A 66,442-nucleotide genomic window follows, 5' to 3' on the forward strand; every position below is an offset into this window, starting at 1 on the left:
AATTATTTTGAAGTAAGTCAATTGTATTATCTGAATTAGTCATTTTAAATAAATCACAAGGGTTTACAATGTTCTCCCTTTTAATGGGGATTCCATTATCTTATTCTCTCATCGTGTTAGCCAAACTGATCTGAACACTTTGCATTTGTCCAAATTAAATTCTCATTTCCATTCTTGGCCCACTCTCCCAGTTCATCTGGATCCTATTGTAATCTTAGATAACTTACCTCATTGTCCACTATACCACCAATTTGGAGGCATCCACCAATTTTTTAACCATGCCAACTCCTTTGTTATCCAACTTGCTAAGACAGATGACAAACAGAAGTGGATCTAGCACTGATCCCCACAGCATACCACTGATCACAAGCCTCCTGTCTGAGTAACATCCCTCCACTAACACATTCTGTCTCCTACCACCAAGCCAATTCTGTATTTATTGGCTAGTTCACCTGGGGTTCCATGTGATCTGACCTTCTAGATCAGCCTATCATGCAGGAACTTGTCAAAAGCCTCCCTGAAATCCATGCATACAATATCCACCACCCTGCCTCGTCAATCTGCTTGGTTACCTTTTCAAAGGTTCAATAAAATTAAAATTCATGAGGCATGATTTCCCATGCACAAAGCCATGCTGACCACCCCTAATCAATTTTTACCTTGCCAAATTTCAAAAATTAAACCAGTTTTAGTATCACGCTCCATGGGATTGACAAAGTCCCATATTCTTTGAGTACTCCTGGCCATCTTAACTGGAAATATAATATCTCAGATTAAAATATACAGCGCCACAAATAGAAACCAATGGAAATCAATAATGAATCTCCCTTTTCCAACAGTCTGGCTTTGTCTGAGGTAAGACAATTCCAACATTGACTTCTACAGCTTTGTATCTTATGTAACCTCAATCAAATAGCTGATAACACAATTAATATCAATTTCATTTACAATCTCTTTTTTTAAAATATATTTTACAATTACATTAATTGTTTCTCCCTTTGCCTTTAATCTTTACTTGTCATAAATATTCTTTTTTTAAATCATAGTATGATAGCTATTCCTAAATTATTCCTACGAGTCTATCCTACAAATTTTGCTCTTCTTATGGTTTATATAATTAGTATAGATTCTTTCTCTTAACTCTTCAACCAAAGTTGAATTCCTTGCCTGCTTGGTGAATGATTGTATCTTTTGCCAGGGGTTGTAGAATGTTTCATATTAGTATGTGATACAAATAGTGAATGAGTTTAACTGAGAGGGAGAATTAGGGAGGCCAAACATCTCCCAATATCAGGGAGCAATATTTGCAAATCACTGTCAAATCAGAAAGGAATTGCCAGCTGAGCAGTGAGTGAAAGTGAAACTTAAGAAGGATTCCATTGACCATTAAATGAGTAGACATTGCAAAAATAGTAAAGCTCGGTGAGCATGTCTAAAGAGAAGTTATATGGTTATATTTTTTCACAGTGAAAGCAAAAAGGTTTACTCATCTAGGCCTAATCTGGCACTTGATACTGTTATTTTTTTCACCTACAAAGCAAACACATTCTCTCAACTTGAAGACTGAGCCAAGCCTAGTTTTCAAATTTAAGAGAATTCCAATCAGTGCCGGATTAAGGTATTGCGAGGCCTGTAGCATTTATTTTAAAGGAGCCCTAAATAGTACTGGCTGGTGCATGTGCGGTGAGGGGGAAGTGTGACGGCAGCGCCCCCCCACCCCCCGAGAGAGTTTTTGATGCTGATCCTGCATGTCCGTTTAGTCTTAATTATTCTTAACAAAATGATGCAAGCTTTCTCAGATCACTATATATTCAATGATTACCAGTGCCATATTTAGGGAACATAGTGTCTCAGGCAAGCACTGAAATTGCCCCCCTCCCCCCATTAAAACTTACTTACACATTTTCTTAAAACAAAACTTAGTTATGGCGGCGGCGGCTGGCTCCATATTGGATCAATGGCCACCTTCGTTATCCATAATCCCCCATGCAGCTGGAACTGCTCTGCATTTCCCATTGCTACTGCAGCATGCAGTTTCCCCAACATATAAATGGACAAAACCAGCCAGCTGACCGAGGGGCAGAGGTGAGGGTTATTTTTTGTTCATTTCCATTTCCATTTTCATTTCCAACTTTGTGGAGCGGCTATGAGATACCAATTAAAGGTGATAATTGGCTAAAATCGCAAACCATAAATTTAACACAGACTATCCGTGTGGTTTCTCATAGCAGCTGCACAGAGATGTTCTTTATAGTTGATAGTACATAAACCCAGGGCCTCTTGAAAATCCAGGACCCATAGCATATGTTACAGTAATCCTTTAATTTCCTAACAAGTCTTTTTGAAAATTCCACGACATTTATATAACATTTTCCAGCAGAATCTTAACTTCAATTGATAACTCATTCAACTTATACTAAGGAGGCAGGATTAAACAAGTCTCTGGAGTGTGGCAGCATGGTGGATTCATGAGTGGAGACTTAACTATGGCTTCTCTCACAAAGACAAGAAACTTAAGATCAATTAGCTAATATAGAAAACTAGTCTTAGTAATTCTGACCAAGATACCACAATCTGGTTCACTAATGTCCTTCAGGTAAGGAAATCTGTCACCCTAAACCATTTTGTAGATCAGTAGCAACATGATAACACTTATCAGTCTTCTGAACTGTCATGGAGGCAACTCGGTTGTACATCTATTTTCTTAGCTAAGGTTATAAACGTATGGAATTCCTTGCTCTCATTACCTTTCATGTTACAAGCTACAACCTGCAAATCCCAACATGACGTCCAAACATTTTCAAACTGTGGGAGAACCTTCTACAGGTCCAAATACACTCTCTCGGATAACCACAAATAAATGTTTTCAATAATCTTATCTTGAGATTTTTAATAGAGTAAAGGTAGAAATGTACTGGTGTTATTGCTGAAGGATTCATAATACAATGATCAGGGCATTCATTTAACAAACCATAGAGAGGCAGTGTTGCTCCCTTCATCTTGGAATATCAATAAGTATTGAAGACCCATGGTTAGAGCTTGTTTCCTCAATAACTGCCCTGTCAATGAGAAACTGCATGCATAATATTCTCTCTTTTCAGTAAATGATTAAAAATGTCAAAATAATTTATAATATGTGAAATATTATGCAGTGAAAATTACTGCTCACGAATTGCAGATGATGACTTCCATCACTCTGAACCATTTCAAAGTTCCTTAATATTGAAATTTTAGTTCTTTATCATTGCATAGACAAGAAAGAATGTGAACAGGAATAAATATAAAATTATTTTAATATAAAATGTAAATGATTCTTATTAGAACTTGCTATAACTTCATGTCTTTATTAATGGAGACCCTGAGTCATTAAGCACAGAAACAAGCCCTTTGGCCCATTATGTTTATGCCAACCAGCAGGTACCTATTCATGGTCATCTTTGTGAATCTATGTGCTCATTTAATTTGGAACAAAGAGTGAAGTATAGTTAGCTGCATTTGTTTAGTGAATATCAGAAATGTAAATTTACCAGCAAGTGATAGCAAACAGCAAGATGCAAACACCTCTAGAACCAGTACAAAAATTCATGGTCATTATGTCTTAACACTCACAAGGGCATAGAACATTACAACAAAATACAGGCCCTTTGGCCCATGATGTTGTGCCAAGCTATATAAACATACTCTGCATCAATCTAATCCTTCCCTATATCATACCCATAATTCTCCATTTTACTTGCATCCATCTGTCAATTTGAGTCTTTTAAATGCCCCAATAGTACTAACCTCCACCACAACCCCCAGTAATGTATTTGAGGCACCCACCACTCTTTGTGCAAAAAACTTACTTCCACTATCTCCCCTAAATTTACCTCCACTCACTTTAAAAATATACCCTGGGAAAATGGTTTGGCTTTCCACCCTATCATTATCTTATCTATGTCTATAACTCTCCTCTCATTCTTCATTGATCTAAAGACAATGCCCTAGCACTCTCAACCTTGCTTCTTAAGACATGTTCTCCATTTCAAAACCTAGTAAATCCCTGCACCCTCTCTAAAGCTTCTACGTCCTTCCAGTAATGAGGTGACAAGAAATGAACACAATATTCCCAGTTTGGTCTTACCAGAGTTTTATTTAGCTGCAACGTTACCTCATGGCTTTTGAACTCAATCCTCTGATTAATAAAGGCCAGCACATCATACGTCTTCTGAACCACCCCATTAACCTGCAGCAACCTTGAGAGATCTGTGGACTTGGACCCAGGATCCCTGTTCCTCCACACTGGTAAGAATCTTTCTATAAACCATGTACTCCACCATCAATTTTGACCTTCCAAAGGCCATCGCTTCCCACTTATCTGGATTGAACTCCATCTGCCATTTCTCCGCCCTGATCTGCACCCAATCTATTTCCTGTTGTAACCTGCGACAGCCTTCTACACTATCCAAATCATCTCCAACCTCTGTGTAATCTGCAAACTTACTGGCCTACCTCTTCACTTCATCCAAGTTATTTATAAAAATCACAAAGCACAGGGGTCGAAGGACAGATCCCTGTGGTACACCTCTAATCACCAATATACAGGCAGAATACATTCCATCTGCTACCACCCTGTACTTCTGGAGGAAAGCCAACTCTGAATCCAAACAGCCAAGGTTCCCTGGATCCAATGCCTCTTGACTTTCTGAATTATTCTAGCATTGGGGACCTTGTCAAATGCCTCACTAAAATCCATATACATCACATCCTACCTTCATTAATTTCCTTTGTCGTTTTACTTTGAGGTTGCAGTTATGACTGGAAAAGTTTCTGAGTCAGTGAGAATGTCCCTGATAAAGCATCTTATAAACTGCTACTAGACTTCAGGAAGGAAGAGAATGCTACCTAAGCACTCTGAATGAATATAGCCATCTCAAGAATGTCATTGTCCTGCCTCTGCTCATCCTTTTAACGGCATGCCCCATTCTGGGTGGCTCTGTATGTTCTGCAGGGAGAAGATATGTTAATGCACATTGGATAACATATAGATTACCTCAGAGGCACATACAAAATTGCCGAGGGTCGAGTTTAGCAGGTTTATGTATCCTCCAACTCTTATTCTGACTACATAATGGTTTTTCCATTAACATATTAATTCTAATGCTTTGCAATTATTTTGACTTTTTTGGTTGAAGAAATTTTCCCAAGAGATGTCGTTTATATTGTGAATGTGAACATATGCATGATATCACTATGTTGAGGAATAAACAGCAAGCTCCTCATCTATGTTGTCGTATGTTCATATTGTAATTAAACTTGGCCAAATGACCTAATGACTAATTTTCTTTGCTTTCTTACAATTTTTTATTTTCATCATTCTTAATGGACAGAAATATTGGAACCCCATCAAATCTATTCTTTGTGGTAATCATGTTAATGTAATTTTTACCTTGATGGAGTAATATGTTTGTTTTTTAGTTTCATGATCCTGAGGAGTTTCTACCAGAAACAATACCATAGTCTAAAGCCTGATGAGCTATCCTTGTTTATTTATGTTTGCTTTATATCCATCTATAAATAGGATGAAATCTCACACAAGTAATATAAGATGCCGATTAAAAATTCTATGGAACTCACTTAGAGTCAAATTTTTTTCATGCTACTTAGTCTCATCCGATGTAAAAATATTTCCTTAGTTCCATGACACAAACAGAGTGTGAAGTTGTTTTTCCAGGAATAGATCCAACTAATGAAACACTTGAAACAATCCACTTGTTCCTCATGACAGTGGACTTAATCATTTTCCTCACTGAGTGCAAGATGTATGCCAATCAAATGCCTCCTGTGGGTGCTGTAAGCTACACCATATCATTAGTTCCTCAAGTTAACCATTAGTTTATACTGAGAAGATCTGAGGATAATGGACCACATGTTCAGATTTTATCCCTGAACTGAAAAATAATGCAGAGCTCTTAAAAAAAAAAAGTTATTGTAGCTCACCACACAGTTATTTCAATGGACCTAAATTTATGACACTCTATTGCCAAATTTGTTTAATAATCTGGAATATACTTTGTCAGTATTTAAAGGTCACTTTGCTGATTAGATCAAAAATGCCTATGGAGCAAAATTGCTTCACAGTTGGTGTCACATTTACAACTTCTTCATTTGCTTCGCACATTCATTCGTGTTTCTCAGCAACTTTTGATTTTTATACATTTCTTTGCTTTTATTTTCATTTATAGATTTTTTTTGGTGTTATTTAAACAACATTTCATAAAGAGGCAAGGATGCGTATATAGTGCTTTGTGGGTCTACGGCAACAAATCAAGGAGTATGGGTGCTCAAGATATATTTGTTATCCCTCTAACACACTAAATCCAAAAGGAGAATTGAGGTTTTTTATATTGTCCATGACCTGTATCAATGAAAAGGAGTTATAATCAAGTCATGTCCAAATAATATCAGATAGTGGAAATGTATTATGTTTAACAGAACTGGGAGGTTGTGGGTAAAAGGAAAGATTCAACAGGCTAAGTTTCTGGAATGTACAGGCTGACTTGGTACAAAGCTAAAGTTTGAAGAGAATCTTCAAAATTATTATTTTCTCTGGGTATTGATACGTTTTTACCCCTTTCCGATTAGATAGTGCAGTCATAAAGTGTGCTTCTTCTCAACATTGTGAAGATGTCACGAAGAGTCTAGAACATTCAATGTATTGCAGCCTTGCAAAGTAACCATTATCTCTCGATATATGTGTGCTCAGCCTCAATACATTTGTAAATTGTTATTGATGGCAAAAACATGGAGACTATGTTTCTATTGAAAGGGGTGGACAAAACTAAGGGTTATTAATCTACAATTCTCATGAGTTAATCCAATAAAAAAATTCAGAAAGGGTGGCATGGTTACATAGTCGTTAGAGTGCCAGGGATCCGGATTTGAATCCGGCACTGTCAGTAAAGAGTTTGTACATTCTCCCCATGTCTGCATGAGTTTCCTCCAGGAGCTCCAGTTTCCTCCCACCCTTCAAAATGTACCGGGGTTGAAGGTCAATTGGTGTAATTGGGCAGCGCTGGCTCATAACGTGCCGTATGTAAAAAAAATTTACTTTTCCTTCCAGAGAGATGCGGAACATGGGGGAAGTGAATAGGACACAGTGTTTAATGATAAACTAGATTAATGTAAAGGGAAAAGGAAATCATATTGTGCAATTAGGGTTTGGATCCAAAGGAGAGGTTAGAGAGTATGGAGAGTAAAAGACACAAATGGGCCCGTTTCTGTGTTGCATAACCCTATTATTCAGCTGTTCCCTTTATGTCTTGTACTTTCTATGTAATTCTATTGATGAGCTCAAGGTATTGTTGAAGAGGAGGAGGTGAAGAAAGCAACACATAGTATGCTGGAGGAACTCAATGGATCAAGCAGCATCCATCCAATAGTTAACATTTAGTGCTGAAAGAATAGCAAGAAATGAGAAGCTGCCCAAATAAAAGTGGGGGGAGAGGGGTGGGAGTTGGGTGAGTGTAGGTTGGCAGATGATAGATGAATATAGGTGGGCTGGGGGAAGAAATGGAGGTGAAGATAGATTGAATTTCCAAAATATTTTTGGTTTTAAATTACATTTTAAAATTAGACATACAGCACAGTCACAGGCCACTTTGGCCCTCGAGTCCGTGCCACCCAATTTACACCCAATTAGTCTACACCCCCATTACGTTTTGAACGGTGGGAGGAAACTGGAGTCCCTGGGGAAAACCCACGCAGACACAGGAAGAACGTACAAACTCCTTATAGACAACGTGGGATTTGAACCCCAGTCCCAATCGCTAGCGCTGTAAAGGCATTGCGATAACTGCTACACCAACATGGCCCATGTTGTTGAAGGGGTTTCAAGTGCAGTGGGAGAAAAGCGACAAGGTTTATTGTTATGGTCATAAAATGTTCTCAAAGCTATTTCTGGAGCAATGAGTTCAGCATCGTTCTTCCAAGTGACTTGCCAAGATCCACTGTGCTAGGACCAGATATCTCATCATTCTCTTCTATTTCCACATTACCATTTGCCCACAAAAATGTCTCCTGCTTCTGTAGATTTTTCGTCATGCTCTATTCATCATACCCCAGTACTTTCACTTTCAGTTTATAATTGTCTCCAATTGGCCACCATCATCCAGCACTGTCACACTCAAGATCTTTCGTCATGACTCGTACTCCCTTCCCTGTTCTACTGCCCACACTTCAACTCCCCTCCTAATATCTCCTCAAATGCTTCTGTTCCTCAGTATTTCTACCTCTCTCCTTATGGGACATGATTTACTAAAGGCCCGATTTCCGTGAACTCGGCATATCATCATAGAATTAAACTTGGAGTTAACTCTAACTCTTTGGTTGTACTTAGCAATAAAAAGACATTTGACTTAACAATGTAATACAAAATAGCAACTTTCATACATTAAAAATCTCATCAATTAAAACATCTTATTCTTCAGTGTTGCATAAGTTCCACTGGTAATAATTTAAGATTCCTTTTCTCATAGTTGTGCACATTATATCACCATTATAAATAATTATGGTTTCTGGTTCCTCTTTCACAGCAATATTATGAAGCCAATTGTTGATCTTTGGCTCAATTGTCTTAATTATTAATTTTGCTTGTGTAACCTTGTATGGAAGGTTAAAGGGCAGTGAATATGTCTGTCCATGGCCTTATGTACTGCCCCACCCTGACCACCCGCAGATTGGAGGAACAACACCTTATTTTCCGTCTGGGCACTCACCAGCCAAATGGCATGAACATTGACTTCACTGCCTTCCATTAAACCTGCTCGCCTTTGCTTCTCCCTCCCCCATTTCCTGCCTTTCCAGTTCTTTCAACTACACAGCCCTGCCTTCCCTCCCCCCCCAATCAGTGCTGTTGTCCCCTACCTCCCTTATCCGCCATCATCTCCTGCCTTGCTACCCCACCTTCCCCCTCCCTCTCTTTTATTCTAACACTCAACGGTGTTTTCTCGTACTTTCATGAAGGGCTCAAGCCCGAAACCTCAGTTGATGTAGCCTGTGCTACATCAAGGATGCTAGCCTCTTTTAAACTGCAGCACCTGGGTAGCTCTCCTGGGACCCGGGTCCGTTTGCTAGGGCAAAGGTGATGGAAGCAGTTTTTAAATTGCAGGAGGATGGACCCATTAAATTGCCCACCCAGTGATTTAAGGGGGATCCTGCCCATGAAATGATGTGCCACATACTCACCGGAAGTACTGCCAGATGTTTGGATGCTGGTTGCAAGCACTGAAGTCACCGGAATAAGAGGGTTGCCCATTTTTGTTTTCAAATCACCTGTGGACGTGACTTAGACAAGTTTAACTGGGCTCCCTGACTACCTCTGAGGTAGGTCAGGGACCCGGTTGGATTCCGACGGGGTTGACTGGGTCAGACACTTTCTCACTGCCGCATAACTGGGCTGCTAACTGGGCAAATTTCCCGGTTAACCCCATTTTACACGGCAGTTTGAAAGGGCCTACTGTTTAACCAGCTGAGTCTCTCCAGCATTTTGTGATTTTACTTCAAACACGGTGTCCTTAGAATTCTGTGTTTTACTTCCAAAGGACAGTAAATAAAAAGTAATCCAATCATCTTGGAGCTGCTGCCAGTTTTAAGGGCCTAAGAAAGATTCCATCTGTGTTGTATAAGAAATAAATGAAAGCTCCAGTCATTGACCTCCATGGGAAAATGAATCATGTTACTATATCTGTGTCACTTATATGTAACTTTGATTCATTTCTTAAATTCTGCTTCCTAAAACAAGACAGAAAAAGATATTTGTTAAGAAGAGTAATTGGAAAAGTTTGAATTGTTGTTTGAACAGAGAAGGTTAAAAGGCAATCTGTTACATGTTTGATGGAGTATGTAGAGTAAAACCATTCCATCTGGAGGGTCAGTAAATTACTGGAGGTAATCGAAACAAAACATTGCACAATTGGGAAATTTTTTTCTTTTTCGTGCACATTTAGTGGGATCTAACTACATTACCTGAATATGTGATGAAAGGTAATTCCATAAATAATTTAAAAATAGAATTGGACTCACATTTAGGGAGCATGGATAGTGTAGCGGTTAGTGTAACGCTCTTCCTGTACCAGCAACTCAGGTTCGATCCTGCGCTGTCTGTAAGGAGTTTGTATGTTTTTCCCATGTCTGTGTGGGTTTTCCCTGGGGGGGCTCTGGTTTCCTCCCACCCTTCAAAACATACTGGGGGTGTAAATGGGCAACATAGGCTCATGGGCTAGAAGGGCTAGACCCTGTATATCTAAATTTATAAATATTTAAGGATGGAGAGTTCATAAATTAAGGAAATATATCAATAGTATAGGATATGGTTGCAGTGAACTGAGATTCACTGGTGATGGGTTGTGCAGATGGTTGGCTCCTCCCCCAGGCTCCGCCCCCATCTACCCATATATAATCCAGGTTTCCCACCTAAACCCAGAGCCCTACTGAAGACCCTTGTAAAACCCTACCCTTTGTTATAAGCTAATAAATGTGTCTGTTCTCCCTCCAGTCGTGAGAGCTTCTACTCGCGCTACAATGGCACAAAACCTTCTTCAAAGAAGTAGCTTTGGCATGATGGACTCTGAGGCCCAAACTCTGTGTCACTAACTTTTGCTGTTGAAGGAACCACCAAATTGTAATACTTTACATTGACCTCATAATTTACAGGGCACAAAAAAGAGGCTTTTATTATTTGCCTCATTTTACAATAAAGGAAGTCCATAATCAAAAGGCTGTGTACATGCACCTGCTGGAAAAATATTTAACAAAATGTATGAAAGGGACAGTGATAGTTTGTTACACTTCAAGTGCTACCTCAGGACAAATGTGGAAATTAACTTGTGTATCTCTGTGCCATGCTTGCTGGTCCCCACAGCCAATACGTACACACCTTTTGTCTTCTGCCTGATACCCTGCAAACTCAGCCTCATAATAGGAACAGGTGGACTCACGGATTCTATTTTCTGAGTTTGCTGTATGATATTCAATTGTAGGAGACCTTCATCCTCATTTTTAACATTCATACTTCGGCATTTGTGGAAACGCCACCAAAATAGCAGAACAACAGAAAAGAAGGATGGTGAACTGGAAATGCAAACTCTAAAAAGCTAACTGAAATACAGGTGCAAAATCATAGCCACAGGTAACTTCACTGCGAACTTAACTAGGACATTAATACACTTCATTTGTTAAAATAGCAAGAAAATGTGCTTATGAATTGATTTAGGATCCCTTCAAGTTTTAAAAGACACTTTAAATGGTGTCCTTTATAAATATTGAACATCACAACACTTACCTTCTATTTCAACCAACAGAAGCTCAAATTTTTAAAACATTCCACAACCAGATATTTCTTAGAAATAAAGATTATTTTTCATTTTGGGTTGCATGGTTAGTGCAGCGGTTAGCGCGATGCTGCTACGACTTGGGTTCGATTCCCCCATTGCCTATAAGGAGTGTGTATGTTCTCTCCGTGTCTGTGTGGGTTTCCCCTGGTTGCTCTGGCATCCTCCCACTTTTCCAAAGTGAATGGGCGATGTAGTTAATTGGGTGTAATTAGGAGGGACGGCCTCATGGGCTGGAAGGGCATGTTACTATGCTCTATGACTACATTTTTAAAATTAAAAATAAACTATACCAACAGCGGGCAATATATTACGGAGAAGGCAAGAATGGAGGAGAAAACAAATAACAGGGCCCATAAAGAGATAGAAAGGAGGAGATGTTAAATTACAGAAAAGGATTACATTGGAAGGCATGGTGGTGGGGATGTGATCCAAAAAGAAACCACAGATCAGTATATATTGGAGAAAAAGAAACATATTCTGAAATTACCAGAGTAATTGAAGATGTGAAATAATTGGAGTGGCCATTGGCTAAACTGATTGGTTACTTATCCCTTTTTTTGATATAATATTGATATTCCTGTCAAGAAGCTGATTTAACATTTTAAGTGGGGGTGCTTCAGGACCTGTTGAGTTTCTGATTTTGTTTCAGGTGCTGCTTTGAGTTGCTGGCTGGTTAAAAAGGTAGAGGTTCCATCATTATTACACACATGAAATTCTTTCCTGTTGCCTACCATAAGGGAGACAGAGAGTTTCCACTTTGTCCAGTGCCCCTCACAAGGAACAAACCCACCACCCCTGGTTTACAAGGTCAGTGCTCTAACCACTGAACTATTGGAGCTTCATTCTAGCATTTTTGAAAAGATTGATCTTGCAACAAATTGCACGTTTATTGTAGAAGTATGCAGTGCCCAAGATTTTATTAAAACATTTTAAAATTACCCATTGCCATATTCTGCAGTCATCAGATTTGCTCAGAGGTACTTTATCTGAAATCTTATGTTAACTAAGAGTGATACTTCCTCAAGGGGCTTCCTTTGATAAGCTGACCTTGCACTTGAGATCAACATCATGGCCTTTTGATGATATTACTTCTCAAAATATCAGAAGAAAGCTTCTGGGATTTGCTTTGCAGAATATTTCATGAACATTTAAACAATTATTGCATACACATCTGGAAGTCTTCAAAATTCAAGGATTCCTCATCCAATTAAGAACATAAGAAATAGGAGCAGGAATAGGTCACCTGTCCTGCTGAGTGAAAACAGGATGATCTGGCCATGGATTCGGCCCCACCTACCAACCATTTTCCCCATAATCTTAAATTCACCTGCTAGGCAAAGATCTATATAACTGTCTCTTAAATATATTTAATGAGGTCACCTCACCTGCTTCCTTGGGCAGAGAATGCCACAAATTCACTACTCTCTGGGAAAAGCAGTTCCTCCTCATCTTCATCTGAAATCTACTCCCCTGAAACTTGAGGCTATCTCCCCTACTTCTAATCTCAGTTATCAGTGGAAAGCTACTTTCTTGCTTCTATCTTATCCATTTCTTTCATAATGTTATATGTTTTTATAAAGTCTCCTCTCATTCTTCTGAATTCCAGTGAATGTAGTCCCAGGCAACTCAATCTCTCCTCATAGGCTAACCCCCTCATCTCTGGAATCAACCAGGTGAACTTCCTCTGCCCCTTCAAAGCCAATGTATCTTTTCGTAAGTCAGGAAACCAAAATTGCACACAGTACTCCTGCTCTTAAATCCAATCCTTCCAGCAAACTTTCCTTCTTGATAATCTGTTGCATCTGCAAACCAAACTTTTGCAATTTGTGCTCAGGTCCCTCTGCACAGCAGCATGCTTCAACCTTTCACCATTTAAATAATAAGCTAATCTTCTATTTTTCCTTCCAAAGTGGATGACCTCCTATTTACCAACATGGTACTCCGTCTGCCAGATCTTTGCCCACTCACTTAACCTAACAAAACAGAACATAAAACAGTACATTACAGTATGGGTCCTTTAGCTCTAGAGGTTTGCAGACCGATATAAACTTCCTCCATATCAATCTAACCTTTCCCTCAGTCACAGCCTATAACCTTCCATTTTTTGTTCTATCCATGTACCTCTCTAAGAGAATTTTTAAAGGTCCCTATTGTATCAGGCAATACATTCTGGGCACCCAGCACTCTACCTGTAAAAACCTTCATCTGCCCTCTCCCCTAAATTTTCCTTCACTCATCTGAAATGGATGTCCTCTAGTATTGGCCATTGTTGGCCTGGTTCTCTGCAGACTTTCAGCTTCATTTTACTTTCCACTTGATTTAACGTCATGAGCAAAGTTAGATGTGTGGAGGGGTGCAGTGCTAATTTTTTTAGGTGCAGGAGCTCACCAAAAAGAGTGACAAGAAGGTGGCCGCCAGGTTGTATTTGGCCTTGTATAGTTTAATAATATGACAAAATATCGCACGACTGCACTCACTAAATTATCTTAAAATATAATTATCAACTAATAAAGAAAAAGATGGCAATCACGTATTTTACCAATGTAAAACTAATTACCGACTTACTAGAAATAAAGCAAATAAGTTTTTTTGCACTTTTAGCCACTTAAATTGGAACCAAGTATGAAAAAAGAATGTCTAATGAACTAATGCTGTCCTGGCCCCAGCTTCCCTGGCCACCCCCCAGCCTCCCCAACCCCATGACCCCTGGCTTCCCCAACCCCCTAGCTTTGGCGTCCTATGGCCACCCCCCAAGCCCAGCTTAACATGCCTCCCTGGCTTCTCCGGCCTCCTTCTGGCCCCACTAGCCTCAGCTTCGGATTTCTCACTCCCCCACCAGCTTAACCTGCCTCCCCAGTTTCCCCAATCCCCTCCCCAGCTTCCCTGACCCCACGGTTTTGCCAACCCCCCCAGCTTCCCCTCTGCCCCTTGGCACCCCTCTGGCTCTCCTGGCCAACGTGGCCCTGGTTTAATCTGCCCCAGCCCCCCACTCTCTCAGCCCTGGCTCTTCTCACATTCTCCATTTCACTTTACTGTTTCTGACTGTATCTGTCACTCAGTATTTTTTTGTATTCCTCTTTAGTTTCTTCCTTTTCTTTTTCCCGCTGCCGAGGACGTGATTTCGTCAGAGGAGCTGGAAATGATGATAGCGCCAAACACCCCTGTAGAACGAAACTCGGTGTATCTGATGTCATGTACATATGACTCATGCATTGGCTTTCCCATATCTATCCCCATTCCCATCTCCAACTCCTGTTTCCCTGGAATCCTTGTGTTTTATATGCAACCACTGCTGCCGCTGTTCAATACCTGCTACAGTGGTTTAAATTCCATGTTTTTTTTTTGCCATTTTTAACAGAGGTGCAGGAGCGGTGCTCCCATGCCTTCCTGCAGCACGACACACCCCTGGATGTGTGACACTTGGTACCCTCTTCCATTAATATATGTCATGAACCTTACAGGCCCAGAACCAACCCCTGCAGCAGTTTACTCACCATTGTTTGCCACCAGAGAAATACCCTTTTATCCTTCTATTGGTCAACTAATCCTCTGTCCATACTAATACATTACTCCAATCTTTACCTTATGAATTTTTTTTTTAATGTGGCACCTTAACAAATGCTTTCTTGAAATCCAAGTACACAACATCCATCTGTTCCCCTTCACCAAATATATATTGTGCTCATTATATCCTCAAAGAACTCCAGTAAATTTGTCAAACATGTCCTGCCCTTTCTGAATCCACGCTGTGACTGCCTGATGGAACAATTTATATCCAGATGTTTTACTATTTCTTCCTTAATCAAGTATTTTTCCAACCATTCATAATATGGACCGTCCATAATAGCATTTTCTCCATTTGGGACAAAGAGGCTTTTTTTTCCCCTTTATTTACTCCTGTGCTCCACAGTTTTAACATTGTACTCAAACAATTCATCTGATTCAAGTGCAGATTCCAGATTTTATTGAAGGTTATTTGTGTACATTTTGATTTGACCATGTAGAAGTTACAGCACTTTTTATACAATCCCCTCATTTATTTGGGACAGAGCAATAGTGTGTATATTAAAGTCGTCATTGCTTGGTACTTTGTTGCATCTCTCTTGCATACAATGACTGCTCGAAGCCTGTGATTCACAGACATCACCAGGTGCTGAATATCTTCTCTGGTCATGCTCTGCCAGGCCTCTACTGCAGCCACCTTCAGCTTCTGCTAGTTTTGGGATCCATGCTCTATTGGATTTAGATCGTATAACTGACTTTTCCATTCAAGAATTTTGCAGAGTTTAGCTTTCAGAAACCCCTTTGTTGTTTTAGCACTATGTTTGGGGTCATTGTCTTGCTGTAGGATGAAGCCTCATCCAATAAGTTTGGAGGCATTTGCTTGAACTTGAGCAGATACAATGTTTCTATACACCTCAGTATTAATTTGCTACTACCATCATTGAAGATAAGTGTGCCAGTACCTGTGGCAGCCATACATGCCCAGGCCATAACACCGCCACCACCATGTTTCACAGATGAGGTGGTATACTTTGAATATTGGGCAGTACTTTTATGCTTCCACACTTTGCTCTTGCAATCTTGGTCTCATCCATCCACAAGACCTTTTTCCAGAATTCTGCAGTGCTCTTTGAAAAACTGTAATCTGGCCATCCTGTTTCTCTGGCTAACCAGTGGTTTGCATCTTGCAGCTTTAAAATAGCATGTTCCCTTGTAAGTTCAGTAGCATGCTGTTCAAAAAAAGTATCACACATGTATTCTATGAAGACCTCTTCAAGTCCTCCTCGACACACCCAAGCACTATGTGCAAATTAAAGTTTTCCATGACACTGCAGTTACATTCTTATTTGTATTAGATATTTTGTGGTTTATTGTAATATTATTTGGTGGACTACTGACAACTCCCACCAGTGAATCCTTCCATTTTACTATTCCTAATCTTTACTCAGATGGATTCAACATTCTGCTCTCTCAATCTTGCACTCTTTCACTATTGCCCTGAACTCACCCTTATAAAGAGCACCACCTAGATTTATATACATCTTTCTTACCTTTTTGAGCCTGAAATTGTACAATTGGCCTTGACTCTTTCATCTCTTGAATATAAAAATTACTTGTTTTCTGGAAGATTGGTATATATTTTCTACCCAGAGCAGATCTTGATTTCAATACTTCACGTCAGGTTCTGTCAGATGAATGAGGATTGCAGAGATTTTGAATGGTCTGTATTTTTGTCATGTTCCTCTGCAGGCCAATTTTAGCAGTTTTCAGTTTAATGCCTTGAAAGTTCTTTCTAGCAGCAATGCTATTTAAAGCAAACATTATTTTCATGTCATGATTATTTCATGCCTGTCATTCTTTTGGCTTTACAAACTTTGTGTGCATGTTTAAAGGCATCCTACACAGCTTCCAGGCTAAAGAGACAGGGACTAGTAATTCTTTTTCCCTAAGATGACAACAGTGCTTTAGGGAAGCTTTTAAATATGTTCCCGATTAACGAGATGTGAAAGGACTAGATCCTACGAATGACGTTATGGATTCTAAGCCACCTCTTCTCAAAGGAAGAGAAACTTATTCTCTAGGCAGTGGATTAGTTCATTTTGTTGATGGGACTCCATTCATTTTTCTCACTTTTGTATGTATTTTTATTTGTTTAGTACAAGGCTTGGTCATAGCTTTTAAAGGACACAGAATTGTATCTATTATTTGTTGATGGGATCTGTAGGTGATGCTGGTAATACTGCACTTATTGCTCATTTCTAGTTGCCTTGAGTCATTTTCAAACAAGTCAGGGTGCAGCATGAGTTAATGTAAAACTTAGAGGTGATTGTATTCCATGAAATTCTTGTCCTTGATGCTAGCATTCACAGACTAGGGAGATACAAATATTGTTAACTTGGAAGATTGCCACCATATATTTTGAAGATAATACACTCTGCAGCTGAAGTGAATAGGTGGTGAGGGAATAGAAAGTGAATTAAGTTTGTTATTGAAGTGATACAGTGATGTCAATCAAGTCTGCCGTACAAGGCAATGTGGTGTGGTTTGTTCAACACAGTGTCAACCGGGAGAAAAACTGTGGCTATTTTTGCATTCCTTAATGGACTGCTGAGGTCAAATACAGTGCCCTAATTCTTTGCCTGCTATTAACTTACAGTAGATAGATAATGGGTTGAACATTGATCCAAAACTAATCTCAATCTCATTCCCAATAAGATGAATGAGATTGAGGAATGAGATTGAGATTAGTTTTGGATCAATGTTCAACCTATTATCTATCTACTGTAAGTTAATAGCAGGCAAAGAATTAGTGGATGACTGTAACTGAGGTCTTTGTTTTGGTGATTCTGTCCCTGGTCTTCATGCAGCAATGCATAGATGCAACATATAAACCTCACCAAATCAAACCCTAGCTGTAAAATTGACTGAAACATTTTGATAGAGGTGAACTAAATGATTATGGGTATAGATCAGTGGTTCTTTCCACTCACATACCACTTTAAGTAACCGTTGTGCTATCGGTGCTCTGTGATTAGTAAGGGATCGCTTAAGGTGGGATGTGAGTGGGCAGGGAAGGTTGAGAATCACTGCTCTAGACCCAATTGTTACTGAAACATTTTGCTTGAAAAAAATTGTCATTGGCCCATTTCCTTTGGAGTTAGGAAACCATGCACATAACGAGTCAATTAGGTATGATTAAAACAGTGGTTTTCAAACTTTTTCTTTCCACCCACACACGCCCTTAAGTAGTCCCTTACTAATCACAGAACACCTATGGCATACTTAAAGTAGAATGTGAGTGGTTGAGAACCACTGGTATCGATAGATTTATGAAAGCAGGCCTTTTTCCATTGAGGTTAGGAGAGATAAAAATAAGAGGACAGGGGTTAAGGGTGAAAGGGGAAAGGTTTAAAGGAAACATTAGGGGGAACTTCACACAGAGAGTGGTGGCTGAGTGCAATGAGCTTCCAGTTGAATTGGTAAATGCAGGCTCAATTTTGACATTTAAGAACAATTTGGACAGGTACATGGATGGGAGGGGTATGGAGGAATATGGTCAGAGTACAGGAGTGTAGAACTAGGCGGAATAATAATTCGGCAGAGACTAGAATGACTGAAGGGCCTGATTCTGTGTGTTAGTGTACTTTGGTTCTGGTAAACTAATTGAATTAAATTAAATTAAGAGACAATAAGTAAGTTAGATAATAAATATTTGCAGTAATTCTCTTGCAAAAAAAAGTGACTTGCAATTGTGTTGATGATCATTTTGTGCCGTTGGACAATCTCTACACCAAGAGTCTGATAGCTGTTGGAAAGAAACTGTTCTTGAACCTAGAGGTGCTGGATTTCAGGATTCTGTACCTTTCTGCCAGGAGAGAGCAGTGAGAAGAAATTGTCACCAAGGTTATGGGGGTTCTTTTTGATGTTGGTTTTATGATTGTTCCTGATTATCAAGGAAATACAGGCTGGGGCTGTGACCCATGTGGGCTGCAGTATCACCACCACATCACACTACATGTGATAGCAAACTTGAACTTATAATGGCCAGCTATGATTTTTTTTACCCTTTCACGATGAGTGCGGAGGAACAGAGAGATCTTGGAATAATGGTTCATCTTTCTTTGAAAGTAGATTCTCATGTAGATAGGGTGGTGAAGAAGGCTTTTGGTATCCTGGCCTTTATAAATCATAGCATAGAATATAGAAGCTGGGAGGTGGTTGAGTGTTCAAGGCATTGGTGAGGCCAAGTTTGGAATATTGTGTTCAGTTCTGGTCCCCAAATTATAGGAAGGATATCAATAAGGTAGAAAGGGTGCAGAGAAAATTTACTAAAATGTTGCCTGGATTGCAGTATCTAGAATATGGAGAAAGATTGAGTAGACTGGGCCTTTATTCATTGGAGTGTAGAAGGTTGAGGGAGGATTTGATAGAGGTATATAAAATTATGAGGGGAATAGATAGAGTAGATGTGAATAGGCTCTTCCCCTTGAGGGTAGGTGAGATTGGAACGAGAGGTCATAAGTTAAGGATTAGGTGGCAGAACTTTAGAAGTAACTTGAGGAAGCTTCTTCACTCAGAGAGTGGTGGCTGAGTGGAATGACCTTCTGGAAGTGGTCGTTGCAGCAGGGTCAATTTTGTCATTTAAGAGGAGGTTACATGAGTACATGGATGTGATGGGGTTGGAGGGTTATGGGCAGGGAGCAGGTAGGTGGAACTAGTGGAGTTCACTTAAATCAGTGAGGACTAGAAGGGCCAATATGACCTGTTTCTGTACTGTAATTGTTATATAGTTATATATTAATTCACAGACTTATCTGCCTTCCTTCAAGTCTTCAAATTTGAAAGCTCACAGGGTGGTCAAGGATTCAAAACATTTCACTGGGATTGGGTTTCCCTCAATTTTTAAAGCACTTTTTGAAAAGCTATTTCCAGATGGTGGAAAATCATATTCCATCAATTTTACTTTCTCATGCAACTCCGGTAGAAGATGCAGGCTGTTCAAACTCCACTTTCATCTCATAAATATGATGTGCCAAAAAGAATGCATGAATAAATCCCCACAAAGATCAGAAAGCACAAATAACAATGAAAATAGCCTCTGTGGTTTAAGAAAGATAATCTTTGCTATGAATAAGAATGGCTTACATAGAGACTATGACATCACATTAATCCCTCTCACATATATTTAATGAATTTGTACCTTAAAATATATTTTTGTTGGTAAGCAGAGCATAAAATAAAAATCGCATTCAGAATATTTATCACTAAAATGCAAGAAATTAAAAAGGCAAATAGAAGAATATAACTAATATGTGATGATTTACAAAATACACGGGTATACCTAATGCTAGAGATAACCTGTTGGTTTGTTTGCAGAAGAACCATTCTCTTTTTTATTAAACTTTATTTAGTATTTTTTCAATAAAAATAAACAGACTTTTCCAGAATAAGTAGTCTAATAATAAAACAATAAAACAAACCCATCCCCTCCCACAACAGATCCCTAAAGGGAAGCATTAAAAATAAGCAAAAACATTCAGTAATTTACAATATTACTACATTCATATTCTTCATATATGGTGTCCACATCTTAACAAAAAAATTATAATGATTATGTAAATTATATGTTATTTTCTCCATATAGATACACGACTTCAACCCATGACGCCATCGAACTACATTTAACTCCGCTTCATCTTTCCAAGACATAGCGATACATTTACGAGCAACCGCCAACGTTAGACGAATAAACGCTGTCTGAAACTTATCCAACCCCAAGTCCACTAACGGAGTAAAATAACCCAACCAAAAAATGTTTGGGTCTATAGGAAATTGAATTTTAAACAAAGTTTGAAGAAAAATCCTAATTTTAAACCAGAAAAGGATGAACTTTATCACAAAACCACACAGAATCTATAAACGTTCCAACACATAGCAGAAGAACCATTCTCACCGTACTCTTGACAGATGGGAAATCTATGTAAGGAATATTAAATTGTATGAAGCCTATTATTCCATTGAAGGATATAAAAATAACTTGTAAACAAGTTTTGAAGGTTTTGTTGCACTTCAAAGTGCACCTGGAAAATCCATATAATCAACGAAGTAGCAGCAGTGATTGTCCATGACCACGGCAAGGTAAGAGCCAGAAAAATGATCATAAAAAGGAAAGACTGAACAAACTGTCCTCCTTGTATTGGGCATGCATCAAGGGCATGACTTGTATAAAATTACCTTGAATAAACTGGCAAAAATAGAAAGCTACAAATTACTTATTGACAGAAATCACTGGATGATATTTTTTGAAGAATTTAAAATATGGACAAACTACTATATTTCATTTCTTAGGACTTAATTTTAAAATGCTTATTGTAATAGTAGAAGTATTCCCTTTAAAGCAAAAATTAACGAAAATCCCATCATCCAATTTACATCAGAAATGACAGATATTACCCAGAAGTTTCACCTTCTGTCTTAATTTGGTAGTAAGCGTCAAAACAGTATTTTTTTGTCAAGAATTGATTACCAATCAGTGCCTTGCAGAAGATCCACTTTTAAGAACATTGACTGATACCTTTTAAAGTGCAGTTAAACATGTAAACAATTTTCAGGGTCTGAAGTCAAAGAATAGCCCAGTACAGAATGCATTCATTTGCCCATTCAAGTGTGAGTCAACATTTTGAGTGCTGATCTCCATTCCCATCTCTTCAATTTATTTGCAATTAGAAAGATGGAAATAAGTACAGGGAAAGAGCAGGAATTTCCCTTTGGTGACTACTTGTTAATCTCTGACCATCATCATTTTATGTAGTACCTTTAAACTTTGAGTATTTGATGGACAATATATAATTTGTTATTCTTTTGTTATTCATCTATATCATAAACCAGCCATTGGAAATAATTTCTCTTGACTATGTCAAAACATTCCATAGTTGTTTTCTATGACTATCAGACTTCCTCGTAGCCTCCGGGCAACTTTTCCAGTCTTGATGTTAATACAAACTATCAACATTGAAAGCAATGTAGAAAATACTTCTCCTACTCTACAGAAAACTCAGAATTGGGCAGGTAGAGGTATATACAAATATGACTGGCACAATGTCTTTTTCCAAGGGCAGTGGGGTCTAGGGGTGGGCAACCTTTTAATTTTTAATTTAGACATACAGCACAATAACGGCTCAAGAGTATGTACCCTCTGTGGAAAAACCCTATCCCTCAATTCACTTTTAATTTTTTTTTGCTAGCATCTCAACCGTGTACCCTCTAGTAACTAGAGGGTCGGTAATTATCTGGAACGAGCTGCCAGAGGAGTAGGTATGGGGAGATACCACATGCAGAAGGCTTTTGCTCAGGTACTTAGATAAGGAAGGCAAAGAGCAATGCAGGCCTAATGCAGGTAAACATGATTAGCATGGACAAGCATTATGGTCAACATGAATGATGTGGGTGCAAGAGGGTGGTTTCTGCGCTGTATTATGCTGTTATTTTATGATTTTGTGAAAAATTGGTAAATTTTAAATTTTGACGTACAGCACTGTGTGACAAATTATGTTGTGATTGTATTGTATGTTTTTGGGAGATAAAGTGTGGCATTTTTTTTTAGTGTAGGTCACATACAAACACTTTAAAACAGATCTTATTTAAATTACTGGAGCTCTGCTAATGCTAGACATATCGACCCCAGAGCCTTTGCAAAAGCTTTGGAGAGTGCCCAGGATATTTCACTAATGGATTGTAGTTTACAAAAAGGCAACAGATGAAAGATCTTGTTGGAGCCGCAGATTGTCTGGAGCTATTCTAAGAGGGACGCGGTTTGGCAAGCAGAGAGAGTCAAACAGGCTTTTTTCTCTCAGAGAGAGAGAGAGAGAGACACACACACACATACACACACAGATCAGTTCTACAGTGTTACAGGCAGCAACAGCAACTGGGACTGGAACAGGACAAGCTGGCAAGCTTGTGGGAAACCCTATTTGGAAGACAGGTTGTGAGTCCTTAATTCAGCCTGGTCAAAGCCCTTGTGGTTCATGCAAGAGGAGAGGACTGGCTGTCTAATGTTTTCCTTGGAATAAGAGAAACAAAAATGAACTCTGTGGTGACCTGAAAGAAAGGTTATTATCTGGAGAACCCCGATGGGGCAAGTTTCATCAGCAAGACATTGGAGTGGCTGATTAAAAAGGAATCAGTTGTGGATATCTCTCTCTCTCTCTAAACCAACAAGAACCTTCCTGAAAGGTAACCATTTACCTTTCAAACACCAAAGCCTGGTGAACTTTATAAATGTTAAATGCTGTGCACAGTATAAGAATTCCCTCCAACCAATGAACTTAGAGAAATGAGAAGTGAGATTGGACTTTTCTGAACTTACACACACATTACATACATGCGCGCTTAGAATTAGAAGGGGGTTAAGTTAGATTAGTTAAGTCAATAGTGATAAGTTAAAGTCTGATTCTGTTTTCATGTTTAAAGATAATTAAAAGCAACCTTTGTTTAAGTAACCATTTGTCTTGGTGAATATCTATTGCTGCTGGGTTTTGGGGTCCTCTGGGCTCGTAACAGCAGTAACAGGCTCTTCTGGCCCATGAGCCCATGCTGCCCAATTACACCCAATTGACTTACAACCCCTGTATGTTTTGAAGGGTGGAAGGAAATCAGAGCACCCAAAGGAAACCCATGCAGATACAGGGAGAACGTACAAATTTATTACAGACAGTGCCGGATTCAAACCTGGATCACAGGCATTACAGAAGCATTACGTTAACTGCTACGCTAACCGTGTACCAGATTCTATCTCTATCAACATCACACTAGAAGTCAGAATACCAAGTGCTGCAGGTGAAGGTGAAACAGGCTGTGAAAGGTCACCAGATTGCATTAGAATTTTGAACATACGGCCAGACTTCGAATACTTCTCATAATCAAACAAGAGTTCATTTACCACTTTCTTTTCTCTTGCTGGGATCAAACTGGCTGCAACTGAGCATTTTCTCAAAAGCTAATGACATCTTTCTGTTCTGACAATGTTGGACATTTGCTTAAATTAGGTTTAAATGTTTCATTCAACCTATTCATCAGCGCAAAAGTTGACGTACATGTTGTGCTCTTTGTTTCTATGACAATTCACAGCTTCTGCAGGTCTGAAGGAGAAATCAAAAAGTCAGCATTGTTTTTTAAATTATAGACCATGTATAATTCAAAATTTCAAATGTTAATTTTTAATTAGACTCTCTTCCCACCAACAGGGGCTGTCCACAATGTGATAATGTAGATCAGTGGCTGAAGAAAAGACACACAAAAAAAATCAAAACAAAAATGTCGGAAATCTAAAATCGAACCTTTTCAAAGATGGAAAAGAGAAACATTTAGATGTGCACCCATTGTCAGGCCAGAAACAATCATTTATCTTTTCGAATGTATACCACATTTACTGTTTTATCATTGGTTTTGCACATTTTGAACATATTTGCTCTTTAATTGTCTTCTTTGTACCAGTATGGGCTGTTGCAATAATTTTCAGGAAATTTTGTTCTGGTTCTTTAATTAAAGGAGATTTTGACAAACAGGGGTTCACGGCATCTTTTGACCATCTGCTGTTGTCGGACACCTTTGTTAGGAAGAGCAGACGAAAGGAAGCTGCTATGATGGATCTTTATTCAATAAGTGAACTAATCAGCTTGTAAAATTGGGCAATTAAATTATTTACCAAAAAAAAAGGGTATTCAGATCTGGAAATTAATGTTAGATCATTTGAGTTCAGAGGAGTAGGTCTGATGAAAACAGACCCAATATAGCAGGTATGTAGTATCGGCAGTTTCCCAGTAGATGGAGTATTCTGTTGAGCCAGCCAGGAGTCTCACCTCCCAATGTGCAAGGTTGAACAGAAGTTAATAAAATCCATTTTGTTTTTGATGAGTAGGGGCTAGTGGATGCCAAGCATGAATCATAAAAGTTGATGGACTATTGGACTATTTTGAAAAAAATGGAACAGTGTAGAGGTGCTAATGACGATTGCACAGTGATGCTCCAAACTTCAGATAAGATGAATCTGACAAAGCGCAAAAACATTTTGTGGTGTAATATTGCAAGTACAGAGTGGGTAATACTAAAGTATGGAAAGAGACGAAGTTAAACAAAGAAATAGATCAGGGAAATTAGAATTTTTTTTTCAGATGAAGTTTTTTTTAATTATTTAGTAAAAAATTGAAATTATCGGGAAATATCTGGGATATAATGTAGCATAAGTAATAGGAACATTTCTTCCAACAGACTGCTAATATTATATCAGATTTTGAGGATTCTCAAGGTGAATAAAACTGGTCAAAATTCATTAATCAGAACTTGAAATGCCCTTTTCCTGAACCAAATCGAGCAATGTGTTGTGCAGCTACTTAAAAAGTCATTAACTATTTTTCAATAGTTCATGCACCATAGAAATTTTTCATAAATGGATAAACAGCAGATGTTCTATGGAATTTCAGCCATGAAGTCAAAATGTTAGTTGGGCAGTTTGATGTGTCTTTACTGTCAACAAGGACCTGATCTCAATCAATGACAAAGCAGACAAGGGGCGAAGCTGTGTCTGCTTCGCCCCTTGGCTGCTTCGCCCCTTGGCTGCTTCGCCCCTTGGCTGCTTCGCCCCTTGGCTGCTTCGCCCCTTGGCTGCTTCGCCCCTTGGCAGCTTCGCCCCTTGGCTGCTTCGCCCCTTGGCTGCTTCGCCCCTTGGCTGCTTCGCCCCTTGGCTGCTTCGCCCCTTGGCTGCTTCGCCCCTTGGCTGCTTCGTCCCATGTCTGCTTCGCCCCTGGGCTGCTTCGCCCCTTGTCTGCTTCGCCCCTTGGCTGCTTCGCCCCTTGTCTGCTTCGCCCCTTGGCTGCTTCGCCCCTTGGCTGCTTCGCCCCTTGTCTGCTTCGCCCCTTGTCTGCTTCGCCCCTTGGCTGCTTCGCCCCTTGTCTGCTTCGCCCCTTGGCTGCTTCGCCCCTTGGCTGCTTCGCCCCTTGGCTGCTTCGCCCCTTGGCTGCTTCGCCCCTTGGCTGCTTCGCCCCTTGTCTGCTTCGCCCCTTGTCTGCTTCGCCCCTTGGCTGCTTCGCCCCTTGGCTGCTTCGCCCCTTGGCTGCTTTGTCATTGATTGAGATCATGGCTGATCTGTCTGCAAGTACAAATCTCCATTCTCTTGTCTATCCATAGTAAACTTCTCTCTCGTTGCTCAAATACTGATCTACCTCTGCCTTGAAAATGGATTCAAAGATTATGCTACCATCCTTAAAGAGGAGAGCAGCTTTCATGTGTCTCATTGCCCCCTTCTTTGTTTAAAAACTTGGGGGATATGTCAGTACTTACTATGATTGTAACAGAGGTGTAGTTTGTGAATGCGGACCAGTTTTCCATGGTTGCACTATGTCTGCTGAGTATAAAGAGAATATATCTGCCATTGTGGCACAGGGCTTAGAAATTTATGTCCACTTCTGTTCTGTAGCCCAGGTTTAAGGGTCTTCCTTTCTACCATGTCAAACAGGAGGATTCGGATGTGAGAACCTTGTCATTTTCTTTGGGCCACCTCATCCACTTGAATTAAATAATAATGAAAATGCCTAGTTGTGGTGAAAGCACTGTTATACATATTCGTTATATATAAATTATGTGACCTTTCCTGCTTGACCCTGCTCTCACCGGCCGGCTCATGACTCCTCCCCTTTCTCCCCCATAAAGGCTGCCAGGTCAGTGTGAGTGACCAACAGAGGGATGGTGTCCATCTCTTAAGAATAAAAGTCTTCACTTTCAATTACTTCAGTCTTTGTGCAATTAATCGTGCATCACCAGTTGCAAAAACTGTAAGGGAAAGCTATTGGACTGTGTTGAATAGGTACTTACTTAACAAATGGCCTTAATGCACAAAAACACTTAACTACCTCCTAAATTCAAGGGCAAATATGTTTGGGCAATAAATTCCAGATTACCAACATCCAGGTCATGTGGATGATGAAGTTCACCAAAAGAGCTCGCATCCTTAGAGACCCTCTAAGTTTACATCTCTTTTTTTTTCTTGTGCACCGTTACCAGAGGCACTGCAATACTGGATCGATGTGTGGAGTGGATGGAGCAAGCCCCTATTCCATCTCCCTGTTCCAAAAATCAATTTAATATATAGTCCCTAGATAAGGGATGTATCAGATATTAAACTGATAAGAACAGATACTACACTTGATCTTAGCCAAAAGGCCGAGAAGTGATTAAGTTTACATCTCATTGCCATTGTCTCTTTGTTCTATGGGTTCCCAGGCTACAAAATGGTGCCTAAAACAAGTGATGCAATAAACAGGTGTCATGTGTTGTATGGAGCCGAGTCCACTGCTTAATGTTAGAGGAGGAGAGAATCCCTTTGGGATGCCAGTGTGGGGAAGGGCAGGGGGGGAATGTTGCCCATTCACAACTGAAAATGATGATGGACTGCAACAGCAGTTGGGAGTCCTCGATTTCAAATGCCCCCTGCCTGCTTTTGTTGTGCGTAAAGCTAAACTACTCAAACAAACCCTCCATGACTCAACTATTTATTTAAGAATAATGTTTTCTTATTTTCATATTTGTATATAAGCTTTGTGCATATGATTCATGTTATGAGTGCATGCAGTGTGTTGCACCGAGGAGCTGTTTTGTCAGGTAGTACTTGTACAATCGGATGATAAGTAAACTTGAACTTGTTTTGAGACCCACTCAACTAATGAATTGGAAAGACAATAAGAGCAGGAAAAAATATCCAATGATCATTCTGTTTTGTAATAATGACTGATGGATGTTAAAATTAAAAGCTCTCAAAACTAGTGAAAAACATGACAAGGGGAAAAAAATGGAGAAAAGAAAAAAAGACAGCTGGAATTGTTCTTCAAAGCAATTTTTTGCCTTCTGCTTCTTCCCTTTGGGCTTCTGTCCGTGTGTTCATGCATCCATGTACTGCAGGCTTTCTTCCAACATTGTTAACTGTGCACTCACTGGCTTATAAAAAGCAAGTGAGCCATTTCTATTTTTAGTCACAGCCACGCAACATGTGTGTGAAACCACTGAGATTACTTATTCAGATTAATTCCTCATAATATTATCCACATATATGATTTTGAATGTACTCGTACACAAAATATTCTCCAATTTATATTTGTTTTATTTTCTCATTCAAAATAGTTAAGCTTTCTTTCCATGTTAGATCTTTATGGTTCTATTTGTGTAATCTAAAATGGACTTTTCTGTTCTCAAGGAATAATTTCTAATGAATGGGGTCATTTGTTATAGGGTCACAATCTTCATGGAAAAGAAACATTTGCTTTCTTGCTAATGTATAAAAAAGTGGTAATTAGATTGATGAATATAATCTCTAGCTGAAGCTCAGACAAAAATAGTCGAGCCCTTTCCCCATACAATACTGGGTTTGACTGTTTTTTAAAAGAACATGATGTCTCAGATTGTAGACTACAGTAATATGTATATCAGTCTGCTTTTCATCAACTATAGCTCAGCTTTCAACCTCATTATTCCCTTCGGATTGGACCTCTGCATCTCCCCCTGCAACTGGATCCTTCACTTCCTCATTGGAAGATTACAGTCAGTACGAATCGGAAACAGCATCTCCTCTTCACTGACAATCAACACGTGCCCATTAGCCCACTCCTCTACACACACGACTGTGTGGCCAGGCACAATTCAAATGCCATCGACAAATCTGCCGATGACACCACCATCGTCGGCAGAATCACAGACGGCGATGAGGAAGCGTACAGGAGTGGGAGAGATCAGCTGGTTGAGTGGTGTCACAACGTCGACCTTGCAAAATGAAGGCATTGATTGTGGACTTCAGGAAGGGGAAATCAGAAAAACACAAACCAGTCCACATCAAGAGGTCACCAGTGGAAAGGATTAAGAACTTTCACATTCAACATCTCTGAAGATCTGTCCTGGGCCTCCATGTCAATGGAATCATGAAGAAAGCTTGCCAATGTCTAGACATTGAAGAGATTTGATATATCACAAGGCTCTTGCAAATGTCCACCATGGAGGGCATTCCGACTGGCTGCATCACTGTCTGGTATGGTGCCAATGCACAGGGCAGGAAGAGACTGCAGAGAGTTGTGAACTCAGCTAGCACCATCATGGACATTAGTCTTAACTCCATTAAGGACATCTAGAAGATGCAGTGTCTCAAGAATGCAACCTCTATCCTTAAGGGCCCTCACCACCCAGGCCATGCCCTGTTCTCACTGCTACCATCAGGAAGGAGTTACAGGGGCCAACAGTACAAAAATAGCTTCCTCCCCTCTGCCAACAGATTTATGAATGGACATTAAACACAGACACTACTTTGCATTCTCTTATGTTTGTACTAATTTATTTATTTTTTAAAAATGCAATTTATAGCAATTCTTGCACTATTTATGCTGCCACAAAACAAATTTTGTGATATGTTTTCATGATAATAAAGTCTGATGCTGATTCAAGGTTTGACTTGACTTTTGATTTGACTTTCTGCAGTTGTCACCTTTAAGATGCCAGCACAACCTTTGGTTAATTGAGGACTTGGCTCAAGCCCATGGCAATGATCTCTGATTTCAGGAAAGCTTTGAAAAATTGGCAACCTAGGCAACGTCTTCGCTGGAAGAATAAGCAAAGCATTATCAGCATCCCCTCACATATGACAGTCACAGCACAAAGACTTGGTTCGGGCCGTGAGTTGGAGGAGGCAGCAACTGGAGTTCGGGTGACTATCTGGAGGAGGAGGAGCTTGGAGAGAGTGAAGGGGTTAATTGGTCACGGGGCCAATAAAAGGAGGGTAAGTATAGGGGAGTGGCCAGTGAGGAATGGCCCAGTGAGTGAGTGGCACAGTGAAGAAGTGGGTCCTTGAAGCTTTGGCTCGAGAGGCAGGCGAGCGGAGGCTGATGACGAGCATGCTGGACTAGGTAAGACATTCACGGTTAATTTAATATATATCTGTTGATTTTTTACTTTGTAAGGTGTGAGGAGAAGGAGGAAGGATGAATGTGAGGGCAGTTTTCTGCTCTCAGTGTCACATGTGGGAAGTCAAGGAGTCTTCATATCTCCCAGACATCCACGTGTGCACTAAGTGTGGTGAGCTGCAGCATCTAAGGGATCCGAGTCAGGGAACTTGAGCTGCAGCTCGATGACCTCTCTCTGGTTAGGGAGAGTGAGGCCATCACGGACAAGGAGTGTGGCCTGAAGGACCGGGTCAAGGAACTTGAGCTGCAATTCGATGACCTCACTCTGGTTACGGAGAATGAGGCTATTGTAGACAAGAGCTAAGGCAGGTGGTCGCCCAGGGGCCACGGGAGGAGGGGCAGTGGGTTACTGTTAGGAGGAGGAAAGGGAGGGGTCAGGTTCATGTGCAAGCACCCGAGTCTGTAGTCTTCAGAAATCAGTACTCCACCTTGAGTTCTGAGGAGGGGGTTAGTCAGACTATGGTGAGCAGAGGAGTGGTGTTAACCTCTGTGACCCAGAAAGGTAGGGATAAAAGGAAAAGGGCCATAGTTATAGGGGATTCAATGGTTAGGAGGACAGACAGAGGTTTTTGTGGACGCGATAAAGAAAACCAGACGGTGGTTTGCCTCCCTGGTGCCAGGGTCCGGGATGTGACTATACATGTTCAGAACATCCTAATAGAGGAGGGTGAGGAGCCTGAGGTTGTGGTACATGTTGGTACCAATGATGTTGGAAGGAAGGAGGAAGTGGTCCTGCAGAATTAGTATAGGGAGTTGGGTAGGGAGCTTAAAAGGAGGACCACTAAGGGGGTAATCTCTGGATTGCTTCCTGTGCCTTGTGACAGTGAGGGCAGAAATAGAATTAGGTGGAGGTTAAATGTGTGGCTAATGGGGTGGAGTAAGAGACAGGTTTTCAAGTTCTTGGACCACTGGGACATTTTTTCGGGAAGATGGGACCTATACCGTAATGATGGGTTACATCTTAATCCCAGAGGGACCAGTCTCCTGGCAGGGGGATTTGCTAGGGCTGTCAGGGGGGGATTTAAGCTAGTATGGTTGGGACAGGGTTTCAAGTTAGGCAGGACAGCAGGTTGAGGGTTTTTAGGCTAAGGAAAGAGATGTTTTAATAATTTGAGGGAGGAAAAGCAGGGAATAGTAAAAAGATATTGTAGTGAAAATTGTGAGAATGGAAGAGAGGAGGATATGCAGAAGGTAGGATGTTGGAGATCCCTGAGATATATTTATTTTAATGCGAGGAGCATAGTAAGGAAGCTGGATGAGCTAAAGGTGTGGATTGACATGTGGCATTATGATGTTGTGGCCATTAGCAAGATGTGGTTGAAGGAAGGTTGTGAATGGCAGTTGAATGTTCCAGGATTTTGCTGCTTTAGATGTTTCAGAGTTGGTGGATTAAGAGGGGGAGGTGTGGCATTACTTGTCAGGGAGGATATTACAGCAGTGCTGAGGCAAGGTAGACTGGAGGGCTCATCGAGAGAGGCAGTGTGGGTAGAACTGAAAAATAAGGTTACTACTATGGGGGTATATTATAGGCCTCCAAATGGGGAAAGGGAACTAGAAGAGCAAATGTGCAAGGAAATAGGTGAGATGTGCAGGAGAAATAGGGTGGTGTTGGTTGGGGATTTCAATATTCCAAACATAGATTGGAAAACGCAGTCAGTAAAAGGGCAGGATGGCTTAGTATTTATGCATTGTGTTCAGGATTGCTTTTTGCAGCAATATGTTGAGACGCCAACTAGAGGGGGAGCGGTGTTAGATCTGTTGTTTGGGAATGCAATGGGGCAGGTGACGGAGGTAAGCGTTGGAGAGAACTTCGAATCCAGTGATCATGGGTCCATTAGCTTTAGTTTAATAATGGAAAGGGATAGGTCAGGTCCGAGGTTGAAGGTCTTCGAGTGGGGGAAGGCCAGATTTGGAGAAATGAAAAGGGATTTGCAGAGAGTTGTGTGGGCTGATCTTTTTGTTGGAAAGGACGTAGAGGAAATTTGGGGGGCATTTAGGGGTGAGATTTTGGGAGTACAGGATCTTTATGTTCCAGTCAGGCCGAAGGGGAATAGTAAAGGTTTGAGAGAGTCGTGTTTTTCTGGTGAAATTAAGAAGTTGGTTTGGGACCTATGCCAAATATAAAAAACAAGGGATTGAGGAGATGTATGGTCGTTTCTTAGATTGCAGGAAGAACCTTAAGAGGGAAATTAGAAAGGCAAAAAGAAGGTATGAGGAGTCCATAGCTAATAAGGCAAAGGTGAATCCCAAGGGTTTTTACAGATATGTGAACAGATAAGGATAGAATAGGTCCACTGGATGATGGGACCGGTGAACTATGTCAGGAACCGTATGAGATGGGAGAAATATTGAACAATCTTTTCTCATCTGTATTCACGAGAAAAAGGGACATTGGGCTATACGAGATAAGAGAGGCAAGGGGCTTAGTTATGGAAAGGATAGGGATTAGTAAAGTGAGAGTTTTGGAGCTTCTAGGGTCAATTAAGGTTGATGTCTCCTGTTCGTAATGGGATTTTTCCCAAGACTTTAAGGGAGGTCAGGGAACAAATAATGGGGGCACTGACTGTGATTTTTCAAAGATCACTGGAGGAGGGGGTGGTACCACAGGATTGGAGGATTGCAAAAACAGAGCACTGTACTCCAAGTGTGATCTAATTAACATCTTGTGCAGCTGTACTTTTGCTCTCAATACCTTGCCCAATGAAGGCAAGTGTGCCAAATTCCTTCTTTATCCCCCTGTTCACCTGAGTCACTACTGTCACGGAACTATGCAGCTGTCCCCCTAGACTTCTTCAGGGCCTAGCCATTTACAGTTCAACATTTGTCCAGTTCCAGATACCTCATTACAGTCATTGCAATGTTTTCAACTTGCACTTCCAGCGAGTTATGCTGGAAATGTTTTGAGCTGTAGAATGAAAAAAATCAGACCAATAGAGGACATCTCAAGGTGAATCACTCCAGAAAATCTAGGCCACATTTCGTTCAGTCGATACTACAAAAACAAAATTCTGTGGATGCAAGAGATCCAACATAAAAAAAAACAGAATTGCCAGAAATATTTAATTCATATTGCCAGATTCCACAGTAATTTCATGATACTGTATGTTTTTTCACCTGTCTCCTCCTCCTATTTTGACCTGTTGTTTCTTCACATATCCCATTCCCACTTCCTTGCCTTTCTGTGTAGTGTTTTCCATCATTTAACCTCTCCTGTCTTCCCCCTCCCCCTCCAGGGTCCAGTCACTTCTTCCCTCCTTCCTCTTCCCTTTTGTGCAGATGGTTTGGACAGAAGGCTGTGTGGCTGCGAGAGCGCTGGAGGTGACGCCATGGATATTCAGTGACTCTGGGGGTGGTGGGGGGGGGGGGTGATGACACTCCTTTTTGCTTCTCTTTCTCTGACTATAACAGGCACCGGGCAATTTCTGCTGATAGGAAATCTTCATCTGCTTTATGGTAGATGAAAGGAAATTTTGTGCAATTCTGTGTAATATGTTCTGTTTTATTACATGACAATAATCTTGAATCTTGAAAAAATCCTTTCTACCACTAATATTTTTCTTATTTCTGATGAAAGGTTGAAACATGTTGAAGTCTGAAACATTAAGTATCTCCAGAACTTGCTAATTTTTCTGCTTTCACATTCAATAGGGCAGGTCGGCTGCCAACAAGTGTGTAATTGAACTACTGCTGAGCATAGACCAGGGGATGGACTTTAGGAGAGTGGTAGTGCCAGTCCAAGATGCTCAAAATGCCTTGTGAAGTCAACTGGTGCAATGTCAATTTCTGCAGATTTCCCAAATAAAGAGACCTTAGCCAAGCAATCTCTTCCGATAAATCAAACCCTTAATCCAGTTAATATCCTTGTGAATTTGTGTGACAGATTGTGAGTAAAACTAACTGCTACATGATCAACCCGACTCCCAATTTACACTGGTCTATGACCTGCAGCATGTATTGTTTGTGAAATTAAATGTTATAAATGTACTGATGCCATTCAGGAGATCACATCAATCAAGCTGTTTTAATTTAGTTCCCATGGACATGGATCTAGAAAGTTAGACCAAATTTGAATAAATCTATATTTTCCAAGGCAACTGCCTAATATATCCCAACATTTTGGTGTCAAGGGGACTGAGGCATGTTTCAAAGTCAGTGAAATAGTTGAATTTTCCATCTGATAAGGAAATACTTGTGCAAAGTGAGAGAACATTCAACTTACTGCATCAAAGCTAAGACCATTTTTCATGTCAAGAACCCCAAAATTACTTCATAACATAACATATTAACATAACAATTACAGCACGGAAACAGGCCATTAGGCCCTTCTAGTCTGCACCGAACCAAACACCCCTTTCTAGTTTAAACAAATATTGTGGAAAACCCCACAATGTTATGTAAGTGGACCTTGTCAGACTTAATGGTCAACAGACTGATTTGTGGCTTTTAAACAAAGATAGACGTTGTTGCATTATTCGACTAATAAAAATCCAGTGGAAGCCCCACATAACAAAACTAAGCTTAGATTTAAAAGTCAATTTATTGTCATCTACGCAAGACACCAATTAATGTAGGTGGCACAGTGACATAGCCAGCAAGTTTTCTGTCTCATGGTTTCAGGGACCTCAGGAGCTGCCTGTTAGGACAGAAGGGGTGAGACAGGGGAATGGTGAAGTAAGGAGGGGTGAAGGATAATGTATAGATGTGGAGGGGGAGCAGTGGAATCAGTGAGACCAAACAGAGACTTGGCAATCATTTGGCAGAACATCAGTTCTTCTGTCCACCATGACCTCCAAGTTGCATGCCATTTCAACTCCCCTGCCATTCCCACACCACCCTGTCTATCTTCAGCTTCTCCACTGCCAAGGTGAGGCCCAACACAAGCTAGAGAAACGCTACCTCATATTCTGCCTAGGCAGTGTACAGCCTGATGATATGAATATTTCATTTCGCAATTTTGGATAACCTTTGTCCCCAGTTTCCTCTCTCCTCTCAATCCACCTCTAGCCTTCTCCCCTCCCTTTAACTATCCACAGGCCTTGATTTTATTTCATCTCCCCCTCCTGGTTCCACTGCATCTCTATCCACAGATTTCATCCAATGAATCCTCTTCCGGTCTCATCTCCCTCGCTCTTATCTCTCTTCTTTCCCTTCTTTCTCTCTGTCTTTTTATTTCTCTCTCTCTCTCTGACACTCCCTGCCATTCTTCATCCTTTAATCTTTGAGAGGGAGAAGCAGAAGAGACGTCCCTACAGGACAGCGACCACGGCAGCAAACCAGCGAGGGGCTCAGCAGCTGAGGGACCCACACAGGCTGCGAGCGACTTGCAGTCGGGGGACCCCCTTGGGCTATGGCCTGCCAGAGATGGATTCATGGGAACCAGGTATCGGAACTGGGATTTGAGAGGGTGCTGAGGGCAAGAAGGGCACCCAAAGGGCCCCCGGTGCTGAAGGCTTCCTGATTGTGTATGGGTTACCAATGAATTCAGCGGGAGACTGTGTGGTTTCTGAGGCTGCGAGGGTGCTGGAAGCAAATCCACGGACACTCAATGTCTTTCTTTTGTTTCTCTTTCTCTTACTGTAAGGGGAGCCAAGTGACTATAATGATGACCTTTTGGTCTGGTTTATGAAGGCAGAAGACAATTTTAAGTAATACTTAATATTCTGTACAATAAAGGAATCTTGAATCTTGATATTCATCGTGAATTGCTTTCCATTTGAAATCCAAGTACTCTTGAAGGCAATGGGTGTGAGGGAGAAAGGGTGTTGAAAGGTGTTCATTCTGTGTATCCTTCAATGAGTACTGAGAAATATACATGCACTTTTGACCTGATTGTTTCCAGGAGACCTCCAGAGGGGCGCCAGAAAATTAAGATGCCCCTTTAAATTCAGAGCTGCCATGAGAATGTTGTTTTGCCACAAACGTTTAAAGCAGTGGAACCTAAACATGGATGTAGCAGACACCCATTGTCCTCAACCCACACAATTCCTGCATTAGGTTAAATTTAGAGCTCCAGTAGTTCCTGGAAGCTGACATTATTAAAGGTTATAGACCATTGGAAGCAAACAAGAGCAGTCAAGTAAACCCTCAGCATGGATTGATGCATCCAATAGCATTTTTAGCTGCTGCAATATTTTCTGTGGGAAATATTGCCAAGTTCTTAATATATCCAAGAGTACCATTCAGTGATACTTTACTTAATGTGCAGAAGCAAATATGCCAATTAACAATCTTCATGTGGATGTTGTGTGCCAGTGAAAACAAACTTTAGCACATAACTAAATGCAATTATTTCAGGGAGTATTTTCCTCTACTTGCAAATTATTACATTTACAAAAACTTTGACTCAAGGGAATTGTAATCTTTTTAGCTTTCTACCAATAGGTGCCGGAACTGACAAAATGTCTGCCATTTCCTATATCCTCTCTCTATATATGTCACACCAAATTTGTGTACCTGCTCGTTACATGAATGGGGCAAGAAAGTTGCCCAGTCCATGAAATGAGCAGGTATATAAATTGGGTGTAACGCACGCACGCACGCACGCACGCACGCACGGTATATACATGTATTTATATATATATATATACATATATTTATATATGTATATATATATATAATATATATATATATATATATAATGTGTTTGTGTGTGTGTTTTATATATGTGTGAATAGGGCTTCTTTTATGTCAAGCATTAATCTAAGAAGAAAGAAATACATGAATTCTGAGCTCTACAGAAATATAGTGATAGACATTAACAAGATTATAGCCGGTCACTACATTTCAGTATATAACTGGTACAATAAAACATATAATACCTAATTTAATAATATGACAAGTATTGCATGGTTGGTCTTACTAATTATCATAAAATAAAATTATCAACAAGTGAAGAATCATGTATAGCCATCATGTATTTTTCCAATTTAAAATAATTACCGACTTACCAAATGCCACCAATGAGAAGTTTCACAATAATTTCCACAAAGGGTCAGGTGTAATAAGTTTGAGGAGATCTGAAGCAACTTTTGTCCTGGTGTCATCAGTTAATCTGTGGTACCATAGCCATGATATGGCATCCGGCTCAGAATTCCACTGAACTAGAGGAGGTCCATGTAGTTTAACAAACGTAAGTGCTGATACATGATTTATGAGAATACTTGAGCGTGTTGTTATTATCAGATTCATATCGCTGAATCCCCTCTCACACTCAGCAATACAAACAAGAATAACGTGAACAGCTCAGTAATGGGCGTAAATCTTGGGGGATGCGGTGCCCACGATCCTCCACTTATTCTCTGAAGGCATTTATTACAGAGGAAGAAGAAAGCTTCAACCTCTTACAAGAGATGATATTGCAGCTTCTCCATAACTAGGCGGTATTTCAGCCTGTCAAGAGCCTTTATCAAGGACGCACATTTCATTTGACAGGGATCTATACATACTTGGAGGTTCAGAAGTTTGAGAACCTTTCAAGGATCTTGTCATGAACATAGCGTGCTGCACATTGTTTATAAGACCAGTAAGAAACTGCAGATAATCAATGGAGACAATTTTGTGGTTGCTTGTTAAGGTAATTTATCCAAACTTCCCCTTTTCAACTACCTCTTGAGTTTCTAGAGTTTTTGGACCAGGTTGCTCTTTCAGTCCATGCAGTGATCTTGTGCTCCATTGGATCACTTAGTCTGCATAAACATTAGTAGTAGTGAGCTCTGTAAACACTCTGACAGTCAATCAAGTTCATGCAACATGTCATATATTAGAGCCAAGACCATTAGAAACTGTTCTTAAGAGATTCTTTTCTGTCATTCCCAGATCTTGTTTCATCCTTCATTGCTTTTTCAAAATGAAAACACAGTGCTTCGTACTTTTGCCGCTCTGCTGAAACCGTTTGAAGCGAGCGAGCTACCCAGCTGGTGCCCAGAACGTGGCCTATTTTGCAAATTTGTTGTTCGAGTTGAGAGGCACCTTCAGAGAGTTCCTTTTGATTTACAGGTGATCTGTTGTAAACAGAGTACAATTTGTCCATAAATAATTGAAAATGATTAATTCCATGAACTTCTCTCACTGAATCACCTACTGCAAGTTCTAATCTGTGATTGGGACCGTGCCAAATGATCACATCAGGGTAATGTTTCTTGCGAATTGTAGCAACCACCGATTGGACACCAAGTATGAAACTTCCCCCATCATTGGCAAATGTGACAAGGTTCTATTTCAAGTAAGTCATCAAATGAATAGTTATTGAAGCAGTTCAGTTGATGCTTAGCAATAGTTGCAGTAGTTGATGCTTAGCAATAGTTGCAGCTTTCTGAACAGGCAGTTCAATTAGATCTAAAAACATAAAATGGGAATCACCTTCCTTCTCGCTTTCACATAAATTATTAGGACCTACTTAATGCTCAGGCTTGGTGATTCATCAATGAGAACAGATGTTTCACAAATACCAGGATTTCACCAAAAACAATCAAATAATACTATCCCCTGCTAGTCACCACCCCCTCTCCCCATCCTCCACTCCAACACCTGCTTCTGTAAAATCCGCTGTTAAATTCCCCACTAGTTAAAATTCCTCGCTTGTTTATTTAGCCTTTCCCATTACTCACCCCCAACCCTTAATGCTTGTGTGGTTTCAATAAGGCCACCAAGACAGAGGTGCACCAAAGAAGAGGTACAAGGACTGCTTAAAGAAATCTCTTGGTGCCTGCCACATTGACCCCCGCCAGTGGGCTGATCTTGCCTCCAACTGTGCATCTTGGCGCCTCACACTTCGGCGGGCAGCAACCTCCTTTGAAGAAGACCGCAGAGCCCACCTCACTGAAAAAAAGACAAAGGAGGAAAAACCCAACACCCAACCCCAACCCACCAATTTTCCCTTGCAACCGCTGCAACCGTGCCTGCCTGTCCCACATCGGACTTGGCAGTCACCAACGAGCCTGCAGCAGACTTGGACATACCCCTCCATAAATCTTCATCTGCGAAGCGAAGCCAAAGAAGAATAACCCAAGTATTCACTTTTTTTCATTAGTTCATATCCTTACTGAAATAATATAAGTATCACATATTTTTGAATAAAACTCAACTGAGCTCTATTTGGTATTTTCTGAGCATTTGGATTCTACTAAACAGCACCCAAATTTTATTATTAGCATTATAGCACAAACTAATTAAAACAATTTAAAATTCTCTTTAATTGTATGCTACACTGGGTGTTCTGAAGGCATCAGTGGTGGCCTCTTCAACCTTGAACACATAGTTTATAGTTTGAGAATATAGCAGTTTGGTATTTTCCCTTTCCTGCTTTTTCTTGAAATAGTCCCATAGGTCAGAGAGTCACTTTACAATCTCAGGAGAAAGACCTCACATAAACGTGTGGGGGAGGGGAGGAAAAAAAACACCTGACAGAATTTATACGGACAAGAAAAGACTACGATTTTTAAAAAAAAAGACATTTTTAAAACAGAGAACAGGTGGTTGAGGCAGACAAAAGGAAGTCTTGGTACTCAATGTGCACATGGATGATGTAGAGTTCTATTGGATGTGAGTTTCAGATAACATAAAGTTTGAAAATAAAATTTTCCAACTCAGTGTGGAAAGCGGAAGAAAATATAGCATCAGGCTTATCCTCCTCGGAGCGTGTCCAGTCTCAGCTAATCACGGAAAAACTTTTAAATCCTCCAGCCAAATAATCTCTCCTGGTTTGGTAGTTCAATGATACATGGAGACGTGAAACGAAAAAAAAATGGGTAATTTTACTAATTCAGAATAAAGAAACAGGTAAAAATAACTGGATCAGATAGACATTGATTTGTCCTGACATGATTTGCCTAATCACTCTCTTTCTGGAACATTTTCTCAAATCCTTCGCCTTTCACTTCCATTTTATTTTTAAATTTGTTGTCAAAAAATATTATTGCCAGAATTTTTTGATTTGGTCAATTGGTAAAGGCAGGTAGCCTTATAAAAATACAGCTTTTGAGAAATACGGTTTAATAGGCACTGATGTACTGCAAATAAAACTCAACAGCAAAACATTATGCTTCATTTTAAACAGTCTTGAGGAAAATTAGTCACAAGATGCAATCAGTTAACAAGCATTATTTCTCAAGTGACAATGTTGTTCACAATTAAAATTACACAGATTGAAAATGTAACATTCAACCAACTCCAACATAATTATAAATTTTTAAATTTAGACATACAGCATGGTAACAGGCCATTACTGCCTGTGGTGCCCAATTACACCCAATTAACCTATAACCCCTGGTACGTTTCAAATGGTGGGAAGAAACTGGAGCCCCCGGAGGAAACCCATGCGGGCACGAGAAGTATGTACAAACTCCTTACTGACAGTGTAGGATTCTACCCTGGTCCTGATCACTGCCGCTGTAATGGCATTGTGTTAACCGCTATGCCAACCGTGCCACCTGTGTGGGCATTATGTTTTTGCCAATGACACCACCATTATTGTCAGAATCACAGACGGCAATGAGGAAGCGTACAGGAGAGAGATAGATTGGTGTAACAACAACAACCTTGCACTCAACATTAGCAAAATCAAGGAGCTGATTGTGGACATCAGGGAGAAATCAGGAGAACATAAACCAGTCCTAATCAAGGGTAAAACACAGAATTCTGTGGACACTGTGGTTGAAGTAAAACACACACAATGCTTGAGAGACTCAGCAGGTCAAACAGTGTCCTTTATGTAGCAAAGGCAGAAATACATAACGGACATTATGTATCCCCTCCCTCCCTTCTCCTCCTATCATCTCCTGCCCTGCCACCCCCCCTTTCCCCTCCCAGTCTCACCGGCATTTTCTCATACTTTGATGAAGGACTCAAGCCCGAAACACCAGTGATGTATCTCTGCCTTTGCTACATAAAGGGTACTGTTTGACCTGCTGAGTCTCTCCAACATTGTGAGATTTATCAAGGGGTCAGTAGTGGAGAGGGTCAAGAGCTTCTGGGTGTCAACATCTCTGAGGATGTGTCCTGGAGCCTCCATGTCAATGCAATCACAAAGAAGCCCTACCATAGGTTATACTTCGTGAGGAGTTTGAGAACATTTAGTAGGTCACCAAAGACTCAAAGATTTCAACCTTGGAGAACATTCTGTCTGGTTGTATCACTGTCTGGCATGGAGGTGCCAATGTACAGGATTAACTCGGCCAGCAACATCGAGGGCATCTGCAAGAGGTGGCGCCTTAAAAAAAACAGCCTCTATCCTCAAGGAAGACTACCACCCAGGCCATGCCCTCTTCACACTACTACCAATAGGAAAGAGGACAGGAGCCTGAAGACAAACACCCAGTGACACAAGGACAGCATCTTCCCCTCTGCCATCAGATTTCTGAATTGTCAATGAACAACAGATGCTACCTCAATTTATCCTGTTTTCTTTCACTATTTATTTCTTTTTGTAATGTTATTTATCCTTTAATGTTATTTATTTGCATTGTAATGCTGTCACAAAATAACGACATGCTTATGACAATAAATACGGATAAATTCTGATAAATTTAAATGTGACATTAGCATGTGCAGCTTAGACTGGTGCCAGTTGCATTGAGTATGAGAATTCCCCAAATGTTATTGGAGATCATCCAACTCAATGTGGTATCCTTATCAGCAAGCTGACAGATCAACATTTTTTGTCCAGTTGTGGGTTGTGCAAGGAGTAAGTGATCAATGTGAACTTTGGGAATTATTGCTGATCTTCACCATTAACTTCCAGTTCTATGGATCTTTTCTATTTCCTTTCCATCCCATCATGCATCTCTGTGAGGCAGCATTCAGTGAATTCTGTCTTGAAGACTGAAACCATTTTTCTTGCCACTTGAGTTGGGATATTTACACCTCTGTGCAGCCATTAAGAAAATGACGCAGGATTTAGTGATCAATATCAAATTTTCTTCCCAACCTGGTCATTCTGAATGCCTTCTAAATTTGCACACAACTTATTCAGATGTGGGCAGGAAAGGTCTTTCATTTCCACTCAGCATGATGTGACTAATAACTGTTTCAAATGCATCACCAACTAGTTCCAACACATAGTCAATCTCACTACTTCCCTCTGAAGTTTTCCTTTCACAGGTCCTGTGCGATTTGTTAGTGCTTGCTCCAACAGCATGGCTTGTCTTTCTTTAAAAGCTATCAACACTGTGGCAAACTCAGATAGTGATCTGGCATAGCGTTGAATCTGGCTCGAGCCCAGCAACGAGTTTAATATTGGCCTCAATTCTTTCTCGTACCGGCTGCAGTCAACTTTCATCTCCATACAAATTTAAATCCCCATTTTCTATATGAAAGAACATTGACTTAGTATAAATCTTAAAAACACTTCAAATATTTGGAAGTTCCCACCTCTGTGGTTGCTGTAAATGTCCTGAATGCACCAACAATTTTGCATCCCTTCCAGCATTTTGCCCAAAGTCTCTTGGAATATTGTTGGTGCTGATTTAACCCGAAGTTGTAGTTTCTTGTGCAATTAAAACCCTTTAAGGACATTAATTGTCAAGAAATTATGGTTCTCCTCTCAACAATAAGCCAGGAATGGGCAAAAGGAAAGGTCAAGCTTCACGAAAACATTCAGCACTGAAATCTGAAATATAAGGAGAGCATTTGCTTGTCGTCTATAGTACTGTTAGTATTCACTTTATAATCACCACAGAGCTGATGGGTTTCGTACACCTTGTGCACCTACCTGTTTGGTTCATCTTTCATCAATACCCTGTGCTGTTTAGTTTGCTAGGCTTTTCCTCTTTATTCAAAAGCTCCTCACAGATGATCTCTCTGGAACTTGCTGTAAACATCATTGCAGCTAATAGAGCATATCCTTAAAGAAGTAACAACCTTAAAGCAGCAATGACTGTTCACCCCCTCCCCCCCCCCCCCAATATGTTTAAGATATTCACACACATTTCCTGTTAATGTCTGCAACCGAGAAATTTAACTAGACAGTTCCAGTGCGGTTTCCACAAACATGGCTGACATTTCTCACACATGTGATGATGTCAGAGACATCAAGAGATACTTTCCTGACAGATATTGGAGCTGAAAAGTAAAGGTGATTGATATTACATTATTTTAAAGTCATAATTCTTACATGACTTTTCTTTTCAACTCCCAGTAAAGCAAACAGCAAAGAGACTTGAATGTTAAAAATTATCTACAGTTCAAAGATGCTGTGGCCTCTCTTTAAGAAGTGAGCTCATGCTTTGCAGAATCTTTGTGTCACCTACAGCCTGGCATTCCATCTGTGCGGATAGTTGCAGGAGGGTGCGGAGTAGATTTGTGCACATCTGTCCCCTCCTCCCTCACATTATCCCTTATCTCCATGGCAGTCTTTTGAATCAATGATCTGCTCCCTTAAGAATGACTTGCTCCCACAGTTCCCAGTGGCACAGATACTGCAGATGGGTTCAATGCAAGTGGTTGCAATTGGCAATCTCCTAGTTTGTATATTAATAAAGCAATCAAGGTGAAAATACCCTAATAATTTGTTAATTAAATTTTTACTAAATTTCATTAACTTTTGGAGCTCTCCTGATTGCATATTAAATGCAACACCTGTCTGGTGACCTTCCAGTTTTTAAAATTAATTGAACACTAATTCTAATATACCTTTTACGAAGTTGCAAAGCTGGAGATTTAGCGCTGATATTGTCATGGCCAATAACCACACAAAGATAATTTCAAAATAAACCCAGTGACCTGAAAAAACAATCTGGTTTCTCTTTCCATTCCCTCCCACTTGTTAAGAATTTCATTTCATATCTATTCTTCCCCAGAACACTGAATAGGAGGTTTGCTGCAAATAATACTCCGTGTAATGTTTGTCAGATGAAAAACCCTGCCCACGGTACTTCCCTTTGCTTTAAGAATGTCTTTTTTTTTTTTCTTTTATGATCTATCAAATATCAGAATTAAATCAAGAAACATTAAATTATTACAAGTGTGGTGCAGTCAGAAGATGTGGGGGAATTATGCCCTGGGGAATTACAGTTCGAAAGCAATAAAATATCAACTGCAATTTCACAATTTTGTTACGGGCCCAGAGGACCCCAAAACACAGCAGCAATAGAAATTCACCAAGACAAATGGTTACTTAAACAAAAATTACTTTGAATCTTCTTTCGACAGGATCAAACTTTAACATTACTATTAACTTAACTTAATCCCCTTCTAATGCTAAGTGCACATGTATGTAATATGCACTTCAGGATTTTCCAGATGATAGCCTTTTTCTTTCAGGTCACAACAGAGTTCCTTTTCTGCTTCCCGTATCTCAGGTGAAACATTGTACAGCCAGCCATCTCCTCTTGTATAGACCACAAGGGCTTTGAACAGACTGAATGCAGAATTCACAACCCATCTTCAAAAAACAGTCACTGCAGAAACCCAGCAGTCTCTCTCTCTCTCTCTGCCACACTTGGATAAAAAGCCTATTTGACTCTCTCTGCTTGAAATACCACAAGACCTTCCTAAAACAGCACACTCCACCAAAACAGCTTGCTGACTTCCAAATCAATTCATGAGAGATCTTATCAGTTTCCTGAGATGGGCCCTTCCATTTGCACCTCACTGTGAAAATCTCCAGCACGGGAGTCTATTGTCTTTTCAGACTTGTAGGCACCACCTTATGCATAACTCTTGCATTTTAAAATGAGATCTGTTTTGAAGTGTTTTTATCTGTTTGTGACCTAATTATTCCCACAATCTATCTTCCAAAAACATATTTATACATAATTTAAAATATAACAATCTGTCACAATTGTAGTAAATTCATTATTAAGGTTGCCCTCTACATTAATAATTGACATCAAGGCTGGACTTATGAAAGGTCAATGGGCTTAATGAAAGATCAAAGCTATTTTGTTTGAAAATAGCATACATAAATCTGTGTGAAATGCTATGATGTGGTTCACTAATTACTATGAAATTAAATGCATAGATCCCGATTAAACAGTAAATCCACTGGCATCCGACACCAATGGAGGATTGGTAGATTCTGGTTGTGAATTTTTCTGGTTACTTGAGATTGCCTGTTGTGTTATTGGTGAACTAACGGCGAGGACTTTTTACCCATTTATTTTCTGCAATTTTTTTGCCAGGATTTTTTCAGTATCTCTTTTAACAACAACTCATCTGGTGAATTATCTGAGTTAACCGAGGCTCTTTCATGCCAAAGATACAGAGGAGGGAATCTGCAGATATACATTCCAGAGCCAAGCTTTGACATGCAAGAGTTATGGAAGGATTAAGAACAAGAGGAGAGATAAATGTAGAACATAACTTCACTGCAAAGCTTCATATTAAGTTTTGATCCTACTTACCACATTCCTTTTGATAGGAAATCAGAAAGACAAACATTATTTGAAGGTTTTTCTAATTTATTTCATATTTCTAGCATTTATACGGTTTACTTTTCCATGCACCCTGTTACCTTGTGACCTATTGAAACAAGAGGGACTAAATTAATTCTCTCATGCCTGTTCACAGGGTTACACATGGTATTATCTAAGATGGTGTTCATTTACCTTTGGATTTTCACAGACCACAAACCTTACCTTTCTGGTCTTGCTTGTTTCCATAGCAAGATTCACTCAAAAGTGAATTTCATTTTCATTGATATTCTCGTTCGGTGGTCCCTGGGTGGAGTTCTGTTTTTCATCTTCGAAGTACCTCCAAAATGTCATTTCTGTTCTATTCAGACTCTTCCCGCTTTTTATCATTTTTGCACAGCAATCAATATGTGCCCTGAAGGAGTTCTCTGAGCTTTAAAAAAATGTTTTTTCTCCTGCACTGAGATGTTTGATGGTTTTTGTTCATAAATTATGTTTTTTTTTAAGAATTTTATCATTTGCTGTTTAACAAAGCTTGTCAATGCTGCTCTTGAAAGAATATTGCTGATTCCAGTTCCCAGATCCTGAAGGGAATATAGAAACATTGAAATGGAAGAAGAACGTTGAGTCCTTGTTTCCCTGTATCCCTTATTATCTTTAATATCTAAACAGTTTGGGGTTCAAAATGTAATGAATGACCTGTCCATTTGCAGAGATTTCCATATATCTATAACTCTTCATACATTTAAAAAATGAAGTCTGGGGTCAAGTTCCTTGACTTTAACAACTAGTGCAAGCTTCCAAAACTAGTGTCTCTATTTTCTCAATCAAACTAATCAGTTATCACTAACATCTTTAAAAAAATCCTAATTCCAGAATTTTCTCGATAGGTGTCTATTGAGGAGCAACATCTCATAATCTCTTCCAGTTGTCTGGTTCCACTTCCTCTTGAGACCAGGACAGAGCTCGTGTGAAGTTGACCTATTTTCCCTTCATTCTCAAAAAGGTTCAGCTGTTAGATATAGGCCACAAATTAATTAATTGTTTGGGTTAAGGACATACGCAATGTGGGACAGATCTTCAAACCTCAAGGTCAACTCCACTTTCCATCTAATGCTCATAATACCTTTGAATGAACTTGATAACTGGCCCTCAACAGTCCTCTAAGATAAAGAATGCCAAAGGTTCAAAACATTCAGTTAAAATAATTCTTCTCATCTCAATCCTAAATGTGACCATGTCTATAATTTAGGGCTGATAGGAAACCATTTCTCCTATAACCTACCACTAAACTCAAGAGGGCCTAGACTCCCATTCATCTGAGATCCTACTAAACATCTCAAGCTTTCTTTTTTTTATCTGCAAAATGGAAGCAAAGCATATTTTGTAGGTTATGAGAGTAAATGTGGTTTCCTCCCCTGCCACAGGTAGTGAGTGTTTCCACCTGGAGAAGGGGCCTGCAGATTTTACTGCTGAAAGCGACTGAGACCTGCAGTATTATGTTGCAGTTTACCGTTCATCCTGCGTTCTCAAGTCTCATCACCATGCATTTCATCTCACACACAGCCCGCTGGTCACCAAAAAGACATATGAATAACCATTGACATATTCAAACACATACATCTGAGGTGGCTATTGATGCAAAGAAATATTTCTTTCCCATAACACCATAAACTGTAACATCCCAGTTAATTAATTCCCATCCACAGACAGATAAGAAGCTGCATATTAACTTGAGTAAGAATTTGCTTTTGTTCTGCAAGTTGTCCATGGGGAGGTAGTCAACTGGATTCTACTTAGGCTGGATGGGAGAAGCCAGAGAGTGGGGGTGGATGATTGCTTCTCAGACTAGAGGCCTGTGACTAGTGGTGTGCCTCAGTAATTGGTGCTGGGACCATTGTTGTTTGTTATCTATACCAATAATCTGGATGATAATGCAATAAATTGGATCGGGGTCTGGAGGGCATTGGTCGGGGTGCAGATTACTGGAACTAGGAAGAATAATAGTTCAGTATGGACGAGAAGGGCTGAAGGGTCTATTTCTGTGCTGTATTGTTCCATGGTTCTATGTTGTGACACATCTGAAAAATACAAAGTGGAAGCTTGAGCCAAATAGCTCATTAGCCATTGGTTAGAGTGACAAGAGTTTGAAGACACTGCCAATGCTTCAAGTCATCCAGTGGAAATGTAATTGCTCTGTGGTGGCAACACAAAGTAAATGACAGCAAAGCTGCCTTCTAGCCTAGAATCTGCTTGGTTTTCTTCTCCACTGCCGATTGTCAGTGGAGTCTTCTGTTCTTGGCAAAGAGCAGCATCAGCTTAGAAAATTTATTAAAAAGAAAGGCAAAACTTGATCACAGGATTTCAGACTAACAGGGGCCCTTCCAGTGCTCAAAGTCCTTTTCCTCAAGTTCATTGAGGTCATTGTATATAGACAAGCAAACAACTAATATTCAGACCCTTGCAAGGCATATTTGTGGAGATTTATACACCACATTTTCCAGCAGCTTAGAAGAGAATGATTGATATTTGAAGCCAGACACAGTGAGATCATTGATATGTTCTATCAGTCCATCACAGCATATACTGTTCTTCTGCCAGCTCCAAAAGAACATCAGTAGTGAAACACATTAATATTATATTTATAGGTGCAAAGTGTTCCCTGGTGCTTATTTTAATTGGCTATTTATTACAAAGATGTTGTTACATGAGTCCGTTCATGTTCTTGTTGTCCACTGTTTATCCTTTGGCCAGTTTTATTTTGAGGGTCTGCTCCAATCAGTGAAGTCGGGAACACAGCCCGGTCCTCATCTAGGGCTAAGTAGAGGTGGGGATCAAGAACTTCAAATTCCTGGGTGTCAACATCTCCAAGTATCTGTCCTGAAGCCTCCACGTTGATGCAATCATAAAGAAGGCTCACCCAGCGGCTATACTTTGTGAGGTGTCTGAGACGATTCAGTACACCACCAAAGACTCTTGTAAACTTCTACTGGTGTACTGTGGAGAGCATTCTGGCTGGTTGCATCACTGCCTGGTATGGAGACGCCAACTCTCAGGACAAGAATAAACTCCAGAGGGATGTTAATTCAGCCTGTGACATCACAGGCACCAGATTTCAGTCCAACTAGGACATCCACGCGAGGCGGTGTCTTAAAAATTCAGCCTCTATTCTCAAAGACCCCCCCCCCACCACCCAGGCCATGCCTTCTTCACTCTGCTAACATCGGGGAAAAGTTACAGGAGCCGAAAGACGAGCACTAAGTGGCACAAGGACAACTTCTTCCCCACTGCCATCAGATTCCTGAATAATTAATGAACCAAAGACACTGATTCACTTATTTTATAGTAATGCTGTAAGATGGTTATAATATTAATGTCTGCACCATGATACTGCTGCAAAACATCGAATTTCATGACTTATTCATGAAAATAAATTCTGATTCTGAATCTGTCAATCTGTGTTGAAAACAACAAACCTCACCTTACTTTGGGAGAACTTCCAAACAACTCAACTTGTTTTGTTTTATTTCTGCAATGATGATAAAATAATCTGTACAGTAATCAAGTTTTACCAAATACTTCTCGGGAATCAACTATAGACATCGCACAAGTGATATTTATATTCTTTACTGTATGAGCAACTGGCCATAAACACTTCAGAAGGGACATTGATCCTGACCATGAATATAGCTGTTGATTCTTCCTTTAATACAATCATCTCCACACTACCTTTATTTTTAAAAGATGGATGTAGTGAATTAACTTGGCTAACGAGCAGCACATTAATATTCACTAATATTCCAAGAAATTAACTTACGGTTCCTCTGCTTTGTTTGATTTTTGATGTAGTTTTTGTGTGGGCCTTCAGCATTTTTTGACAAGGTTTGAAGAAAAAAAGGATTTTTTGTTCCTCAGGCAGAGGACTTCACCTTTTGTAACTAACCTCAGGTGACAATTCCTCTCAAAGCAATGATTTTGATTCTTGTATTTCTTCATAAGAGTCTAGGGCCACAACATTTTGTTACCATGGTAACCTAGGTCATATCCCCTTGGCAGAACACAGAGTAGAGAACATATTATCCACTCACATTTTATTTTAGTTTACCAGAAGTCCATTTTTTTATATACTTGAAATTCACATGGGAAATTCCAGTAAACATTCATCAAAATGGTACAACAAAAGACTGAACTAGAAATGCAGAATCTAACACGCACGTGTTACTTGATGCTGGGATTGATGCCGATATTGTTCTTTTGCTTGGTAAGAAGAAGAGAATAATGACTCTATTGTGAATAAACAACTGCATAGCCTGACACCATTGGATTTACAGGGGTCACATCTTAAATTCAGACCAAGATTGTTATTGAATAAGCACAGTTGGAACACTTGCTCACATCTTTTACAATTCTCAAAAAGTTCAAGGCAGACGCGGAATAGTGGATGAAAGCAAAAAGCGAGCGGTGGGACGAACTCAGAGAGCTCACCTTGGTCCACTTGAAGAGAGTCAGCATGAAATGTCGACAATCTATTTCCCTCCACAAATGCTGCCCGTCTGCTGCGTTCCTCCTGGAGCTGGTTTTGCCTTCGGGTTGGAGCAGCCGTCCATTTTATGTCATGAACTAGAGACGTGACAAGGCCCAACATTGATGATTAGAGTAATAACATTCCAGGAGTAAAGAATTGTATAGGACCATTGTGAGAATTCAGCTTGAGTACTGTGGACAGATTTGGTTTCATTTAATTTTTAAATTTAGACATACAGCCCATGTGTCTGTGCCACCCAATTAACCTACAACCCCCAAAACGTTTTGAAGGGTGGGAGGAAGCTGGAGCTCCTGGAGGAAACCCACACAGACACGGGGAGAAAGTCCAAACGCCGTACAGACATCGCGGGATTTGAATCCCGGTCTGGTCCTGATCGCTGTAAATGTGTTGTGCTAACCGCTACACCAACCATGCCACCTTTTTTTCAATGACAGTCTTTGAACTGTCACCGCGTCAAGAAAGGCTTTCTGGTGTCTCATTTATTGCATACATTACATAAAAAAGAACTGGACATAAATGATTCTTCTCTTTTCAAGTTTATTATCATCTGACTGTGCATTTCTCCAGACCACAATGCACACACATACACACACACAAAATGCACAGCACATAATAATCATACATGTATACATTAAAATATCATTTAAAATAAATAGATATTAATATTTCAAGATGATCTTGTCGGTTACAGAATACTATTCATTAATCTCAGTCTATGGGAAGAAGCTATTTCCCGGCATGGCAGTACTGATTTTGACACTCATCTACCTCCTTCTTGATGGTAGTGGGTCAAACATACTGTAGTTATTGGATTCTCAGAAATTCTTGGAGCCCTACTTAAGCAACGCTCCCAGACAATGTCACTCCACCAGTGATCTACTCATTCTTTCTGATGATCCTCTGTATTGAATTCCGGCCTGATACTTTGTAGTTATTATTGCCACACAATGATGCATCTAGACAGAATCTTTCTGGTCCTTTCTGAATGCAAGCTCATTTTTCATTACATTCCTTTCAGTGAATATGTCTTGGTTCCAAAGTTATTTATGTGAGGTTTTGAGAAAATAAATGTTAAGTGTACACTTTACAGTTACATTGGCGAGATCTAATTGCTACTACAATCTGTTTGAACCAACTTTGAAGAGACAGTTGCCAGGTAATGTAACAACATACATTAGAAACCCGGGCGTAAGGACAAAGTCCACATAATCATTGGGAGAAGGTGTCAACATCACACATGCAGTAACTGTACTCAGTGCTGGGTCACTGAATATTGAAAAAGAATTATCTCAATATACATAAAATTATTGTTTGATGATGATTAATGAAATCAGAGCAGTTTTGATTGTGTACCCTTTGTTCATTTAGAACTGGACTATCATTTCGCTCAAGTTCTTGAAGAACCCAACAGGTTAAAGGGGTATGTGTCCAATCAAAACATCCTCACGTCCTTCCATTCAATAACTTCCTGAAACTGCTCTTTTTTGTTGATCAAAACTCAACGAGGTTTAATCAGACTTGAATATCATACATGTACATGAGATTCATTGATTCAGACAGAGCAGGAGAAATTTGTGACCATGTTCACAGATGGTTTGGAACAGAAACAGTGGCATTTGAATTAAAAGAAGTCCAAGGGGTACATGGAGAATGCAGGAAGCAATGTCAAGGCCAAGATGGGATCAGCTGAGATAAAGTGGCAGAATATATTCGAGGGGCCACATTGGGTTTGCTGCCTCTTCTACCTCTTGTGTTCCTATTTGTAACTAGCTTGTTCAGTGTCCTCATAGCAGCAGTTCAAATATTCCCTGTGGAGTAATTGTATCTCCTGTAACTGCAACTAGTGCAGCAGAGATTGATTATAGGTTAGCAAATTTCAGGTTCCAAAATAATTCAAGGTTTTCTTTCTCCACACGAAATGAAATATTATATCTGGTGAGTGGTAGACATGTATCAAGCAGTGGTTTTTAAACAGGAAATGAGCCATCGTTATGCCAATTTTTCTCTGAACTAATTCATCAAGTGTATTTATTTTTTTTCTGGCGGTAAGCTGTCTCTTTTACATTGATGTCAAAGCTGAACTAAGAACCTTTCCTGGACCCATCCATGATACCAGTGTCATTGTGAAGAAAGGACATCATTATGTCTCTATAACCTCAGGGGTTTTCAGAGTTTTGGTATGTTATCAGAAACCTTGGCCAATTTTACAGATGTGTAGTGGAAAAGGTGTTGACCAGCTGCATCATGGTCTTGAACTTCCCAATGGAAAACCTGACAAAAGGTAATGCACGCAGCCCAGGACATTACAGGCAAAACTTCCCCCTCCACCCCCCCCCCCCCCCCACCATTGAGAACATCTACATGGAACGATGCCATTGAAGAACATCAGCAATCATCAAGGATCCACACCACCCAGGACATGCTCTACTCTCTCTGCTGCTATCGGGAGATACAGGTGTCACAAGACTTGTAACACCAGGTTCAGGAACAATTGGTACCCTGCCACAATCAGACTCCTAAACAATGTACTCAATGAGAGATTCATTTAAGGGCTCTTACTTTGCACATTATTTATGTCTGAATATTTATTTATCTGTATTTGCACAGTTAGTTTGTTTACATTTCTCTCTTTTATATATCTCTCTTCTGGAGCATAATTTACAGTTACCAATAAGTAAGAATTCTCCTGGCTTGCATGAAAAAGAATATCAGGCTTGTATTTGATGTCATGTACATACTCTGACAATAAATTTGGACTTTGAATTCCTGAAAGTCAATCCATCAAATTTTATGCTCCTTATTGGAGATGTTGTTCACTGCAATTGTGATCCTGAGTAGGTCACCCAGTATTAACAGTGGTGGAGCGATGTGGAAATAATTTGCTTTAGCAATCAGATATTAATATTGATGCCACAAAATTGAGAATTGGATTTTTTTTTCTCACAACCTGTAGCAGAAACTGCCAAAGATTTGTTTGAGGAAGTCATCTTTCAGCAGACTCACCACATGTTACATCTTAACTATTATAAAATTGATATTGGTAAATTCTCAAGACGACTTAAATACACACAATTCAATGTTAGAATAACAAGCATATGTTTCCAATGAAGAAACAACAAATTTAATGTATCACACTTGCAGAGAAGCTGGAGATGCGTCAAACTGCACATACATCAAGACTCTCAGTAATTTCTATTGTGGAGAACATTCTGTCTGGTGGCCTCACTGTCTGGTATGGAGGTGAAAATGTACAGGAAAGGAAAAAAAAACTCATGAACGTTGCTAACTTGGCCAGCGTGCATCAACTTTCACTCCATCGAGGACATCTACAAGAGGCAGTGTCTTAAGAAAGCAGTCTCTATCATCAAGGACCCCCACCACCCAGGCTATGCTCTCTTCACACTGCTACCATCAGGAAGGATGTGAACGAGCCTGAAGGTGAACATCCAGTGGCACATGGTCAGCTACTTCCCCTCTTCCATCAGATTTCTGAATGGACAATGAACACAGACACTACCTCACTTTCTCCAATTTTCTTGCATGATTTATTTATTGATTTTCAGATGTAATTTATGGCAATATTTTCCACTGTGACGCTGCTGCGAAACAATGACAGGTTCATGACAATAAATTCTGATTCTACTGCTTTGTAGAAAACAAGAGTGCCATCTATTGGGCTTCACCCTGCTCAAGACCAAAGCAACAAAAGAAAAAAAATATCTGATGCAAGATTCATGCTTGATTGACAACGTGAGTGTGCCTTGGTGGTCACGGTGGATTAGAGTGTAGGATAAAGGATTCCCAAGGAAGGGTGTGTGTGTGTGTTTAAGAGAAAGAAAACATGGAAGATCTGGATTGAACATGGATCACTGGAAGCAGCAGTTGTACCACCCAAGGATGCTCAGAAACTCCGTTGATTTCAAATGTGACCAACCCTTAGAATAGGACACTGATGTGACCTAAAGTGACAGATACAGAAATCAAAAATTTAATTTTCCTCTTCAGCTTCATTTAACCCAAGGCAAAGTGAAAATTGTGCTCAGCTGGATAAGTAGCATGAATTTCATCCGTCTGATGGAGTGAACAAGCTGTGCAGTTTACACTCCAGCAGTAAACTTAAGAACATTTGAGGGAAGGATAGGTCTTGCAGCCTTTGATCTCTCCTCTTCCATTATAATTCACGGATTTAATTCACTCGAAAACTGCAACAATGTGGAGTCCACATTCATCAAATATAAACTTCATCTGCACGGAGAGTCGTAAATACAATTTTTTAAACACTATGTATATGTGTCTAACCAAATGAATAAACCCAAGGGCCTCCCTTTCAGTTTGTTCAATAATTGACAATGGCTGTCGTCAGAGAATTTAGTGAAGGGACTGTAAGTAGTTTCTATGTGTAGAAAAAGGGCTAATTAGAGACAAACAATATTATTTTGATCATTCTTTATATCAAAATAATTCTCCAGAAAAGGAAAATCAAAACTTTTTCCATAGAATCTGTGCTGACTTAATCAAATTGTAAACTTTTTGAAAACTTGTGGTATATGGGGTATCCTTAATTGTTCACAAGAAAAGATTCTTTAATTGCTGATAAATGTTTTTACTGTTGAACATACGATGGCAGCAATATTCAATTTCACATTAAAGTAGCATTTTTAATTTTGTTTCATCTCGCTAGCACTGCAATGATTCTAAAACTCCACTCTAAATCAGCCCTTCTCAATGGCGGCCATACGCACCCCCACCCCCCACCGTGGCCTCAGTATATTTAAGGGGGGGCCACGGACTGAAATCATAACATTTTTTTAAATGTAGTCGATATGAGAGAAGTAGGGAAGAAACCAATTAAACTTATTGCTTCAAAGGGAAGGGGGACCCATAAACTTTGAGCAGAGTCCTTAGGGGGCTATAGCCTAAAAAAAAATTAAGAATGGTTGATTGAGAGTTTATATTTAGATATTAAAAGTACCCCAATCATGACACAGATTTGAACACAATGGAATTCCTCCATTGGGAATCCAGATTTAGAATTTTGAATGCATAAAAACTGAAAGGTTAAAAATCTTGAATAAAAATAGAAATTGCTGGGCCAGCAATACAGAACAGCAGATTAGAGCTGGATTTTTATTTTGATTCAGCACGCTGCTTTTTAACAATTAAGGAAACATTCGGAAATTCTTGCTCAACTCCTTTGACAGCCAGAAGACTCAAATAATTTGGGATTTAGTGACCTTTTCATCCTTGAGGTGGACCAACCAGGTAATGCTCCTTGTGAATAGAAAATCGTATTCCAGTGGCTGGACTTACAATTGAATACTGATGGTTTTTGTTGCCCACTCTCTCACTTTCTTTCAAATCACACACTATCTGTTTTGTTATAGGACACACTTGATTTTGTTAATCGTTCCATAGGCTGTGAGATTTAGGTGCTTAACAAAAGTTGAATGAACAAGAATGTTATTGTACTTTCCCAGCATCGCAGAAACAATAAAGTCCAAACAATATGAAATATATTAAAACTTGATTGTTTTGCTCTTGGAAGAAGAGTTACATTGGCTTGAGCTGGTCTTATGATGTAAACCACAGTGGTAGGCATGAAGTAAAGCACAGAATTCTGTGGACACCATGGTTGAAGTAGAAACACAAAATGCTGGAGACACTTTGCAGGTCAAACAGTGTCCTTTATGTAGCAAAGGTAGAGATTCATAACTGATGTTTTGGGTTTGAGCCCTTAAGCTGCTCAATGAATAGCAGGGCCTAGGTCACACTTCAATCAATCTGCTGCAGACTTCTACACAACTGGCTGACAAAACAAATTGAAACTAAGAGTTTCTGCGCCGTCTGCAGTGATCCTACTTGGTCCTCGTGAAGGGGATAAACAACCTGGAAGGACTGGGCATCATGAGGGAAAAGGGTAGAGTGTGACTTCTAGCCCCAATATTCCAGGCTTGTACTGCTTTTCGACGGCATGGTTAGCGTAGCGGTTAGTGCCATGCTGTTACAGTGCCAGCGGCAGGGATTCATATCTGGCACTGTCTGTAAGGAGTTTGCATGTTCTCCCTGTATTTGCGTGAGTTTCCTCTGGGTGCTCGGGTTTCCTCCCACTGTTCAAAATGTACTGGGGGTGTAGGTCAAGTAGGCACCACGGGCTTGTGGGCCAAAAGGGCCTGTTATCGTGCTGTATGTTTAAATTTAAATTTCATTATTGGAGCTGCAAGTTACACTCTTATTACATTCATTTTGGTACTTTTAAGAACTTACTACTTTTGGGTACAAGCCTTCTTTTTATTGCACTGTATGTAGACCAAAGCAGTAAAAACACAAACGTGCTGGATGAACTCAGCGGGTCTCGCAAACGTCCATAGAAGGTAAAGATTTATAACCAAGGTTTCAGGCCTGAACCCTTCTTCCAGGTATCAATGCATCCTGAACATAAGACAAGGAATCACATGTGTAGGTCGAGGGTCTCACAAATGTAATGGAGAGTGCTTCCTGAACTCCGTGCCTCTAGGCAGCTTGCAACTAGCGTGTGACCAACAGTCTGACATGTTGCTGACCCAAGTTCTAATCATGCAGGTTTTAGCACATGAAAGAGGACGCTGATGGCCAGTATTGTCAATCATTCTAGCTAAGGAGAACACTCTGACAATGCAATCTCCCAGCGAGCGACACAATTGACCTTTCAGACAGCTTTGCTGAAATGGACCACTATTTTAATCTAATTTTCTTTCGAGGTCAGCTCAGGGGAAGAAATAAAGTTAAGCTTGGGTGTTGGGCCTATGAAAACATTTCCTTATTTAGTTCAGAAAGGCCTGCAGTAGATATTCTTGAAAAGAATGAATAAAAGATTGTGAAATTATCTACAGCTGAATGAGACAAGCGCATCTCTCTGCTGCACGATTCCGCTCTGTCTGTGACTGAAGTATGCTACTGTAAATCTCTTGCAAATGCTTACAGAGAGAAAGACACATGCTTATGTTTGTCAAAAAGTTAGGACATCTCCATGTGCTTTGCGGCCAATTAAATATATTTTAAGTGCAATCACATTTTTAGCACACAGGAAAATTCCTTAAACAGCAATCAGATGATATCTTTATAGTGCAAGCAATGAGAAGCTGGTTGGACCAAGTAGGTCAGGCAGCTTCAGAGAGTCAACATTTTGGGCAGTTCTTTTGTATCTCTTAGAGTGGTACGAGATGTGGAATGGATACCATCTGCCACTTCCAGTCATTAACATGATGGTTCACTAATTACTGGTCAGACAGGCATCCAGATGCTCATGTAAATAAATGCTTCAACGACCAGTAAAGAGAAACAGTATAATTGCAGAGCAGCTGTCAAATTGCTGAATCCTTTCTAATTAAACATGAAGACCTCAAATTCAGGAGGAACTCAAAGGATGAAGATTCTTTTGGAGGCCAGCTCTTCCTTTATTAGATTGCCTCGGAACGATTTTTCGTTCCTATTTCTGTTGCCTATGGCAAGAGGATTATATAAATAGGAAAAATTTTGAAGGAATATGAACCAATGCAGGCAAATTGGAGAGCTCAGATACTGACTAAGTTGGCATTGGGCCAAAGGGTCTATTCTGTGCTGTACCTCTCCATGACAACAGCTTGAAGTTACTGGTGTCATGCCAGATCCTGGTTAAGCATGAAGTTGCATGCTTGGCAATAGCTAACAAAAATCTATCAATCCAAGCCTATCACACACAAACAGCTTTATATAAATATGATTGCATTAATAACCTGCTGTTCCAACTGACCTGACATCTAATTCAGTGTTCATTTTATTCACCTTGCTGTAGATAACAATGAAGCTTCATTCAAATGTGGGTGCATTTCTTTGGGACAAGGGCAGAATAAATATTTTACCACAGACAGGATGGTCCAAAGGGCCTTGTTTGTGCTGTAGCTCCGTTCTATGTTTCTCAGGCAGAAAAATATTATTGAATGACTGGAATGGTCGGTGAGATAAACCCTTCAATTGAAATTGTGGTGATTTATTGCTGCAGATGCCAGGTGAGACCATGTGAGTCAATGCGGGCACATTCATTAACCGTGACAACAGAAAGAACGTACTACAGGGACCATTCTAATCAACTGCATTGATCCTATTGCATGGCATTTCTGAGTGCTGTAGTTTTACAAAATAATACTCTTCAACCTGCTTGAATGAGTAACTTTGGTTTTCAACATGTTGTTACAGGAATGATAAATCCGAACAACCACCATGTATTTTTTTTTGTTGAAAGGCATGGATAAAATCCACTTCAAAGCTACAAAATAGCTGTGAGCTCAGATGGGAGGTTTGTGAAGGGATCCCTGAGCTTAGTTGTACCATATATCAAACTGGGGACACACGAGACACTTGGGGGCGGGGGGGGGGGGGAACTACAATTTATATAACTCAGCTCAAACATGAGGAAAGGCTGCTTCCATCTGTTACAGGAGGGCATCCAATGTACTTCTGGCTGTGACCATAAAATAAATGGCACTTCCCCAGGGCAAAGTGTGTCCAACTGTAAACAGTGACCCATCTGTGTTTGATTTCTCCATTGTAGAGAGCACATTGTTAGCATTCAATGCAGTTCATTAACCTGGAAGTACAAGTGAATTACTGATTAACCTGGAACTGGTTTCTAACTCCAGGAGGCTGATCAACACCTCCTCATAACTCCATCTCGACCATGATCACAGCAATGAATATTTGGTTTTTATCGACTGGGTAATTAGATACTTTGTTCATTTTTTTTGGAAGATCATCTCCAGTTTCTCAGTCATCAAACCACACATCCCTATTGGTTCTTGGGAATCTCCATCCAATGACTGCCAATAGAAAAGAGGGGAATTTAGATTGGCACAGAACTCCTTGAGTTCATGCTTCAGGAGTACACAGAAACCTAATGTATATGGCATGTTCCAAACTACACATCTGTCCACATAGAACACTACACGCCTTTCAGCTCTTGATATTGTATCAACTTAAATATTTCTACCATTAAAAAAAAACTAAACCCTTTGTAATCCTCTATTTTTCTTTCATCCATTGTCTAAAAATCTCTTAAATGGCCCTAATGTTTCAGCCTCCACCACTACCCCTGGAAAGGCATTCTAAGCACCCTCAACTCTGTGTAAACAACTTGCCCCTGACCTCTTGCCTAAACTTTCTTCCCTTCACTTTGTACAGATGTCCTCTTGTGTTTGCTATTCCTGCCCTGGGAAAAAGGTGCTGGATGACTACCTTGTCTATGCCTCTCAGAATCTTGTAGACCTCTATTAAGTCACCTCTCATCCTTCTTTACTCCAGAAAGAAAATTTCTCTCTTTGTTAATCTTGCCTCATAAGACATTTTCTAATCCAGGAAACATCCTGGTAAATCTCATCTGCATCCTCTCTACAGCTTCCACATTCTTTCTATAATAATGTGACCAAAACTGTACTCAATATTCCAAGTGTGGTCTCACCAGAAATTTGTAGATTTGCAATATGACCTCTCAACTATTGAACTCAATCCCCTGACGTATGAAGCCCAGCATCCCATAGGGCTTCTTAACTATTCTATCAACCTAAAGATGTATGCATGTGGACCACTAGGTCCCTCTGTTCTTCCAAACTATTAAGCACTTGACCATTAATCATATATTCCGTCTGAAGATTTGACCTTCCAAAATACATCAAACTTGTCTAGATTGAACATCAACTGCCACTTTTCTGCCCAACTCTGCATTCTATATCCTTTTGTAACCTACGACAATCGTCAGCATTATCCACTTCTCCAACCTTCCTATCATCTACAAATTTACTGTCCCATCCTTCCACTTCTTCATTTAGGACATTTATAAAAACCACAAAGAGCAGGTTTCCAGAATAGATCTCTGCAGAACTCCACTAGTCACTGACCTCCAAGCAGAAGATCTAGCAATTTCTCTTTCCTAATCTCAACATGTTCCAGCACACAAGCTTCTCCTATTCTGACCTCAACTTGATCAAGGTCATGCAACTTCTGTTCCACCTGTGGAAAAGTCTGCTGGTCCAAAATTAGCTACGTCATATCAAAGCCCACAAGAACAGCAATGGAAGCCAGAAGTGGCTCACGCCAAGCCGTGGGCTGCTGGAGACAGGCTTGTGTGAGCCAGATATTGGGACTGGGATTCGTGAGGGTGACAATGGCAAGTTGGGTCTCTGAAGAGCCTCAGGGATTAACAAATTTTTAATCATATTGGAGGTTTGGAAATAGGAGCTCAGCTTCATCAGTGGAAGGAACAGGACATTGTGCAACTGCAGACACTGTGTCTCCGAAGGGACTCCTTCTTGCTTTTCTTGCTGGTGGGAGTGACATGCTTTGGTGTGCCTTAATGCAAAAAGTTACCAAATTTTGTGTATTTTTACATGACAATAAAAGAATCTTGAATCTTGAACCCCAAATTTCAAAGAGGAAGCTTAAGGGAAAAATTTCTATAACATGTATTTTTTTTTAAACATAAACTCAAACTTTATCTCTGTTATCATATATTGCATATACAAAAAAAAAACGCTGCCAGATCTACTGCAATGGCTATGCTGACACTGGTACAGACCCGGGAAAACAGGGAATGGAAACACAGTTCTTGCCTCCCAGTTCTATACAGGCATTTACCTGCCTGTTCAAGGAGCTGGCAGTGTTTATTTCCCACAAATTCTGCAACCTCAAGACCTGTGCCCAAGATTGAGGTGCCTGTGCTGGGCAGCGTACCATGGGGGTTGCAAACTCTCGTGGATCAGTTGACTGGCCTAGAGCACCAGAAATGGGAAGAACACCCCCACCATTGAGAAGAAGCATTGTATCTGACCCTACAGGGTGGTGACCATGGAAGTGGACCAGCAAAGGGGCTCCACAAAAGCTGCAGACCATCGGGGACTTGAAGTCATAGGGCTCACACAGGCCGCAGGCTACTGGAGTCTGGCTCATGGGAAGCAGGTATCGGAAATGGAATTCCAGAGGGTGCTAAGGACAAGAAGAGCACTCAAAGGGCCTTGACCACTGAAGGCTTCCTGATCGTATCGGAGGTTTGCCTCTGGAGATTGGGTTGACAATGGGCTGGACTGAATTGAACTGGACTCTGCGTGGTTGTAGAATCTGCAGGAGTGATGGTGATGAATCCATGAACACTATATCTCTGAAGGGACCCTCTTTTTTCTTTCTCCTATTGTTAGGGAAACAGGGAAATGCTCATAGTGACTCTTTGTTTGCTTTTCAGCAGACATAAGTTGAAGTATATCATGTATATTACATTTTTAGTGTATTATTAAATAAAAAGAACATTTAATATAAACCTTGATAAAGGGCTCTAACCTGAAATGTCAGTTATGTATTTTTACCTTTGCTACATAAATGTCAGCGAGTCAACAGACTCGCCAAGGCAAATAGCGCCTTTGGAAGACTACACAAAAGAGTCTGGAAAAACAACCAACTGAAAAACCTCACAAAGATAAGCGTATACAGAGCCGTTGTCATACCCACACTCCTGTTCGGCTCCGAATCATGGGTCCTCTACCGGCACCACCTACGGCTCCTAGAACGCTTCCACCAGCGTTGTCTCCGCTCCATCCTCAACATCCATTGGAGCGCTCACACCCCTAACGTCGAGGTACTCGAGATGGCAGAGGTCGACAGCATCGAGTCCACGCTGCTGAAGATCCAGCTGCGCTGGATGGGTCACGTCTCCAGAATGGAGGACCATCGCCTTCCCAAGATCGTGTTATATGGCGAGCTCTCCACTGGCCACCGTGACAGAGGTGCACCAAAGAAAAGGTACAAGGACTGCCTAAAGAAATCTCTTGGTGCCTGCCCCATTGACTACAGTCAGTGGGCTGATAACGCCTCAAACCGTGCATCTTGGCGCCTCACAGTTTGGCGGGCAGCAACCTCCTTTGAAGAAGACCGCAGAGCCCACCTCACTGACAAAAGGCAAAGGAGGAAAAACCCAACACCCAACCCCAACCAACCAATTTTCCCCTGCAACCGCTGCAATCGTGTCTGCCTGTCCCGCATCGGACTTGTCAGCCACAAACGAGCCTGCAGCTGACGTGGACTTTTTACCCCCTCCATAAATCTTCGTCCGCGAAGCCAAGCCAAAGAAGACATAAATGTCACTGTTTGAGTTTCTTCAGATTTGTGTTTTTACTTCAACCATGGTGTCTGCAGATTTTTGTGTTTTACTTTTGATATATACTTTCTTTGATGAGATTTTACAACTGTGAAGCCTTAAAAGGATAATATTCCACAGAATTTTTTTTTAATTTGGATGGGTCTATAACTCTCATTCCTTCTAATAATCTGAGAGACTTCAAATGATGTTTATTTTTAAAAAGTTACAGGACTCTTCCGGCCCATGAGCCAAATACCCCAATTGATCTACAAATCCCGTATGTTTTTGAAGAGTGGGACCAAACCAGAGTCCCAGGTCACGGGAAAGAGCATACAAATTCCTTCCAGATACCGCTGGACTTGAACCCAGGTTACTGGTTCTCTTATAGCCTTGCACTAAATGCTAAGCAAACCATGCCACCCATTTAAAGCTGTGAGGGGATGTTGTTTCGTCAGTGTAACTGGGAACTGTGTTGTCCCATGAATTTGTAATGTTTTACATCTCTCACTGGATTTCATGTAATTGACCACTCCTTGCATTGGATTCCTTATACCTGTTGAACTATGTCAGTGATTCTCAACCTTTTCTTTCCACTCACATACCACCTTAAATAGTCCCTTAGTAACCACAGAACACCGAAATCAAAAAAATTCTGTAGACACTGGTTGAAGTAACAAAAAAAACCACAAAATGCTGGAGAAGCTCAGCAGGTCAGTGTCCTTTATGTAGGAAAGGATCCAGAACTGATGTTTTGGGATTGAGCACTTCATCAAAATATAAGAAAATGCCAGCAAGCGTCTGAACAAAAGAGTGGGGGAAAACATCTGTTATTCTTCTTACCTTGAAGAAGGACTCACAGCCAAAACATTGGTTATATATCTTTATATCCCAGGAAACACTGCAAGACCTGCTGAGTTCCTCCAGCATTTTTTGGTTTTAACCACAGGCACAGCATCTGCAGACCTTTGTGTTTCACTGGTATGTTTTCACCAGGCTGTGCCCGTCAGTAGGGGCTGATTACCTCCAGTATTTTTATTTTATTTCTCATTTCCATCATCTGCAGTCTTTTGCTCATTGACAATTAGTAAACTATCGAGTTCAATTTTAGCATTTCATCCGGTGTTTAAATGATGTTGCCAAATGGGTGTTGGAAACATATTTGCACAATAATTCCTTGATACAGCGAATACTTTATTTTTCAGAAAGGGCCAAAGGCTTGAAGCACTTGCCTATGTCCAGCAGTCAATCCATTTCATTCTTAGAGCACAATGGGGCATTGCTGGCAAGAATAAAATATATTGCTCATTCTTAGGTGCCCTTTAAAAGTTAGTGCCAAGGTGTCTTCTTGAACCCAAGTAATCTACATCATAGAGGTACTTTCACGGTGCTGTTAACTATGATGTTCCAATATTTAGACCCAATGAAAAGAAAATTGCAATATATTTCCTATTCAGGTGTGCATGACTTAGAGCAATCTTGCAGGTGGTAACATCCCATGGCTGTCCCAAAGTTCAAGATACAGAAACATTGTTGAATCCAAGTTGCTGCAGTGCATCTTGCAAAGAGTAGACTGCTGTCACTACACCCATGGTGAAGTGAGTAGTGGTAGTTATTTCTTTCTGAGATTAAATTTCTTCTGTGATTTCCTGTCATTATATAAATTACTACAAAGTCCCGTCCCCCCCCCCCCAAGAATTATTGGAAATCTATGAATATAAGCCCTGTGGCACCAAGTTAACTATGTCACATTCTGTCTGTGTACAACATATACATGAGCAAAATGAGAGTTGGCTGATTGTAGGAACTTCCATTCCTTCAAATCAATCACTCCTTATTCAGTTGCATTCGCATTTAGTTCAACGTTAACCTGGTGAAAGCAATTTAATTCTGCATGTAGTACATAGGATACCTGATCACTCTAGAATTGTTATATTTTTCATATTTACCTCTATCTTTGGCTTGGCTTCGCGGACGAAGATTTATGGAGGGGGTAAAAAGTCCACGTCAGCTGCAGACTCGTTTGTGGCTGACAAGTCCGATGCGGGACAGGCAGACACGATTGCAGCGGTTGCAGGGGAAAATTGGTTGGTTGGGGATGGGTGTTGGGTTTTTCCTCCTTTGCCTTTTGTCAGTGAGGTAGGCTCTGCGGTCTTCTTCAAAGGAGGTTGCTGCCCGCCAAACTGTGAGGCGCCAAGATGCACGGTTTGAGGCGATATCAGCCCACTGGCGGTGGTCAATGTGGCAGGCACCAAGAGATTTCTTTAGGCAGTCCTTGTACCTTTTCTTTGGTGCACCTCTGTCACGGTGGCCAGTGGAGAGCTCGCCATATAACACGATCTTGGGAAGGCGATGGTCCTCCATTCTGGAGACGTGACCCATCCAGCGCAGCTGGATCTTCAGCAGCGTGGACTCGATGCTGTCGACCTCTATACTTGTTTATTAATAACACATGAATGGATACTGCTTTTGACAGCAGAAATTCATTTCATCACCATCAAGACGGGCACTAATTGATCGACATAATTTTATTCACTTTCTGATCCAATGCCATTATGTTTCAAATTGTTCATTCTGAAAATTAACTACATCTTTTGATTTACTAAAATAGTCAAATATGGTTTGAAATAGATGACATTTCATGAAGAACTGATATACAAGAACCTTTGTTCCTCTGTGTCCACAATAACACTTGATAGATACCATCACTACAATAAGGTGGGACTGGCTCAAAGCACAACTTTGTTCAATCCTGACCAGAGTTGCTAATTGCATGGAGTTTGCACGTTTCCCCTGATTTCTACAAAGTTTATACAGAGGTGGGGTGGAAAATGTGCAGACTGGCTGCACCATGGTCTGGTATGGGGACACCAACACCCCTGAGTGGAAAGCCCTGCAAAAGGTAGTGGACACAGCTCAGGACATCACAGGGAAAACCTTCCCCACCATTGAACACTGCTGTCAGAGAGCAGCAGCAATCATCAAAGATCCACACCACCAGGATGCACAGTTTTCACTCCTCACATCAGGAAAGATGTATCGGTGCCACAAGACTTGCCTCAGGGAACAGCTGCTACCCCTCCACTATCAGACTCCTCAACAACAAACTCAAACCAGGGACTCATTTAAGGGCTCTTACTTTTGCAATTTATTTTTTTTCTCTCTATTGCAGTTTGTTTACATTTCTTTATTTGTTTACATGTGTACATTGAGTGGTTTTTTTTTTGCACTGCCAATAAGTGGTAATTCTGCCTCGCCCACAGGAAGAAGCATCTCAGGGTTGTATGTAACGTCATGTATGTATTCGGATAAAAAATCTGAAATCTGATTATTAGGTTAACTTCAAGTGATCTGGCTTCCTCCCAGATCCCAAAGACATGCAGCTTTGGTTGGTTAACTGGCTGCTCTCCGTTATGAAGTGAGTGATATTCTGGAGGGAGTTCATATGATTGTGGGGTACACTAGTGTAGGATTAGTGCAAATGAACTTTTGATAATCAAGGAGGACACAATGGGCCTGTTTCCTTTTTAAATGTTTCTACAAATCAATATCAACATTCATAGTAGTTCAGCTGTGGTCAGACAAGTGACCTATAAGTAGGGAGAAAAATCTCCCTATCCTAATATTCAATGCCCCAAGCAAGAATTAAGTTGAGAGTTTTCCCAATTACTTGCTATACATGCAAACTCGACAATTGCATATTAGCATATTGTTAATTCCTGCTGCATTTCAGAGATTTGCATTTTTTTCGTACATTTTCTCACATGTATTCTGTCAGGATTTGCCACATTCCCTCAACCTCTATTGCTTTGCAGTGCCCTTTTCACAATTCCCAAGCTCAATAACTGATTTTCTGATGAAAAGCTGAGTTGAGCTTTTAACAGCCCCTCCTTCCATTGATGCAGGCAAAAATGCCAATTATTTCCAATATTTACTGGTTTCAGATTTCAGGTAATGTCAATATTTCACTGGACACTCTCAGCTTTAAATGGGCATTGGAACTGTTCTGGTAATCACCCTCCATTTCTCCTACCTAGGCAGTTCTCAGATGCCATGTTTTATATCATCCAAAATGAGAGTTCCAGAAAGTACAATACACAGTATATCCTTCAAGAGTACATTTTGTGAACTTAAGTGTTCACATTAGACAGAAGGCAATGTGCTTGATGGCGCAGAATTCTACCAGTGGCTCTGACTGAAACTGATGGGGAATCTTGGGTTTTCGTGCATGAGTTGCGACATACCTGCTCAGAGAAGTCTTGTTCAATGGAGATTGCAAGATGAACATTTAGGAGGTAAAGTAGAAAACAAGTTGCATTAAAAAGAAAATACTGATTCAGGTTAATATTTTGAAATATCTATTTAAAGTATATAATAAATTACAGTTCAATATTAGCAGTTCAAACTTAACTATTACAACTGTCACATCTGGCAAAAAGTTCCTCCCTTGGCTTTGCCAGATATCAAAGTCGGGAGCAGGCCCATTAGATCTTGCAAGGACGAGCTGCCTTCTCGTGGATTCCAGGGTGAAGAGGTCCAGAGGTGGGTCC

General features: G+C 40.3%; 1 protein-coding gene and 1 non-coding gene across 2 annotated transcripts; both read right to left on the minus strand.

Moving 5' to 3' along the window:
• Positions 1 to 25,420: 25,420 nt before the first annotated feature.
• On the minus strand, positions 25,421 to 26,011 carry LOC138741969 (S-antigen protein-like). Its single transcript, XM_069896167.1, has one exon. The coding sequence runs from the start codon at positions 26,009 to 26,011 to the stop codon at positions 25,421 to 25,423; it is 591 nt and encodes a 196-aa protein (XP_069752268.1).
• A 902-nt stretch (positions 26,012 to 26,913) lies between these two features.
• On the minus strand, positions 26,914 to 27,104 carry LOC138742151 (U2 spliceosomal RNA). Its single transcript, XR_011343950.1, has one exon. It is a non-coding gene; the product is annotated as a U2 spliceosomal RNA (small nuclear RNA).
• Between the last annotated feature and the right edge of the window lie 39,338 nt (positions 27,105 to 66,442).

This window comes from Narcine bancroftii, chromosome 8 (genome assembly GCF_036971445.1).
Source record: "Narcine bancroftii isolate sNarBan1 chromosome 8, sNarBan1.hap1, whole genome shotgun sequence".
In the NCBI taxonomy this organism is placed as follows: domain Eukaryota; kingdom Metazoa; phylum Chordata; class Chondrichthyes; order Torpediniformes; family Narcinidae; genus Narcine; species Narcine bancroftii.

Excerpts from the sequence above, each read along its gene's own strand:
- LOC138741969 (XM_069896167.1), bottom strand. The coding sequence starts at position 26,011 with ATGATCTCAATCAATGACAAAGCAGCCAAGGGGCGAAGCAGCCAAGGG.